Below are 72,089 nucleotides of genomic sequence, written 5' to 3' on the forward strand. Positions count from 1 at the left end.
TTGGACAACGTGGCCAGTCCATCGGAGCTGCGCTCTCTGAAGCAGAGTTTGAATGCGTGGCAGTTGTCTGGAATCTTAATCTGCTTGGTGATCTTCAGAATCTTTCTAAGACAATTCAAATGGAAGTGATTCAGTTTCCTGGCATACTGTCCAGGTTTCACAGGCATACAACAGTGAGGTCAGGACAACAGCTCGGCAGACCTTCAGTTTGGTAATCAGTCTTCTCTCCCACACTTTTCCTTCGGAGCCTCTCAAGCGCTGAGCTAGTTCCGGCAATGCGCCCATCAACTTCGTTATCAACGTGTACATCCCTGGAAAGTATACTACCAAGGTAAGGGAATTTATTCACAGCATTCAAAACCTCTCCATTTGCTGTAACCAGTGGTTAGTAAGTGTAACTGCTACTGTACAGTGCCGTAACCGCTGGTGTAGTGGCGGCTGATGGGTCACCTGTGTTTTCTTGGGGTTAATTGTTAGGCCAAAATTAACACAAGCAGCAGAAAATCCATACTCTGTAGCATCTCAGTTTCTGAGGCTGCATTAAGTGCAGTTATCTGCAAACAGAAAATCATGCACCAACACTCCCCACTTTGGTTTTGGTTTGTAGCGTTTTCAAGTTGAAGGATTTGCCATCAGTGCAGCAGCTGACCTTAATGCCATGTTTGTCTTCATCGAAGGCGTTTGACAACATGACTGAAGACATCAGGCTAAAAAGCATGGGAGCAAGCACACAGCCTTGTTTCACTCCATTAGTGACTGAAAAAGTAGGAGAGCTTTGTCCACTATCCAGAACCCAGGCAAGCATGCCATCATGAAACTGATCAACTTTCCCGAGCAACTAAATTTTGACATAATTTTCTATAAGCCCTCACTACTGACAGTATCAAAGGCCTTGGTTAGATCTATTAACATTGTAGATAGGCCTCTGTTCTGCGCCTGGCATTTCTACTGGAGTTGTTGGGCAGCAAACACCGTGTCGGTGGCTCCTTGGCCCTTTCTGAAGCCACACTGGCTCTCGGGTGAAGGGTCAGCCTATTAAGGAGGACTCTGGCAAGAACCTTGCCAGCAATACCTAAGAAAGAGACCCCCTTGTAACTATCACAGGACAGTCTATTTCCTTTATCTTTATGGAAATGAACAATGAAGGCAACCTTGAACTCCTGGGGGATAACCTCTTGCCATATAACCTGAAAAATTTCAGTCAGCCTTTGTATGAGCAACGGACTCCCTGCCTTCTAAATGTCAGCTGGAATAAAATCTGCACCAAGTGCTTTGTCTCTGGGGAGGGAGGGAGACAGTTTGGAACTTAAAATGTAACAAGAAAGTAGAAAAAAAATTTTTTTAAATAAAATAAATCATATGGGGGAGAGGGGAAGAAATTATCTGATCTCTGAGTCCTTCCAGCTAGAAATCACATGAAAGCCTACCATTCCTTAAGGATTCTCTGGGTCCTTTGTCATTTTCACATGAAAAATTCCCCTTATTTCCCCTCTCTGCTAACAGGCTTCCAATTCTTAGGTGGTTAAGCTGTAAACACCTAAAGTCCTAACTCTCTGGGGACTGCTAATCCTGCATAGCCCTCACATTGACAGGGACGGACTGGGCCTGTGAGGTAAGCTCTTTAAATAGTAGCAAATGCTCCCGGAGTCACCGGAGGCGTGTGCAGGAGGTCAGTTGGCTCCCCGGAATGCTTTACAAAGGACAGGGGACTGGTGCTGAGTGGGAAGGAGGGTGAGGCACCTAGAACTATGAATCTTGTGGCCCGGTTGTTTTTCTTGAAGGAACCACTGGACCGAACTACTGGGGCTCACTTTGGCGGTGAAGAAGAGTATGATCTTTTCTGGCCAAGGTTGGAGAACTCTGCGATCTAAGTTAGAACTAGAGCTGTGTCTGCCCCCTGCCCACCCCTGACTTCCTTTAGGGACTCATGGATCATCCCCCAGCTAGAAACAGACCTAGACCCAGGGGAACAGACTACCCAGAAATCCAGTCACCTCCTTACACTGCTGTGGTTAAGATTCTGCTTCAACTCTTTGTCTATGTGGCTGTTGTATTGTTTAGGTAATGCATTTTACTCGTCCTTCTCTGTCCCTGGGGCTCAGGTGTACAGCTTTTACCTTGCTCTTGCCAGGGGAGGGAGCTGGGTGTGTAGGGGGTACGGTGGGGGGAAGATGTGAGAGTGGGAGGAGAAGGACCCAAAGTCCTAGTGAATTTCATCTCAGCTCTACAATCCCGGCAAAAGAGTGATGGGCCATTTGTCCGTGTAGTCATTTCACACATTTTTATTTTGAAGGGAGGGCGATGGATACAAATCGCCACCCTAGGAGACTGTTAATGGCCTGGCTTCTGGGGTGTGCCCACTATGCTCTATGGAGATCACCCAGGTTTGATTCTGGACTTTCTGTGGCTTTTATGGGCAGAAGAACGTTGCAACTGAAGTCATAGAAAAACCATATTGGAGACAAAGAGCAGTGGGGACATTCTGACTTCATTCTATGTATAACATTTTTCTTGGTTGCCCACAAGTTTGGGGGAGTAATTCTATTCCTTCTTTATTGCTGTTACGTATCAGCTTTGTCACAATTAGCTCTTTCATGGATTAGAGCATGGACTATTGAGCCTAGGTCTTTGTGTGTACTCTGTCACTTATAGTATGACCTTGCCTAAGTCATTTAATACTTGGGGTCTTGGTTTCCTCATCTGTAAATTGAGAATAATAATAATGATAAATGATGAGAATAACACTACTACCTCACAGGATTGTTGTGAAAAAATTGGTTTATAAACCTCAAAATTCTACAAGGTTCTGAGGCTATATCCCAGCAAGGTCAAGTATCAGTGAAGGAAGGAAACACATTTCACCAGCTGGGAGTTTTTCTTCACTACAGGAGTTCCAGCATGGACTGGATGACCACTCACTAAGGCTGGTGTACATATGCACTGAAGGAATGCTGGTTCAGTCACCTTTTGGTCTAGATGGCCTCTGAAGTCCCTTCCAGCTCTGAAATTCTGGGGTCTCTAAACACCATCAATCAGCCCTTATATAGAGTTTTAAAGTTTGCATATTAAACATTCAATGTTTGCTCATGGATTACATTGTTTGGGCCCTGATTGACTCAGAATGAATGTAAATAGCAATTGTTGCTCCTTTGGCCAGAAACCCTGAGGGTCTTTCCCTCCCAGATTGATTTTTTTTTTTTTTTTTTTTTTGCCTGGGTGAAGAGGCCATTCTGTGCCTCATTTCTTATTAAGCCTTAATCTCTTAATCACTGAATGGGTGTTGCTTCAGTTAAACTGAGACCTGTTAAAGCCCTTAGCTTAAAAAGGCCAAGGTCTCCCACTGCAGCTGGGGCCATCTCCAGTTGTCCAGATCTGTGCCTTGCCACTGGAACTCGATGGCTCCAGAGAAGAAAGTGAGGCTGGTGACTTTGCACAGCTCTCTCTCACTTATATCCAATTCACTTGTATGTCATGTGGCATCACCTCCCCGATGTCGTGGTCCTCTTTGAGAAGGAAGGACAAACAACAATAACAACAACAATTTTATTTGTACCCTACAACAGCCCTGTGAAGTAGGTATTAGAGGAGGTACTGGGAGGTCTCATAGATAGTAAATGTCAGAGGTTTTGAACCCAGATCTTCTTCACTTGATACTTCATTTTAATTTTGAAAAATTTTTTATTTTTAGGCAATTAAGGTTAAGTGACTTGCCCAGGGTTACACAGCTAGTAAGTGTCAAGTGTTTGGTCTGAGACCGGATTTGAACTCAGGTCCGCCTGACTCCAGGGCCGGTGCTCTATCCACTGCTCCACCTAGCTGTCCCTGATACTTCATTTTATAAAAGCATACTTGTATAATTATTTTTGTAATGAGAATCTGGTATCTATATTCTGTTTCAGATTTTCCATCAGGCGTGTTAATGCATACTTTAATACAGTTTAAGGCAATGCATTTGTACAATTAGATTCTCATGAGATAGCTAGACTGGACTGGATTAAGGACATCTGTGACACCTTACTTAGTAGTTGGTCCAGCCCCAGAAGGATTATTATTAAACCCGCTTTCAATTCACATGTATGTATAGAATGAGATTTCCTAAAATCTCCAACATCAGTCACCGTTTTTAACAGGTTTTCCCTTTGTTCTCCTTACAAGTAGAGAAAGCTAGCATTATTGCAGTATTTTACATACCTTACTTCATATGGTCTTTATGATACTCCTGCGGGGTAGTTTGTATAAATATTATTATGCCTGTTTTACAGATGAAGAAACTGAGGTCTGGAGAGTTTAAGTGATTTGGCCGCTCTCACACAGCTAGCATGTGGCATAGCTAGCAATCAGCTTCACAATTCCAAGTCCACAACCCTGTGCTGCTAGATAATTTTCTACCTTAGTCAAATGGGACAAATGTCAAGGGTTCTGTTTCCCATAGGGCCCTGTGGGTTGGACTAGTAAGTCTTCTCAGTCAAGTACACATGGGAAAAAAAAAAGGATCCACAATTGTAGTCAAGTGTAACGAAGAAAATTACAACATTATTGTGTGGTTTTGCAAGCCAAGCTTTTTCCTTCAGGGTGGGGTAAGAAATCTTTTTCTCCCAGTTCCTAGAATGTGTCTCACTGTGCCTTCCTGATCTCATTTTGCTGTTTTCGCAGCTATGCCGAGGAGCTGATTTCCAGGAGGTAAGTTTCTTGAATTACACCTGGGCACTCCTTCTTGTGCACAGATGTGTCTAACTAACCAAACTAAGTGATCCCTGAAGACCAGCTGGGTGGATGTGAATGGCACAGAAGGGAGCATTAGTTAGAGAGATAGGGAGAGGGAGAGAGACAGAGACAGAGAGATAGGGAGGGAGAGAGAGAGAGAGATAGAATAGGGATAGATAGATAGACAGATCATTGATTGAGCATTTACTATGTGTGGGGCACTGTATTAAGTGCCAGGAATACAAATACAAGCAAAAGCAAGACAGTCCCTGCCCTCATGGAACTTATATTCTAATGAGAGGAAGACAACATATAAAAGAATGCTGAAAGGGGGGATTGGTGGGAAGGACTTGGTATCACGGTGAAGTCTGGAAAGTCAGTGTTGGAGCTGGGAGAGGAATGAAGGCCAGCTGTCCTCTGCGATTTCCTCAATGGAAGAATCATTTCATCTGCAAACACAACTTGGTGTATGATAGATTTGGTTTGAGTAATAGTTTAATAATTCTAGGTGAAGCTGTGTGACTTGCTTTAATCCACACTAAGCACCTTCCCTCCAGCGGCTCTACCCTGATTCAGTAATCCCTACGTGTGCTCAGTTGGGGAATAAAAATATGAGAGCATTGACAGCTGACATCTATGTAGTGATTTAAGGTTTGCGAAGGGTTTTACATACAATTTCTCACTCAAACCTAACAAAAACCCCAGGCCATAGCTACTACCGATATTATCTCATTTTATGGATGAGAAAACTGAGGCCCAAAGAAGTTGTTACTTGTTCAAATCCTGGATGCAGGATTTAAACTCAGGTCTTCCTGACTTTGACTTTATTATTCTGTGCTATTAGCAAATGGGGCAGACAGGTGGCACAGTAGATAGAGTGCTTGGCCTGAAATCAGGAAGACTCATCTTCCTAGTTCAAATCTGACCTCAAAACACTTACCTGGGCAAGTTACTTAACCCTGTTTGCCTCAGTTTCCTCATCTGAAAAATGAGCTAGAGATGGAAATGACAAACCACTCTAGTATCTCTGGCAAGAAAAAACAAGAAAAATATTATCACTTGGGGTAGTTACCACAGCCTCTCTACTGGAACCCCAACACCCCAGTGACCCAGACCATGGCAATGTTGCATGTCAGTGGAACAAGTCAATAAGGTACTTCTACAAGGTTGTCTTTGTAAACACTCCTAGTTCTTGGAATAATTAAACCATCACAGGGGTTTTAGACTCAAATGAGATAATGAATGCAAAGCACTTTGCAAACCTTATAGTCCTATAAAAATGACAATAGTAGTAGAAGTAGTTGTTGTTGTTAGCCTCCAGTTGCTAGGCATCTACTCTGGTGATGACTTAAAGTACTATACAAATGCCAGTAGTAGTAGTAATAGTAGTTGTTGTTGTTGTTGTTGTTGTTGCTAGGCATCCACTCTGGTGATGACTTCATACCCTGAGCTTCCTCCTACATACTTGCTGAGCCCAAGCAGTGTTTATAGAACAAACAGGGGTGGGCTGATAAATGTTTAGCACCTGGGCTCTGGAAGAAAAGAATGTTTGCAGATACTTTTCAGTTTATTCTGCATTATTAACATTTTCTTAAGCCTAGATAATCAACAAAACAATAAATCAACCCCTGATTTGTAAATCTGAGACTGAGGTGTAAATGCTCATGCTGAAAATTTAACAGTCAGCTCAATGGATCCAGCATAGCTCTGGATCAACTCCCTGGGGGCTCCCTATGACCTGAATGACTGTGTATGTAGGCATGTATGTATGTACGTGTGTATGTGTCTGTATGTAAATAAAGGTATACACACATATGTTTGTGTGTGCATATGTGTATATATGTATTGTGCAAATGTGCATGTAATTTGTATGTACGTGGTTGTTTGCTTATTTGTGTCTCCTTCATTAAAATGTTAGAATGTGAGCTCCTGGAGGTCAGGGACCATGTTTTTTTACTTTCTTTGTATCTCCAGCACTTAGTACACTACCTGGCAACGGTAGAAACTCAATTAATGTTTGTTGATGGCTTGATCGACTGACCTTGAAGTATGGGAAATTTCCATTGGGGGAAAAATAAGAAGAGAGAGAGGGAGGGAGGGAGAGAGACAGAGACAGAGAGAGAGAGAGAGAGAGACAGAGAGACAGACAGATGGTGGTGGCCACAGAGGTGGCGGGAGCTAGAGTTTCCATTGGCAAAGGAAAAGTTTTTCTGTGTTTGCATGAGTCTGAAACAGTAATTCCCAAATTACTACTGATTGATATGCTAATGATGATTCCAAATAATATTACAGCTGATATAAACCACTCATGGATTATTTTCTAAGTGTGCATGTACCTGATTAAAGACATATTAGGGGCAGCTAGATGGCGCAGTGGATAGAACTCCAGCCTCGGAGTCAGGAGGACCTGAGTTCAAATCCAGCTTCAGACACTTGACATTTAAGTGATCCTGGGCAAGTCACTTGACCCCGATTGCCTCAGCAAAAAACTAAATAAATAAATAAAATAAAGTACTGATTAAAGCTGGGCTAAGCCCAGCTTAGATCTAGGTGCCCTGGGAGCACAAGAGAAATAAGCTACCATCTCCCTTTAAGAACTTTATAACCTGTAATGCGGGGGCTGGACGACACTTTAGATATTATTTCATCTTACACTTAAGGAAACTGAAACCAAATTGAATGACTGATTGATCTTGGGAAGCTGTTAGATGGAGAGCTAAGGCATACACCCAAACAAAGTATTAGATACATGAATGCCAGTGCCTTCTTTCTTTCTGAAGAGGGATGCAAAGGAAGGAAATGAGCCAAGCCTAGTGTCTTAGATCTGGGAAGAGTATGGTGGACTCTGAACTCATTTTACAATTGTTCTAGAAAGAGTAACTGGAGATCAATAATCTTTCCTTAGGTATGTTCCTTCCCTTATATTTCAAAATTGCCCAGCAAAGCTTTCCCTGGGCTCTGAATGTGAAGGGCACATTTGCATTTCTAGTATTCTTAGAGATTAAGAAATGGAACTGCGGGAAAAACCCAGATTGCCCACGCTGCCCATCCCAAGATCCTTTCCTTTATAGACCTTAGTAAACCTAATGGGTTTCCCACTCATTAGACTCTCAACTCCTTGAGAGCAGGGTCTGCTTTTTGTTTTTAATCTTTCTTTGTCTACCAGCGATTAGCACATGCCTGCCTGCCTGGAACTTAGTAGGAAGTTAATAAATGCTTGTTGACTGACTAACTTAAGGAGTAGTCCCTGGGGAGTAGGGATTATGGGGCAGTAGACAATCCAAGTGGTCCATTTCATTAAATGACTATAATTTTTTAAAAGCCGACAAAATTTTTGCAGATTGAAGGACAAATGTGATACACACATAGCTATATGTACATTATATATATATGTACACACATATATACACATCTATTAAAATATATGGGCCAATAATAACTGTTATATTAATATACTAACCAATACTATCTAAAATACAAGTGCAGTCAATGCATAATCAATTACACACTGGCTTTTTGTCATTGCATAAATTCTTAATTGATTGTTACAGAGTTCCCCAGATCTCTCTCTCTCTCTCTGTCTGTCTCTGTCTCTGTCTCTCTCCCTCTGTCTCTCCTCCCTCTCTCTGTCTCATCTGCTTAGATCCATCTTTTCACCCGTTTGAACATGTATAGTAGATCACAACAATTTTCCACATTGATCATACCCTAAAATATACTTACCTCATTCTGCATTCTGAGTCCTTCACTTCTCTATCAGGAGATAGGTAACATGTTTCACCATTAGTTCTCTGGAATCCTGGTTGGTATAAGAATGATAACATTTATGAATCAAAGTTACATAAGAATGTACATTACTAATTATATAATTATGACAAGATAATTATAAAGGATAAGAATTCAGCAGAATAGTATTCCCTCATATTTGTTTATCATAACTTGTTCGACTATTCTTCAATTTATGGGCTCCTTCTTGGATTCTGATTCTTTGCTACCTCCAAAAGAGCTGTAAATATTTGTGTATATCTTTAGAATTTGTTTGCTTAGAACTAATCCCTCCCTTAATTTATTGCTTTAATTTCCCCTTCCTCCTTTTCCATTTCCCTCCCATTTCCTGTTGAGAGAAATGTATTTCTGTACCCAGTTGTGCGTATTTGTGTGTTTTTTCTTCTTTTGACCAGTTCAGATGAGAGTGAGACACAAATGTTGGCCATTCCCCATCCCACGTGCTCCTTGGTTGCATAGATATCTACCTGTAAACCTTGATGTGAGATAATTTTCCCCAACCTTCCTTTCCCTTCCTCCCCCTCCTCTAGGGAATTCTTCCTACTCTTTCTTTCCATTCTTTTCTTAAAATCATAACAGAACAACTCTCAGGCCTTATTGAATTAGATTCCCTCTATGAACCCAGATGATGATAGGGATCAGAGAGGACAAATGTATCATCTCCCCATCTTTGAATGTAAGCAGATTGTCTTTGTTTAATTCTTTATCATTGCTCATTCATGTTTAGTTTTTATGTTTCTCTTCACTCTTGCATCTCAGCTCCAAAATTTCTCCACAGCTCTGGTCTTTTCATCAGGAATGCTTTGAAGCCCTCCATTTTATTAAAGGCCCATTTATTTCCCCATCGCAGTTTTGCTGGGTTAAGTTAATCTTAGCTATAAGCCCATATCCTTTCCCTTATGGAATTTCATATTACAAGCTCTCTGCTCCTTTGTAGTGGTGGCTTGTAAAATTATTTGTGATCCTGACTGTGGCACCTCAGTATTTGAATTATTTCTTTTTGGATGCTTGTAGTACTTTTTCTTAGACTTGGAAGCTCTGGATTTTGGCTATGATGTTCCTGAGAGTTTTCATTTTGGGGTTCCTTTCAGGAGGCTTCAAGTGGATGCTCTATGTTTCCATTTTGTCCTCTGGTTGTAAGAAATCTGGGCAGTTTTCTTTTGGAATTTCTTGGAATATGATGTGTAAGCTCTTTTTTAGGTCATACAGTTCAGATAGTCCAATGATTCTTAAAATTTTTTCTCCTCAATCTGTTGTTTTTGCAATGAAATGCCTTACTTTTTCTTTTTTTTTTTTTCAGCCTTTCGACTTTGTTTTAATATTTCTTGTTGCCTCATGGAGTTATTAGCTTCTTTTTGGTCCATTTTAATTTTTAGGGAGCTTATTTGCTGGGGAAAGATTTTGTAGATCTTGGTCCAACCTGTTAATTCCCTTTCTATTTTTTTCTTCTATCACTGTCATTTCTTTTCCATTTTTCCCTCAAGAACTCTAATTAATTTATAAAAAAAAATTAACCCTTTATTTTTAAAAATTTGGTTAATCTCTTTTAGGAATTCTAGTTGAGTTTGTATACAAACTGTGTTTTTATCTGAAGCTTTGCTTGTAGGTGTTTTGGAGTCATTCTCCTCTGCATTTGTATCTTGATCATCCCTGCCACAATAATAGCTCATTTTGTTCATTTGTTTGTTTGATTTCTTGATTTCGAACTTGATGTTAGGGCTGGGTTCTACAGCACTTCTGGAGAACAGGTCTGAGCTGATCTCAGGAACAGGCTAGAGACCTGCAAGGTTTCAATGCTCCCAAAGTGGTCCAAGGCAGTGTCTGGTTGCTACCCTCTACACCCCACTTAATCTGAGCTCTGTAAGTTCCTGACCTGTTGCTGGACTCAACCCCTATCAGCCAGCTGAAAAGCTCTATTGGCTCAGAGTGATAGAATTATAGGCTCCCCTGGGATACCTGCACTGGATATTCCTATTCAGGCCGGACTAGATGTTGAAAATGAAACCCTGCTTTGCGTTTGAGGTCTGTGCTACACTATTGCTGAACCTGCTTTCTCCATACACTGCTTCCTACCTGGGAACCACTGCTGTATTCAGGTCCCTTTTTCACTCTGCCCTGGATCTTCTACCTGGTTGCCAGTTCTTGGCTGTCCCTGTCTCAGTGGCTCAGTATGTACCTGGTGGTGCCCTGATTACAGTCTGAGACCTTTTCTTACTATAGTGCACAGCTTCTCCCTGGGTTCTGGAATGTTCCCTACCTGATCTGTCCCCTGTATCCACAAACCTCCCTGCTCTGGGCTGAACAAATGACTCACTGACTTTTTTTGGATTTCCCCATTGGAATCTGGTGAATTTTCTAGATCTATTTGGAGACATTTGTGGAGGGAAACTCAGTTATAGTGCTTCCTTTCACTCTGCCATCTTGGCTCTGCTTCCCAACATAAGCATTTACTAAGAATACACTATGTGCCAAACACTGTGCAAAGTGCTTTTCAAATATTATTTCATTTGATTTTAAAAGGATCTTCAGAGGGCAGGTAGGTGGTGCAGTGAATACAGCACTGACCGTGGATTCAGGAGGACCTGAGTTCAAATCTGGCCTCAGACACGTAACACTCACTAGCTGTATGACCCTGGGCAAATCACTTAACCCCATTGCCTAGCAAAAAACAAATATTATCTAAAAGGGTCCTCAGTATTGAAAAGGTTGGAAACCACTCTCTAAAGGACATTGTTTTGTAAACAATCTAATAAACAGTTATGTCCTAAGCTCTAGAAATACAAAGACAAAAACTAAAACAGTGCCTATCCTCAAGATGCTTCTATTCTATTGGGGCAAACAAATTGCAAACATATAAGTAAATTCAAAATATACACAAAGTAAATACAAGGCAACTGGGGAGGCACTGACCCCTTGGGAGATAAGGAAGGCCTAATGGAGGACCACTTGCTTGAGATGAACTTTGGGGTTTAGAACGTAGGGTTCCCATAAGAGTGTTTTATATAATAAGTATGGAAAAGTAAGCTGGAGCTAGAAGCAGAAAGCTCTGTCTGAGCGACAAAGAAAGCAGCTTGTATTTTACCCCAGAATCAATAAGGAAACTGCTGGGACTTCTTGAACCCTGGGAGTGACATGTCCAGAGCTGTACTTTTGGAAAACCACTCAGCAATTGTGCAGTTGAATGGATTAGATGGGGAGAGAAGGGAAGCAGAGAAACCAATTAAAAGGCTATTATAATAAGAGGTAAGAACTCCTTAAAAAGCAGAATTGGCCAAATGGAAAAAGAGGTAAAAAGCTCATTGAAGAAAATAATTCCTTAAAAATTAGAATTGGGCAAATGAAAGCTAATGACTCCACAAGACATCAAAAAGCAATCAAAGTCAAAAGAATGAAAAAAAATAGAATAAAATGTGAAATATCTTATCAGAAAAACAACTGACCTAGAAAATAGATTGAGGAGAGATATTTAAAAATTATTGGACTACCTGAAAGCTATGACAAAAGAAAAGCCTAGACATCATGTTTGAAGAAATTATCAAAGGAAATTGTCCTGATATCTTTGATCTGGAGGGTAAAATAGAAATTGAAAGAATCCACCAATCACCTCCTGAAAGAGATCCCCAAATGAAAACTCTGAGGAATGTTGTAGCTCAATTTCAGAGCTCCCAGATCAAAGAGAAACTACTTCAAAGAGCCAGAAAGAAGCAATTAAAATATTATGGAGCCCCAGTCAGGATCACACAAGATTTAGCAGCTTCCACTTTAAAGGACCCAAGAGCTTGGAGCATGATTCCTAGAGGCAGAGGAGCTAGGATTATAACCAAGAACAATTTCCCCAATAAACTGAGAATAATCCTTCAGGGGAGAAGATGGATATTTAATGAAATAGAGGACTTTCAAGCATTCCTGATGAAAAAACCAGAGCTGAAAAGAAAATTTAACATTCAAATAGAAGACTCGAAAGAAACATGAAAAGGCAAAACATGAAAGAGTAATTATAAGGGATTCAGTGGAAGTAAACTGTTTATATTCCTATGTGGGGAAATGATAATTGCAATTCTTAAGAACTTTATAATTATTAGAGTAGTTAAAAGACATTCACATAGACAAACAACATGAGTGCGAGTCGATTATGTTGGAATAATCTCCCCTTCTCCCCCCCCAAAAAATGAAAGGGTGAGAAAAAGGGATGCACTGGGAAAAGGGGGAAAGGAGAGCTAGAATGGGGCAAATTTTCTGACATAAAAGAAGCACACAAGGAAGACCTTTTAGATTGGAGGAGAAAATAGGTGGGCAATGCTTCAACTTCATTCTCATTGGAATTGGTTCAAATAGGGGAGAATATATATCTAACTTACTCAATAGGTAAACAGGAGGGGAAGGAGATAAGAGATATGGGGGTGGTGGTGATAAAAAAGAGGACAGATTAAGGGAGGCAATGGTTAAAGGCAAAATAGACTTTTGAGGAGGGACAGGATAAAAAGAAAGAGAAGAAATAGAAGCAAATGGCCTGGGGGAAAATACACAGTAATCATAACTATGAATATGAATGGAATGAGCTCACTCATAAAATGAAAGCAGATAGCAGAATGGATTAGAAACCAAAATCCAACAATGTGAGGTTTATAAGAAACACACTTGAAAGAGAAAGACACACATAGAATTAAAATTAAGGGCTGAAGAAGAATCTAATATGCTTTAGCTGAAGTAAAAAAGGCAGGAGTGGCAATCAATATCTCAGACAAAGCAAAAGCAAAAACAGACCTAATTAAAAGAGATAATGAGAAAAACTACATTTTGCCGAAAGGTACTATAGACAATGAAACAATGTCAAAATTTTTGTAGCAAGTTTTTCTGATAAAGGCCTCATTTCTCCAATATATATTGACTGTAGAACTGAGTCAAATTTATAAAAATAAGAGCCATTCCCCAATTAATAAATGGTCAAAGAGTGTAAACAGGCAGTTTTCAGAAAAAGAAATCAAAGCAATTTAAAGTCATATGAAAAAGTGCTCTAAATCACTATTAGAGAAATGAAAATTAAAACAACTCTGAGGTACCACCTCACACATACCAGAAGTGACAAATACTGAAGGGGAGGAGAGAAAAATGGATAGGAAAAAAAAGAATTGTTGGAGTAGTGAACTGGTCCAACAATTTTAGAGGACAATTTGGAACTATACTCAAAAGGCTATGAAACTATGCATACCAGCTCTGTATTCCTCACTCCCCACCCCTCACCCCCCCAAAAAAGGAAAAGGAGTATATGTACAAAAGTATAGCAGTATATTCATCAATTGGGGAATGACTAAACAAGGTATGACATATGATTTTGATGGAGTACTATTTTTCTCTAAGAAATCACCAGAGGGGTGGTTTCAGAAAAACATGGCAAGACCTATATGAACTCCTTAAAATGATAAGCAAGCATTATCTGTAATGAGGATAAACTAGAAACTTTCCTGATAAGATTAGAGGTGAAGAAAGGATGCCCATTATCACCACTATTATTCTATATTACTAGAAATGCTAGCTAAAGCAATAAAATGTTTGGGAGTCTTCCTGCCAAGACAAACCCAGGAAGTATATGAACACAATTACAAACATTTTTCACACAAATAAAGTCAGACCTAAACAACTGGAAAAATATTAATTGCTCAAGGGTAGGCCTGGCCAATATAATAAAAATGATAATTCTACCTAAATTAATCTACTCATTCAGTGCCATACCAATCAACCTACCAAAAATATTTTATGGAGCTAGAAAAATAATAACAAAATTCATCTGGAAGAACAAAAGGCCAAGAATATCAAGGGAATTGATGAAAAAAAAATGTGAAGAAAGGTATCCTAGCTATACCAGATTTCAAACTGTATTATGAAGTAATCATCAAAACAACTTGGTCCTGGCTAAGAAATAGAGTGGTGGATCAGTGGAATAGATTAGGCAGATAATACATAGTAGTACATGACCATAGTAATTCAGTGTTTGATAATCCCAAAGATACAAGCTTTTGGGACAAGAATTAACTATTTGACAAAATCTGCCAGGAAAACTGGAAAACAGTGTGGCAGAAACTAGGTACAGATAAACATCTTACACCATATACCAAGATAAAGTCAAAATGGGTACATGATTTAGACATAAAGAGTGATACCATAAGCAAATTAGGGGAGCATGGAATAGTAATTGGGGAAAAAATAAAATTATATTAAAAAACCGGTATTTTTTTTTTTTACAAAGTGAAGCACGAAGAACCAGGAGATCATTGTGTTCAGTAACAGCAACGTTATAATGATGATCAACTGTGAAAGACTTGACTACTCTGATCAATACAATGATCTAAGACTATTCCAAAGGACTCATGATGAAAAAATGCTCTCTGCCCCCAGAGAGAGAATTGATGAACTCTGAGTACATATTGAAGTATAATTTTCCTACTTTTTAATTTTTCTTGCTTTTCAAAAAAGATATGGTTAGTATGGAAATATGCTTTGCATGATTTCACATGTATAATTGATATCATATTCCTAGCCTTCTCAGTGGATGTTGAAGGAGTGGGAGGGAGGGAGAGAATTTGGAACTCAAAATTTAGAAAGAAAAGGATATTAAATATATATATATATATATATATATGCATACATACATATTTTAAGAAAAGGAAACCTTTGGGATATAATCAAGACTAGATATGGACAAATGGACTGTTCATCAAGAACTGGCTTAATATCCCATGTGACGTGGTTTTAGTGATGAAGGATTAAAGAATATATGTCAAAATTTTATAATCTCAATGCCAAATCATGTAAAATAAGTTATATTGCAGAGCACTGATATTACATGTTAAAAAATTTTTTAATGTGAAAAAAAGAAAGAAAGATAGGTTGGGCAGGAGAGAGTTATAAGTTCAGCTTTGAGTATGTTTAATTTGAGAAGCTACCTATAGAATATCCAATTGGAATTGTCCAGTAGGTAGTTGGTGGTACTGGATCTCCAAGGAGACAGTAGGGTTGAATACATAGATTAAGGAATCATACGCACAGAGATAAGAATGAACCCATGGAAGCTAAGGAGACGACCAAGTGAGGGAGTAGAGAGAGAAAGCGGGCCCAAAATAGAGCCTTGGGGGACACCTACGGTTAGGTGGTAGGGTAAGGTTGATGGTCCAGAAAAGAAAAATGAGAAAAGAGAGGCTATGTAAATAGGACAAAACCCAAGAAAAAGCACTGTCATGAAAAGCCAGAGTGAAGAGAGTATACAGCAGGAAAGGTCAGTCTAAAGTGTCAGTTGGTACAAAGAGGTCAAGAGAGATGACGACTGAGAAAAGGTAACATTTGTTGTTGTTTGGTCATTTTTCAGTTGTATCCAACTCTTTGTGACCCCTTTTGGGATTTTCTTGACAAAGGTACTGGAGTAGTTTGCCATTTACTTCTTCAGCTTATTTTATAGATGAGGTAACTGAGGCAAGCAGAGTTAAATGACTTGCCCAGGGTCATATTGATAGTAAGTGTCAGAAGTAAAATTTGAACTCAGGTCTTCCTGTCTCCAGCCACCCTCTGACTCCTTCTATCTACTGTGCCACCTACCTGCCTTGAGGAAAGGTCACTATGTTTGTCAAATCAAAGACCACTGATGCCTTTGGAGACAGAAATTTAAATTGAGTGATGTGATAGGAAGTCAGATGACAAGGGGAAATAAAATGGTGGATAGATTTTTTTTTAAATGGAATTTGTCTATGAAAGGGAAGAGATATATAGGACAAAATAGCTTGAGAGGATTATGGGACCCAATGAAGGTATTTTTTAAGGATGGGAGAGCCTGGGCTTGACTTTGACAAATGATATCTTACTGAGAAATTCAGACTAAGTAGGTCCCCATAGGAAGTATTTCTTGGGTAACCAAAGTCCCCTTTCTTTCTCTTCTTTCTCCTTCCAGGAACAATGATAAAGAAAAGAAATCTGAAGCTGCCGCCCTCCAAGCATCCGGTAGCAAAGAACAAGAGCCCCCGGAAAACAGCAGCTGTGGCCAGTGCCAGACACCCAACCAGCTTGAGCAGTTAAGGAATTATGTAGAAGAAGATGGTCTTCAAGGGAATGCTAAGACATGGAAGCTGAAGGTCCTGGAGCATGGAGAGGAGCCCCCAGTCACGCCATCCGAAGGCAGGGCCTGCCAAGAAACACCCAACTTTAAGTTGATCAGATTGGAAGATATTAACACAGCAGCCTCCCAGATCCAGAAGGGTGTCCAGGTCACTCCGTGCACGGTATGATATGAAAAAAGCAGACCTGGGTTCCAGTCCTATCTTTGACACTAACCATGGGACTTTGGTCAAGACACAACCTCTGTGGTCTGAGTGCTGAGTAACCAAACCATACTGTACCCATGGCAACTGTATTGTTGTGACGATCAAATGGGATGAGATCTTCAAAAAGTTCTGGATGCCAGTCTAGTGCCAGGGACTATGATTATTAAAAATTAGTTTCTCCAATTTACAGGCCATTTGGAGCCCAGAAAAATGCTCTTGAGCAGTCAGTCATTGAGTCAACAAGCATTTATTAAGCACTTACTGTATGTAAAGCACTGTGTCGAGTGCTGGGGATGCAAGGAAAGGCAAAACTTAGGTCCCTGCCCTCCAGGAGTTCACATTCTTATGAAGGGGTCCATATGTAAACAACTATATACATATCATATATATATTATAAATATAATATATATTTATAATATATAAATATATACTTACATATTATATAATATATAATTATATATTATAAATAAATGTATGTTATAAATATATAAATATATATATAGGGCAAAGAGATGAGGGGTATAATCTTAGAGGGTTCTTAATCTGGGGTCCCAACTTAAACATTTTAAAAATTGTATTTTATTACAATTGCTTTCCTTTGTATCCTTATGTATTTTATTTTATACCTTTTAAAAACAATAGAGGTCCTTAAGTTTCACAAGACTGTCAAAAGGATCCATGGAATAAATAGGATTTGTCTTAGAGGGAGAGTCATCCTCTATAAGCAACTCAGAAGAGAGAAGGGGCTAATTTGCTGGTGACTCCTAGAGCTCTGAAGAGAGTAATAGTAAGCATCTTTCTAGCATCCGACTTAGTACTTGGAGTGTCAGTTGGGGAAGTGACCCCTGAAGCTGCTGCACTAAGGTCACTAATGGGAGGAGATAGCTTGGCAATTGTGTAATGGACAGATTGGACAGGGGAGAGAAGGGAGATGGAGAAGTCAATTAGACGGCTATTATAATAAGGGGTAATGAAGGCATAAACTAGGATAGTGGTTGTGCGAATGGAGAGAAAGTTGTGAGAGGTACTGTGGGGGCAAAAATAAAAATAAGGAGGTGAGGGAGAGGGAAGTATGGGAGAGGACACTGAACTTTCCCATTTGGGGGACTGGAAGAATGGTGATACCCTCAATAGAAACTGGGCTGTTTAAAAGAAAGAGGGTGGGGCAGAGCCAAGATGGCACAGGACAGCCTGGGACCCAGTTGAATTCTCCCAATAGTCCCCTCCAAACAACTTTAAAATAATTCTTCAAGTCAAATTTTGGAGTGGCAGAGACACCAAAAGGTCAGAGAGAAACATTTTTCCAGCCTAAGACAATTTAGGAGATCCACAGGAAAGATCTGTAACATCAGGATGGGAGCACCAGTGGTGGGCTTTGGACGTGATTATGACAGCAGTGGCTTTGGGAGCTCTCAGCCCAAAGACCATAAGGGGGGTTGGACAACTGGTCAGAAAGAGATTACAGGGGATGTTTTACTGGCAATGGGTGTAGCTATTGCTGACTGGCAATTCTATTGCCCCAACACAGTTCTGGGTCAGTTCCAGGGCAGAGAGAAACCTTCTGGTCAGTCACAAGGGAGCAGGGGCCTGGTCAAAGTTCCAAGGCAAAGAGAAGCACTAGTGCTTGTGACTATAGGGAAGCAGGGGCCTTTCCTTGGTAAACACTAGAACATAGATCAGGAGAACAGTGACCACACCTCTCCCTGCATCATACCACTCTGGAAGCATCAGAAACTTGCAGATTCCCAGAACTAACTGAAAACAGCAGCATGAAAAATCTTGGAGCTTAGGATAGTGCCTCCCCATACCCAAGTGAGCAGAGTCCAACTTTTACATAAAGTTCAAAGTCAAGAAATAGGCTGGAAAAATGAACAAACAACATAAATAGAACCATGACAGGGGAGGCCAAGACTTAAACTCAGAAGACAACAGTGTGAGAACAGCTACCAAAAACAAAACAAAACTTCTTTTAAAGCCTCAAAGAAAAATGCTAATTGGACCCAAGCACAACAAGAATTTCTGAAAGAGTTAAAGCAAAAGATAAGACTGGTAGAGGCATCGCTTCCCTCCTGAGGTTGTGCCCCACCCACCCTACACACACATACACACACACACACCTCTTGCCTCCATCCTCTGTGTTTTGGCTCTCCCTTATTCATGTTGCTTCTAAACTTCTTAAAGCTTCTCCTTTTTCCAACTCCACTTATCTTCTTGTTGGGAGCTGCATTCCTTTTAAAATATGGATAATTAACAGACTCATTTAAATTCACCTCCTCTCAAACTGGTCCACTGTCTTTTAAGGGCCACCTTGCCAATCACTTCATGGCCAATTATGTTGCTCATTCTAATTCATTAAAAGGATGCTTTTCATACCTTATAAAGGGACCGCTATATTTTGAATTAGCTTAACACCTCCTTTTTGGTTCCTTACTTTCTAGGATTAGGTTGGGATTATACTTCAATTTGCACTCAGAGTTCATCAGTTCTCTCTCTAAAGGCAGACAGCATTTTTCTTGGAGTCCTTCCAAATTGTCTTAGACCATTATACTGATCAGAGTAGTTAAGTCTTTCACAATTGATCGTCTTTATAATATTACTATTACTGAGTACAATGATCTTCTGGTCCTCACTTTACTTTGCATCAGTTCATATAGGTCTTCTCAAGTTTTTCTGAAACCATCCTCCTTGTCATTTCTTACAGCACAATAGTGTTCCATCACAATCATATACCACAACTTATTCAGCTGTTGCTCAATTAAAATTCTTTGCCACCACTAAAAGAGCTGCTATACACATTTTTGTACACACTGGTCCTTCTCCTTTGATCTCTTTGGGATATAGACCTTGTAGTGGTATTGCTGGGTCCTTTATATATATTTTAAGTGTAATACCCCTTTCACTCTATCTTCTTTTCTGCCCAAGCTATGGAGCCACGAGACTCTGACAGGTTTAAGAAATCTAAACCCTATTCTCAGACACTATCTTGTTCACTAGCTCTTATAGACTATCCTTGATAGAATATGGAAGAATGAGGAGACCATATTGGCAAATAGGAGCTAGATATATTAGCATTGAATAAGGGAGTTTAGTAATTTTTAGGACTCGGTACAGCAGACTAACTGTTTTCCTTTCATCTCCAGTATTCTAGACTGTCCAAGAAATATGGCATGGAGCTCTACCTAAAGAAGGAATTTCTCCAGTACACAGGCTCAGTGAAGGACCGAGGAGTGCTCTGTCTCTTGGCCTCTCTCCATCAGGTGGGAATTGATGGAAAAAGTTTGTCAGTAAGCATATTTAGAATGTTCCAGTTGATCGGGAGGTTAGGGAATGTGGATGGTGGGTGTAGAAACCTGTGATTGGTTGAATAGGTACAGACAGATAGATGATGAAGCCTGTCCTTGGAAATAGAGCATGGCAGTGCTTTATTAAGCATATGAGATATTCTGAATGCTGGAAAATGTTGTAGATAACATCCAGATGAAAAAAGAGACCCTGCCCCACTCCCTCCTAAGAGTTATACCTTCTAATACTTCTCCCTGCTAATTTCTCCTACTTTTTCCTTCTGTTTATGGTACCACCACACACACACACACACACACACAAACAAACACATATATATGTATGTATACATACACACACATATTTGTATGTATACACACACATATATATATATACATATATTACACAGAAATATTTAAATTAGTGCCTGTTCCTTTTTTTTGATGGGTGGTGGAGTGGAGACTATCAGGGTTAAATGATTTGCCCAGGGTAACATAGCTAGTGTCTGAGGCTGGATTTGAACTCTGGTCCTCCTGACTTTAGGACCAGTTTGCTATCCACTGTGCCAGCTAGCTTTCCCAAATTAGTGCCTATTCCTGATGCTTTGGGGTAGACTTGAAATATTGGGTTTAATTTGTATTATCTTATTTATGGCCTTGCTTTGACATTTAATACCCAACACATTTCAGAAGCTGCTTAATGTAGTGAGCAGGGCAGCTAGGTGGCACAGTGGATAGAGTGCTAGGTCTGAAGTCAGGAATACTCATCTTCCTGAGTTCAAATCTGGCCTCAGACACTTACTACCTGTGTGATCCTGGGCAAGTCACTTAACCCTATTTGCCTCAGTTTCCTTATCTGTAAAATGAACTGGAGAAAGAAATGGCACATCCCTCCAGGACCTTTGGCAAGAAAACCCCTAATGGAGTCATGGAGAGTTGGACATGACTGAAACAATTCAACAACAACAAAAAATGCAACGGACAGAGTTATAGATTTAGAGTTAGGAAGACCTGGGTTCTAATCCTGCCTCTAATGCTTAGTAATTATGTGACCACAGGCAACTCATTTTATCTCTTTGAGCCTCAGTTTCCTCACCTGTAAAATAGAGGTAATGCTACTTATAGTACTTGCCTTATAAGGTGGTTTTGAAGATCAAATGAGGTAGGCATATAACTTCCGATATAAATATTAGCTATTTGTATTACTTGCCTACCAACCTGTATTACTCACCAAATTCTCCACTGGATCAAAGAGTATGTAACGGTGAATAAGGTGAAAGAAGATAAGATAGAGGGGGCAGGTTATGAAGGGTTTGAACACCAAACAGAGGGTTTGGTATTTGATTCTGGAAGATATAGGGAGCATTTAGAGTTTATCGAGTAGGTGCTAGATGGAGGATGGATTGAATTGGGGAGAGGCTTATGGCAAGGAGACCAACCAGCAGGCTATTCCAATAGTCTGAATGTGAAGAGATGACGGACTTTACCAAGATGGTGGCAATGTCAGAGGAGAGAAGGGAGAATATATGAGAGCTATTAGGAAGCTCAAATGCATAAGACTTGGCAAGGGATTGGATATGGGGGTGGGGAGGGGGAAGAGGGTGAAGAATTAAGGTTGACACCTAATTAGTCTGTATGAAAAAGGATTCATTGGAACCCTATTCTAGTCCAATCAATATTAATCAGTTTGATACGATTCCATAGGAGTAGTGATTGTAAGTTCTATATATTAGGCCCCAGAGCTGTGAGCTACAGATTGTAAGTTGACTTGCTTAATCATAGGAAGCTAACTAGAGACCCTCCGCCCTTGTTTTCTCCTGTTACAGTGACCAAGCCCAGTGTGGCAGAGGTGACTCAGTTACATAGAAAATCCCCCAACTAATTTTTGTACTTCCAGAACACTTTCTCTTGTCCAACATGAGCAGGTGACCATCTTATGACCATCGTGTGACTACTTAGTGCAGATGCCCCATGATTCACCCAACTGAAGACACCCCCCTGCTGAAATGCCATCTCTAGCTGATGCATCATTTTTTGACCCTCAGAGCATCCAATGGGATTCTGTATTTTGTGTAGCCCCTCTAAAATGTTTAAGATCAAATCTGGTATCAAGCCTTATAAAAATAAGGCTCTGGAAGAAAGGAGCATCTCAGACCATGAGGAAGCTCTGGAGTCCACTTCATAAGAGGGGACCATGGACCCTTTAATAAATTGCCATTGGCTCAGAGCTCTGCCTCTGTTTCTTTTATTGTAGTTTGGAAAATTTTAAACTCTACATCTGGGATACTTGGAGAATCTGAGAACAAATCAAAACCTAGGTAGTCAATAACCAAAGGGACATAGATCTTGGAAAATAGCACAAAGGACGGATCTAAGATTCAAGCTAGCAGGATACATGGAATCTGCAGGGGCTTCAGGGTCAGAACAGAATTAGCAAGAGAACAAATTCAGGCTTGTATATATTCCATCCAAGGTAACCAGACCCTGAAAGTGGTGAGTTTGGAGCTCTTGGATAGAGGTCAAGGGTTATAACTGGTTAGAGTAAGGATGGAGGAATGGCAGGGCTGCTTCTAAGAGGTAGATTTTAACCCAGGCAGAAGCTGACAGCGTTGCATGTTTGTACAGGACCAGCAGAGAAAGGGAGTGATTGTTGCCTCTGACGGCAACTTCTCCATGGCAGTGGCCTACCATGCAAGTGAACTCCAGATCCCAGTGTTTGTCATCATGCCCACCAGTACCTCTGTGACCAGGGTGAGGATGTGTCGGGACTACGGTGCCGTAGTGATCACCTTTGGTGGATCGGCCAAAGACTCACGGAGTCACGCCCAACAGCTAGCTCAGAAGAATGATTATCTCTACCTAGAGGAGTAAGTGGACCAGACCTGGAGTCTATCAGGCTCAGCTGTGAGACAGAAGGTTGTAGTCATTCTAGAACCAGGAATGCTTCACTCCTTAGCTGGCAACTTTGGTCATGAGAATCAAGTCCTGGGTCCTTTTCCCTTCTTTACAAAAATATTTACTTGGTGTCCATAATATACACAGATCACTGTTAGATAAAGGAACCGATACAAAATTTATATAATACATAGTGCTTTCCCTTGAGGAACTTACAATATAATAGAGGGATAACTATACTTTCATATTTCAGTTAATCCATGATCTGATCAATGAAGACTCTCCTTCTCTCTCTGTGCAGATCACAACTTTCTTCCTATGAAATGCTGGTCCACCACATCAGGGATCTCTCTGTAGGCCTTTTTATATTTAGTGGGAAACTGTGAAGCTCTCAAGCTACCTACCTGTTATTACTTATTCGTATAACATAACTAGCCTATATTGTTTCATTGAATTTATTTCTAAAAAATTTTTTTTGTAATTTATTTCTAAAATTAAATTTTTTTTTAACGAACAAAATCTACTTTCTCTACCTCCCATCTTATCACACCACCTACATATATTGGGGAAAAAGAAAGAAAAACAAAACACTTATCAAATGTGCATTATTAAATAAAACAAATGGCCATATTAAAAAATGTTTCATTCCATACTCATCACCTTCATGTTAGAGGTTGGACAGCATGCTTCATCATGTGTCCTCTGGAATCACGGTTAGTCATTGCTTTGATCCTAATCCAGCTCTCTTTCTTCTAGGCAAGTCTGCACTGTGAAGCTGCCATGTCTATCCCAGATTTCTGTATTGATGGTCTAACTCAATAGGATACAACTTCACGTCTGATCAAAACTTGGTTTATGGCTCAAAGAGGCTTTTGAGGGCAGGAGGGGTAGTTAAGTTCTCCTGCCCGTTTTCCCTACCATTTAGCAGCAAATGTTCTTTTAAGTGCTTGATTTTGTGCCAGGTCAGAGGACACACTAGAAAAACATAAGACAGAATACTCACAAAACTTATGGAGCCTAACAATGTTTAGTGAAGGACTTTTTATAGTTGGCTGAGGCCTCCACTAACCAAAGACCAAAGATATTGGCACTTCAAGTTTTCCTCCAGGAAGTAGATGGAGTCTCTCCCCAAGCATCAGTGCTAAATAGTGCTGCTGTTCTCAGATCAGTTGGAGAGACACAGCCTCCACAAAATTATTACAATGAAAGGTCCCATTTCTGACGCAGATCAATGATGTTTGACAAGTTTCTCTCACTTCCCAAGGATTCTCAGGCAATGATTGTTGGAGAGACAAAGTGTTATCTGTTGCTTTCAACCCTCCATCTAGCTTTGTTACAGTTATGTGTTCCCTCCACAGCTACCAATCTTTCTAAGGCACATAGTTTACTATGCCACCTCTTTGCTTTAAACTCTTAGGATACAATACAAATGTTTTAGCCTAGCATTTTAGGTCTTCCAAAATCTGGGTTCTTCCAACTTTTCCAGCTTGTTTCATATTAACTGGTACACACACTTTCCATTCTGGTCAAATTGGGTTAAGTTGTCCCTGAGTTCAGAACTTCCCTCCATGCATTTATGGAAAATCATCCTCACCCCTGAAATCTGTTTTTTTCTCATCTCTGGAAATCTTTGAGACTTGTTACTTTCTCTCACTGTTCACCTTAGGATCTCTCTCTTTTGTGAAACCTTTCCAGGTCCCAGAAGACTTCTACTTTTTATTTACCTCAAATTATTTTGTATTATACTTAGATGGAGGAAAGCTATGTGGCATAGTGGATGAAGTGTTAGAATGAAGAAGACCCAAGTTCAAATCATGTCTTATACATGCTTTGTGTATACTAGTATACATGTATACTAGCTTTGTGACCCTCGAAAAGTCACTTAATCTTTCTCAGCCTCAGTTCCCTCATTTGGAAAGTGAGAAAAATAATAGCACCTACCCCATAAGACTATTCTTAGGATCAAATGAGTTCATGTATGTAAAGCTCTTTGTAAACTTTTGTTGTTGTTCAGTTGTGTCTGATTCTCCTTGACCCATTTGGGGTTTTCTTGGAAAAGATACTGGAATGGTTTGCCATTTCCTTCTCCAGCTCCTTTTACAGATGAGGAACTGAAGCAAACAGGGTTAAGTGACTTGCCTAGGGCCACACAGCTAGTAAGTGACTGAGGCCAGATTTGAGCTCAGGAAGATGAGTCTTCCTGGTTCCCAGCCCTGTGCTCTATCCACTGTACCACCTAGATGCCCCTACTTTGCACCTACTAGATACTTAATAAATGTTTCTTTAATTTGTTGAACCGATTTCCAATGAGCCAGAGGTGGAATTTTTCTTTTTCTTCATTCACACCTTCTATCTCCCGGCAGAGCAGACAATATCGAATATCTCTCTGGTCTGGGCACGATGGGACTGGAAATCTTCAGGCAGGTACCAAACCTGGATGCAGTGGTGTTCCCTGCTGGAGGCCCTTGTGGACTTCTGGCAGGCTCTGCAGCTGCACTGAAGCAGCTGAACCCCCACGTCTCTGTGATCGTAAGTTCCCACCTCCTCCCACTGCTACTGGTTTTGCTAGGAGATTCAGTGGTGCTTGTACAACCAGAACTCAGCCTGCTCTGGCCTCCCATGGCAGGGCTGATCAATCCCCGGGTATTTCAAAGGGCAAAGGAGAGAGAACAAAATGTAGAAAGGAAAGTGGAAGAAAACAAAGAGGGGGCCGTGCAGAAAGCTAGAGCTGATAGAGGCTTTGAGATCATCTCCTCCAGCCCCATCCTTTGGTGGATGAGGATAATGAGGTCTAGAGAGACCAAACGCTTTCCTGCTCATGCATCCCAGCAACGATGAGAACCCAGGCTTCTGCATTGCTTAGTTCAATATTTTCCCCATGGAGCTGCACTTCTCCAAGTCACTTGATGCCATTCTCTTTCCCCAGGGTGTCCAACCTGAGAGTTTCCCTGTTGTAAAGCATTCTCTGAAGATGAGCCATCCAGGAGAGAGCCAGACCTGGGGTGGTCACATGTTCTATAGAGGTAGGAGCCCTCCTGACCCCCTTAAGACTTTGATTTTATCTGGGCCCTACCCTGGCTCCTGGACCTGTCCCTTATTCCCATGCCTTTCACAGACCAATTGATTAATCAACCAACAAGCATTTAATAAACATCTACTATTCGTCAGGCATTATGCTGAGCTCTAGGATTGTGATGGGGATAGAGACTTCAGCTCCTATACCACTGGTACAGTATAGGTGAAGCAACTCCTTCTGTCAATGAAGGTCAGCACCTTATCTGCAATTCAAAGCCTCAGAGTGTTGTCCAGAGCCCTGAGTTGATAGGCAGTATACTCCAGAGGTGGAATTTCAGCCAGGTCTTCCTGGCTCCAAGGCTAGCTCTCTGATAATGCTGCTTCCTGGGGGATACAAAAACAACAATAAAGTTGTTTATCCTGTCCTCAAAGAGCTTATATTCTTTCATAGGTTTCCTATTTAATTATTAAGCCAACTGTTTGATTCAATATTGATGCTTAGTTAACACCAAGTATCAACCTACCTCCTATTATACTTTCAACTCTGCAGAAGCTCAAAATTCCAGTCTTTTCCCTAAGAACTTGACCAGAGGGTTAACTAGGGTAGGGCAATCAGAGTTTTGTCTTAGGACACTGAATTCAGAGGGTGCTATATTACTTGACGTCATAGAGCAGCAGTAAAATAGTAAAGTTTAGTGCCTCAATGTCACAAGAATGGTTAAAGTTGAAAGTTATTAGATGGCAATCTAATGGATTTTTGCTCTTAGCCAAGCTGGTGCCTCATTTTACAACTTTCCTAAGAGTAGTCTCACACTTGTGGCCCAGAGTGTCTATTTTCTGTAGGTGTTACACTAACCTGATTCCTCCCACTCAAAGGGGAGCATCCTGATACTTCTCTTCCTAATCTAGGGTTTTTTGGCCCTTTTCCTTGGACAAAGGCTATTATGGTGCTTGAAAGAGAGCAGAAACCCCCAGTTTCTGGCTCTGCCCCGGAATCTCCCTGCCTCTAAAGTTAGCCTATGGTTTTGCTTAGTAGAATTTTGGGAGGGAGCTTCTTAACCCAAGGCATATCCCTTTTTTCTCCACAGACCTGAGTGAATCATGTTCCAGGAAAAATACACTGCAGCTGATAGGAGAGCTTGTGGACAAGATTGTTACCGTGACGTATGTTTCCTAGATAGCTTGCATGCGTAGAGGGAGACTTGCAGCTATCAGGGAGGTAAAGGGGTCCTGTCTCTTTTGCTTATTTCTTCAGTATTCATCCTTCCTTTTGGCAGGGAAGAAGACATTTTGATTTCCATGCTGAGGCTGCTGGAGTATGAGAGAGCCACAGTAGATGCAGAAGGCGCCATTGGTCTAGCTGCTATTGCGGCTGGGAAGTTACCAGAGTTAAAGGGCAAAAGGTACCTGATGGATAGACTAAGTCCTGAAAAACGTATGCATTTGTGGTTGCCTATGTGCTCTGGCTGGCAGATGGCCAGCATTCATTTACATCCACCAGGCAATATCAAATCAATATTTATCCAAACCTTACTACGTTCAAGACAATGTGGCAGGTCTATCAGAACATTGTTATTCAAGATATAGTTTGACCTCAAGGCCTCTAGATGTGTAGAAGAGATAAATTCATTCATACCTTTATTTCTCTCTCTCTCTCTCTGGCAATGGGGGTGGTGGTGGTGGTAAATGACTTACCTAGGATCTCATAGCTAGGGAGTGTCAAGTGTCTGAGGCCATACTTGAACTTAGATCCTCCTGACTCCAGGACTGGTGCTCTCTCTCTCTCCACTTAGCCACCTAGCTGCCCCGCCTCCTGTTTGTTCTCTAAACAAATACTATGAACTTTGAAACTTCAATGGATCTTGATCTCTTTGATGGGATCTTTTATGATGGAATGAAAAATTCCCTTCAAGAGAATCTAGGGCAAAGACAAACCGTGGAAAAAAATCCAGCTTTACATAAATACAGCTTGGGAAATGGACTCCTCAGAACAGGGCCAGATGACTCCTTGCTTCAGGCTTCAGTTTTTCTCCTCTCATTACTTTACCAATCTTTGCTAATCTCCAGCCCCTGGCTCAGGGTGCTCATTCCCCTAACCCAATTGGTTGATTCCCCTTCTTTAAAGATCTATCACATATAACCAGCCCCCAATTACTTTAGCCTCTTTTTCTTCCATCACCACCTATAATCACATATGACTGATGTAGGCATCTGCTCTCTCCCTTAACTGAGAACCATTCAGATTTGGTAAAGTGCTGTAATTTCCCATTGCCCTTCATAAATTAACATGTAAATTAGCAGGTAAATTAGCAGGTAAGAGAGCATGTGAGGCAATGCTGGTTGTGAACTTGTGAAGGTCAGGCAAGGTTAAGCGTTACAGGCTAACATCACTTTCTGGTCAAAGTTTGCTTTCTCCAGTTCTCTTGGAAAAGGAGATTAAAGTGTCAACATTTTACCTTTGAGGCAAGAATATGAACACTAGAGATTAAACAAATCCCTCAAAGTTAATGCGAACATAGGGGCAGTCAGGTGGCCCAGTGGATAGAGCTCTGGCCTTGGAGTCAGGAGGACCTGAGTTCAAATCTGGTCTCAGACACTTGACACATATTAGCTGTGTGACCCTGGGTAAGTCACTTAACCCGATTGCCTCACCAAAAAAACCAAAAAAAAAAGTTAATGAGAATATCCAATTCAGAGTCTTTTAGTAAGCATATCAAGTTGCCAGCCACAAGGTCCTATTTGAGGCATTCCTAGAAGGTTTTTCTTGAGAATGTTTCTTCCTTCTCCTGGCCACAATATTGCCAGAAATCTCCCCCGTAGAGATAAGAGGCAGCTATGTTGCACAGTAGCTAGACTGATGGACTTACAGTCTAGATGACTTGAATTAAAATCTTGCCTCAGCTGCTTACTACTTGGGTGATCCTGGGCAAGTCACTTAACATCTCCTAGCCTCAGTTTCCTCATCTGTAAATTGAGATAATAATAGTACTTAATTTATAGGTCATTATGAGGATCACATATAAAGTGCTTTGCAAACCTTCAAGCACAATATGAATGCTAACTAATGTTCTTTTGGAGCAGATATTGACCCATCCCTTCACCCCCTTAATAAAATAAAAATACTCCCTAAAAAAGATAACACACGGAGCAGCTAGGTGGTTCAGTGGATAGAGCACTGGCCCTGAAGTCAGGAGGACCTGAGTTCAAATCCGACCTCAGACCAAACACTTGACACTTACTAGCTGTGTGACCCTGGGCAAGTCACTTAACCCCAATTGCCTAAAAAAAAAAAAAAAGATAACACACCAGTCTCAACCTCAATGGGACTGACTTTACCAAGTGAGCTTGGGGTAAGAGTATCATATGCCTCTGAGCTGAGAAGAGCCAGATGAGGCTCATGGTAAATTATAAACTCTAGGAACAGGACCTTTTTGGTTTTTTCCCTCCATGTCCCTAGTGCCTTGCACATGGTAGGAATTTAATGCCCATTTGAATTACAGATTAACCAGCAGGCTTTTTTGATCGTTCAGGGTGGGTTCTGTCCTGGGACAATAATGAAGGCTAATTCTAATGGGGAGCTTCTTTCATTCAACAAATATTAATCAAGCACCTACTATGTGCTATGCACAGAAACACTATGTATAAATGAGCAGAATTTTTAAAAAATTAAGTGTAAAGTAAGGATGACTGTAGATTAAATGGTTGAAAAAACTTCATAGAGAAGGAGAACTTGAGATGGGTTTTGGAAGATGGGTAGAATTTGTACAGTCTGAGATGATAGGGGAAGACATTGTAGGCATTATAGAGAGAAGGACTCGAAAAGTCACAAAGGTTGGAATGTGCAAAGTGTATTGGGAAGAAGGTGAGGAGCCCAGTCTACCTACACAGCAGAGGGTACAAGCCAAAAAAGGACCACAAAATCCTAAGGGACCTTAGAGGTTCTAGGGTCCAACCAAATAATTTTCCAGATGAGAGAACTGAGTTCTGGAGAAAGAAGATTTGCCTGAGGTCATGCATGTGGTAAGAGGCAAAGCCAAGATTTCAGCCTTGGTTCTCTGACTCAAAATCCAGAACTCTAGAGAGGAGAGCTTACAGTTAAGCAGTTGCTGACGTTGAGAATCTCCACTTTGCTTGATGAGAACAAGTGCCTGTTTCACTGATATCCTGGGAAATCCATCCATTTCCCAGTCCAAGAGAGACAGTGGTGACTCGTGCCAGCGATTACAGAAATATATCTTAGCTGAAGCAAACTCGGCAAGAACTAGACAGTCCAACACAGAGACAGCTCCCTTTCTGCATCCAGCCAGCAGACAACTAGGTCGTGTAGAAGCTAACTTTGCCAGCAAAAGTCCACTGTCTGCATTCCAGGGCTGGGGGGCAGGGGGTGTGTGTGTGTGTGTGTGGGAGGGGAGGAGTGGCAGTCAATGAAAAACAAACCACTGGGAAAGATGTCATCCTTGGATACTGATGACTTGATAGAGAGACTTGTCATCTTGCACTTGGAGTCAAACTCAGTCAACAAGTCTAGGATGTTTCTGAGTTGGGCAGAACTCGACTCAGTGAGAGTCTGATGACTGATTTAGGAACAGTTCATTTTTAAGTGCTTAGGTCAGCCCAAGCTTGCTCTAAATGTTGTAGAAACAAATACATTTCAAATACATTTACTACTTAGGGCATTTTCTTATTTGTACTATTATTCAATAAACATTTGTTAAACTTCTATTATATGCAAGTCACTATAGGGTTTGGAGAGAGGTACAAAGCTCTTGAGGGGGCAGCTAGGTGGTGCCAGAGTGGATAGAGCCCGGGGCTTGGAATAAGGAAGACTCATCATCATAAGTTCAAATCTGGCCTCAGACACTTACTAACTGTGTGACCCTGGGCAAGTCACTTAACCCTAATTGCTTCAGTTCCTCATCGTAAAATGAGTTGGAGAAGGAAATGGCAAATCGCTCCAGAAACCTGAACAACAACAACAAAGCTCTTGAAGACATAAACCCTAGAACTTACAATCTAATAGGGGAGATAGATACACACACACACGTGTACACACAAAACCCTAGAATACCTAGCTGTGATAATGATCATCAGAGAGGTATAAACCAAGTGCTATAGGAATTCAAAAGAACACTTTTGACTGGAAGAATCAGGGAAGGCTTCATGAATGAGATGGCTTTTGAGCTGGGCTTCAAGGGTTGACTTTCTTTTTCTTTTTTTGGGGGGGGAGGTAATTGGGGTTAAGTGACTTGCCCGGAGTCACACAGCTAGTAAGTGTTATGTGTCTGAATTCAGATTTGAACTCAGGTCCTCCTGACTCCCAGGCCATGCTCTATCCACTGTGCCACCTAGCTGCCCAGAACTGTATTGTTGGAACTAGAAGAAAGGCTATTCCAGGTAGAGGGATGAGCCATAGGGTGGGAGGTGGAGGGTGAGAAATTGGGAGATATGTATAAGAAATTATGAATAGTCCAGTTTAGCTGACACATGAAGGGGAGTTTTTGAGAAGTAAGGAACCACATCATAGAAAATCTTGAGTTTGGGCTCATATCCAAATTATAATTGGCTAATGTCAACCATGAAAGGCAGTGTGGGGCAGTGGGTAGTAGTGTACTGGGCTTGGAATCAGGAAGACCAGAGCCTCTGGAATTTAGCTGTATGACCATGGACTATAATCACTTAATTTATAGGCAATTGAGCAGTGCCTGAATCAAATCATAATGGTACTCAACATTTTTAGAAAGAGGGAGCCCTAAACTGGCCTCAAGGGCTTCCCCACTTGCTGTCTCTCTTTGTAGAGTGACTGTGGTCCTGTGCAGTGGAAACATTAGCGTTACCCTCCTACAACAATGCATCCAGAGGGCCCTGACCCTGGATAGTCAGACCTGCAAGTTCTCTCTCTGGCTGAGTGACAGTGCAGGAGATATCGCCAAGCTGCTGGAGATCCTGGACCGAGAGGCAGTAAGGTAATTTCAGATGCTGCTCTACGTGGCTGAGTACCCTGGTTAGAGCACCCTGGGCTGGGGGATAGGTTTCCTCCCTTAGGAAGGAGAGAAATCCAGGGGGCTTGATAAACAGATGGTAAATGAGAGGGAGATTTGGGACCCAGTGGGGAGATTAAGACCTGGAAAACTCAGATTACACAGAATGGCTTCACTTCCTTCTGACTAAGTCTCCTTGATTTTTAAGTCACTCTGTTGGAAATAAGGAACCATTATACCCTGAAGCAGTTAGAATCTCAAAGGGGTTACCTTCCCACCCATTTTAAATTAAATCAAATTCAACCAGGGCTTTATAAAGTACTTTCTTTTTGCTAGGCTTTGTGCTAGAGATTGCAAAGAAACCGTTTCTTGCCCTCAAGGAATTTACATTCTACTAAGCCTATGGGTCTTCTCTGAACACTATGGAAAATTGGTGGGATGGACCCTTGGTAGAGAAGGATTGAATTGGGAGGAGATGGTTTTCCTTAGGAGAAATGGTGACTTGTATTATTCCCTGGGTTAAGGAGGGGACATTAAACTCTTAAGAGTATATCTTAAAGTTTAAGTCACTTTTCCAAGAAATAGAATCTACTTAGAAACTAGGTCTTTGGGGACTGTGGGGATGGATTTTGAAGGAATGGGGAGGAGGGTGCATAGGAAGGATGGAAACAAGGGAGCTGGAAGAGGCCTTAGGGGTCATATAATCCCATCTCTCTCATTTTAAAGATGAAGAATCTCAGGCCCAGAGAAAGGAAGTACATTGTCTGAGAACACACAAGTAGCAGAGGTGGGGATTTAAACCCTGGCTCACCGACTAGAAAGTCAATGCTCTTTCCACTATGTCATGCATAATTTGCAAATGTCCTATGAGCTTAAAAAAAAAGGAGGCCTGGAAAATATTCCTGACTAATGGACTATGGGAGACACCGCTACAAGCCTCTAACTTGAAATGTGGACTGGGTGGATCAGAGATAATGTGTTGTAGTGGAAAGAGTTCTGGTTTGGGAGTCAAAAGACATTCTTAAAACAGACATTCCTGACACCCCTACTTGCTACCAGTTGTGTGACTCGGAGGAAATCATTTAATGTCTTTGGGTTTTAGTGGCTTTCCAGCCCTGACATTCTATTCTGTTTTGGCTCATCACCTTGCAGATCAGGGTCAAAGAAAGACAGGCGGTTATTCTGTTGTGAAAGGTATTATCCACTGTGAAATAGGAGCTATGACTGCTCTGTGAATGGCAGTGCCCAGCTTGAGGGCAGGGGTGTGAGACAGTACTGTTGGCTGGCTGTTGCCTTAGTCTTTGGGTAACAGTGATCGTTCAGCCAAGGAGAGGTACGGACCACACAGTACATTTCTCCTTGTGACTCTGTGTATCTTTTAGGGTGCTGGACATTCAGAAGGAACATGGGTTTGTGACCTCTAAGCTCTTCATGACAAAGGTAAGAAGGATAGGATTGGTGGGCAATTTCTGAGTGGTGCTTGCCAGCAGGCCACAGTTCAATCAAGTGACAAAAATCACACCTCCAAATCCATTGTGTCCCAAATTCTACCTGATATCCTTAAGAGAAAAGGTCCTTGATTTGGATTAGATGACCTGGGTTCTCTTATTTTTAAGTTTAAATAATTTTCATATCTTTTGTTTTTAACTTTCACTTCCAAGTATAGCTTGAAAAAACATGTATTTACATATATATATATATATATATGCATATCCAAATATATCCTCCCCTCCCCTATTCAGGGAATTACTCCTTGAAACACAGAATAAAAGAGAGAGAGAAAAGGAGGGGAAAAAATCAGAGAAACACAAAGAAGACTTATGTGAACTGATCTAGAGTAGATTAGTTCTGCTGCTCAGGAAATAAGAAAAACCAGGAAAACAATACACTCAATGACTACCATGTCAATGGAAACCACAGCAACAATAAAGAAAATTAACATTGTCTAATTATAATGATTAATTTAGTTTTAGAAGAAATAAGAAAATATACATCTCCCCCTTCTTTGCAGAAGGTGGGTAAAGAACACTGCATGTATTGTCAGACTTGGTTGATGTGTTTGCTAGTATTATCTATTTGAAAGACACTAGAAATAAGTGGATCAGAAAATGAAGGAAGCATTGAGTTTCAGTAGAGTACTCTCAGAGCTTCCTTTTTGGTAAGAAGGGTGGTTGAAAATTATGTTTGGTACAGTGGAAAGAGCTGAGTCAGTAAACCTAGGTGAGCATCACAGTTCTCATCCAATGTGACCTCAGACAGGTCACTTGTACGTCTCTGGGCCTCCATTTCCTCATTTATAAAGTGATGCTACGTAAGATCAGCCCTAGATGTATGATTCCCATGGGCTTGCTTTCCTCTGTGCCTTTCTCCTCTTTCCCTCCACATCAACACCCCCTTCATCCTAGTTTGCAAGTTGATTTTATTCTTGGAAGAGGCGCTTGCCCTCCCTTTCTGAATTTCCTCTTCTATAAAATGAGATTGAAAAAAAAATGAGATTGAACTTCCTGGCCTCTGAAATCCTTTCCAGTTCTAGATATGTGATTCTATGATTCATAGCTTTTGAAGACTGGCAGCCTTTCCTCACAACTATGCTGGGAGGTAGGGCAAACCCCACTCCTGTTTTACAGCTAACAAGTGGTGGAGCTTGGACTTGAACCCAAATCTTAGGATTCCTGAGACAAATAATGGGAATGTAATGTTCTCTCCAACCAGGAAAACTGTTCAGCTCTGATTAAAACAATGACAGCTGGAAATGAGTGGCAGTGGTCTTCCAAGTCATGATTATGGCAGGCAAAATGGGGCCCCCATGCCTCTACTCTTTTTTTTTAAATTTTTTTTATTAATTTATTTTGATTTATCAACAATCACTTCCATAAGCTTTTGAGTTTTAAATTTTTCTCCCCCTCCCTCCTCTTTTCTCTTTTTCAGCAGTCACCAGCGTCATTATCAAATAAGAGTAAATATCTAGATAGACATTGTGTTGTGTGGAGCACCACAGAGACAAAGGAAACAAGCACATCTTATAGAGATAAAAGGAGGAGAAGAAAAAAAGATATAAGGAGGCAATACAGACTAGTGGTTATACATGAGAATTGAGAGGCAGAAATGTTGGATTCTGGGGACAGCTGGATAGTTACATGGATAGAACAATGGGCCTAGAGTTGGGAAGATATGAATTTGACTCTAGTCTCAGATACTTACTAGTTGTGTGACCCTGGGCAAGTCACTTAACTCCTATTTGCCTCAGTTCCTCGTCTATAAAATGGGGACAACATTGGAAAAGGAAATGGCAAACCATTCCTGTATCTTTGCTAAGAAAACCCCACGTCACAGAGAGCTGGACACTACTGAACAACTGAACAATAACCAGAAATGTTAGATTCCCTCCATTCCCTCCTTGAAAGACCTCAGGCAAATCACCTCACCACTCTGTGCCTCAGTTTGCTTCTCTATGAAATGGGAAGAGGAATGACTAATGGTCCATCACAGATAGAAGACTCAAGTGTTTAATGCCTTAGGAACAAAAGGATAATGCAAGTGATTGATATTAAGAAACTTGACCAGCATATTCCAGTCCACTAAGACCCTGCAAGGTGTCTATTTAGACTTCATGGCTGGATCTGTGACTTTTGACGACAAACCTCTCACTTCTCTTCTACCCTAGGTCACCTGTGTTGCTGAGACCAGAGACAAGCAACAAGCAGCCCAGCTCCGAAGTGCCCTCTTGGAACATTACCCATCCCTGGAGTGGATGCAGCAGTGAGGGGGACTTGCATTGCTAATGCTAGTTACAGTAGCATTCTTATCCATCCAAAGTGTGGTTGCAGCCCCCTGATGGCCAGAGTGAGAGGCAGGGGCAAAAAAAATGCTCTAAGGGAAAATCCATAGAGCGTGAGTCACAAGAAGGCAGAGATCTTAAGGTGGTAGAGTGGGAAAGCACTCAGTTTGGAGTCACAGGTGTTGGGTTCTAAATCTCGCTCTGTTACTTACCACTCATAACCATTCTAGGAGAGTCACAACCTCTGTGGGCCTGAAGTTCCTGATGTGTAAAAATAAAAATATTTAATATCTTATATCAGATTGGACTAAGTGTGCATATACACATTTAATTTCCTGCAGCATCTAGTGTAGTGCTCTGCCCACAACAGAAGCTTAATAAATGTTTGTTGATTGAATCAATGAATGAGTTTGTCTGTTAGGTCATTGGAAGACTTTAAGTTGTATGAGAATTCTAAAATTGTCCGATCTGCAAGAAAAAACCACTGAGGCGGAGCTCTGAGCCAATGGTACTTTATTTAAGGATCCATGGCCCCCACTAATGAAGTGGACCTCAGATCTTCCTCATGGTCTGAGATGCCTACTTCCTCCAGGGCCTTAGTTTTATAGTGCTTGATAACCCAGAAAATACAGGTGGAGCAGACCAAAATACTGGGTCTTATTGGTGGACAGAGCTTGCCTTCGACCCTCTATGATGACCCCCTTATGACCTAAAAAGTATATTTGGAGATAGAAATTCTAGGGAAGAGTGGTTTACCTTCCTCAGTCAACCAGACCTAAGACACCTGTTTAGCCTTCAGCTCAGCATCATTGTAGGGGACCATTGTCTTAACAAGAGTCAGGTATTGTGTTCATATACAGTAACACAAGTTCATACACACAGAAGAAATCTTTGGATTCAAGGTACAGTTTCATGATTCTCCAAATTATCAGCCTGTACATTCTTCCATTTTGGCTGGGAGAAGTCCTAGTTTCTCAAACAGCTGTGCTACAGAGTTTCACAATACCCCGTCAGCAGGGCTATTAAAATCTCACAACTCACAAACAAAAAACCTGGAAGGGGACTCTGCGACTTACTTCTCCTAACATTGAGTTATTATTTTCTAATTTATTAAAACAACATATATTAGGTGATATTAATTTAGTCAAATGCATTTCAAGTTCATCAGTTTATAGAAAGTCATTTATCTTATAACTCCTGGTATTTTCACAGAATAGTAACTCATATAGTGCTTACCACATGCCAGGCTTTTTCTAGGCCATTTTAAAAATGACTTTAAGGAATTTCAAAGGCCTGTTTTCAGAAGTGTTTTAAAATGTTTAGTCTATGACTTTTCAATTAGAATTTGCATTCCTGAAATATATCTGCAAATTTGTTAACATTTCATGCTAATTAGGAAAAGCACCCATGTCCAGTTGAATTCCTACACAAGCCAGACACTATGCTAAGAGCTTCACAATCATATGCTTCTCCCAACAACCCTGGAAAATTGGGTACATACAAAGACAGGTTAAATTCTTCTAATTTACTACAACAAAATTTTCAACCTGATCAATTACTGATTGGCAGTATTTAAATCTCACCTTTTTTTTTTTTTGCAATAGTCTGTTGTTTTTAGTTAGCTTATGTTCAAAAATTCATGGTGACACTGCCAACTCCCCCTTACTGCTTTTTTTTATTATTTGAATTACCCAAAGAGCCAAATCAATTCCTTTAAATTTTCTAAACTATTAATCCTTTAGTATAACTATTTAAAACAAAGCAAAGAGATAATCCTTTTTCTATCAATCAATTAATATGCATTTCACGAAGCCTATTTTGTACTCATATTGATTGGGGAAAAGAAACATGCAGCAACTATCAAAGAAACATTGCTTTAAAAATTCCTAAATTGTTTCTATATTTCAATGGGATCAAAAATTCTTTCTCAAATCTCCTTTTCAGAACTCTAAACCATTTACTTTCAAACTCTTTCAAACCTCATCAAAATTAACCTGTTTAATGCTGGAAAAGCATTCATCCAGTTATTTCATGAAGTTCACTATACTCTAACCCTGACTTTGGAATTTTCATACATAAACATATATATATATATATTAAATATTTTCCCCCCAATTACGTGTAAAAAACAAATTTTAACATTTGTTTTTTAAAATTTTGAGTTCCAAATTCTCTACTTCCCTCATTGAGAAGGCAAACAATTTGATATAAATTATACATGCTTAGTCATAAAAAAACATAGTTCCATATTAGTCATGTGAAAGAAAACACGGAACAAAAACAAAACAAAAACTCCAAGAAAAATAGAGTTAAAAAAGTATGCTTTAATTGGCATTTAGACTCCATCAGTTCTTTCTCTGGAGAAAGCATTTTTCATCATAAATCCTTTGGAATTGTCCTGGATCATTGCATTGCTAAGAATAGCTAAGCAATTCACAATTCACCATTGTACAATATTGCTGTTAACTGTGTATAATGTTCTCCTGGTTCTGCTCATTTCACTTTGCATTAGTTCATGTAAGTCTTTCCAGGTTTTTCTGAGAGCATCCTGTTGATCATTTCTTATAATACAATAGAATTCCATCAATATATAGTCCATCATTTATACCACAACTTATTTAGCCATTCCTCAATTGATGGTCATCCCCTCAATTTCCAATTCTTTGCCACCATTAAAAGAATCACTATAAATTTTTGTGTACATATAGATCCTTTTCCTTTTTTTTTTTTTTTTTTTTTTAAATCTCTTTGGGATAGAGACCTAGTAGTGGTATGGCTAGGTCAAAGAACATACCCTTTGGGCATAGTTTCCAATTGCTTTCCAGAGTGATTGAATCAGTTCACAACTCCAAGAGTACATTAGTGTCTCCATTTTCCCACATCCCCTCCGACATTTGTCATTTTCCTTTTCTGTCATAGTAGCCAATCTGATAGGTATGAGGTGGTATCTCAGAGTTATTTTAATTTACACTTCTCTTATCAATAGTGATTTAGAGTATTTTTTCATGCGACCATAGATAGATTTGACTACTTCATCTGCAAATTGCCTATTTATATCCTTTGGTCATTTATCATTTATCAATGGCTCTTATTTTTATAAATTTAATTCAATTCTCTATATTTTTGAGAAATTAGGTCTTTATCAGAGAAATTTTCTGGAAACTTTTTTTTTTCACAGTTATGATTGCTAACTGTGTATTTCCCTCTATCCTATCCTCCCCCTTTATGCTTCTCTCCCTCTCTCTTCACCCCATCTATCCTCAAAACTGTTTTGTTTCTGACAACCGCCTCCACCAGTCTTCTATTCCCTTCTATCATGCTTCCCCCTTTTATCCCCATCCCTTCCTATGACATTAGAATGTTGCTAAGTCTTTCAGTTGATCAGCCAACCAGACACTGTGCGGGCATAATTCACGAACGGGCATGTGGTCCCTGATTTTGTCTCTCGTCTGGCTCACACATTTGCCTTCACGTTGGCAGCTCTGGGATGCTCAGGAGTAGGCCACTACTACTAGACCGCCACTCAAATCCTCTAAGCATTCTATTGTTAAAAAGGAATACATTCTTAATACTCATTATAGTTACTCCATTCCTCCTCAATATGCTTCCCATTTACACGTTTACAATGACACCATTAACTCTTATTTGACAGCAGGAAAAAGAAGAAGAATTGTGACATATTACAGTTACTCAATATAAAGCAAATGTAGTAATAATTAATACATTACAGTTCACATATAAATCTGGGTTGTATTTTCCCACCAATATATTTAGCATCTGTGGGGGAAACTGGGCACATACTTACAGAGACCTAGCACACGCATAAAGAAAATTCTTACATGCCCAAGGCAACTCACAATTCCAGACTATAAATCACAAATTTTGTAATCTTGTTCTGATTAATTCCTCTTTAACTACTGAAATCACAACGTTTCTCATTAATCAGTTAGCTCTGATAACTTACCCTCAGTTAATTAAGTATTATTTATTAAATAAACTAGAGAAAATTCTTTTCCCATAAGTTTTAGTTCATTCCTCTCTCTGTAAAACTCCTTAATCTGTCATAAGTAAACAAGAAGTGTGCTGGTGTTAAAATTTCTTTAATGGGGTAACAAATAATAAAACAAAGATAATAATTACTTACAATTTATCAGTTGTGTTCTAGGTCTGACTTAATCCAGTCTCCTGGTAGTGTAGGTTCAATATTGGAATGAAATGAGATGCTTGTAAGCCATTCAACAGTCAACAAAAAGAACATTATTTAGCTACAGTTGGGGAATGCTATTCAACAATAATATGCATTGAATACTTGGGGAATTGACTTAGCTGATTGAAGTTTCCCTGCCTCTGAGTTGCCTATCATGGTCCAACAACCAAGCTATTGGATCTCCAGGAGAAGCTAAAGCTCTTCTCGGTTGTTTGGTATTCAGGATGCCAGGAAGTATCCCTCCAGACCCTCTATGTCTTCAAAAGGTAAGGAGGGAGTTAAATAAGAAAAATGGAGGTCCTACAGGAGCACTGGTTCTTTTCTGTGTGTTTGAAAAGGAGAAAGAGAAGGTAAGATAAAAAGAACACACCAGTTTAAAAAGGAGGAGGGAGTGGTGTGTGAGAAGAGTATAGAAACTTGGAGGAAAAGGAATGGGTAGGCATCACATAACCTCTCATCTGAAATGGACAAAGGATTAAACACATGCACACACACGTAAATCGTTTGACATAGAGGTACATCAAACTTAACAGGGAAACAAGAGGGAGGATAGTACAGGGAGTTCAACAGTCACAAGCAAAACATATTTCCTGATCCTGAAGAATCATAGAAGTAAGACAGTCAGCAATATCAGATATGAATACTTTGAACCATTTTTACTAATTACAAAAAGATCCTTAAAGTAATAGTACTTAAATGTAAGAGGCTGAATTGGTTCCCCAGCCCATCACACCACCATTCTCCCTCCACGAAATCCCAGACAAGCAGATGTTAATGTGTCTTGGCTGAAAACTGGTCATTAAATAACGAAGGCTTCCTTATGGAGCTAAGCCTGGAATGCAATGATGAGAGTTCAAGCCAGCTCAGGATAGGAGTAGCTTTGTGGGAAAAGATCACTATGCCTGATCCAACCATGTGGTCTCTATGAGTTCTACACTATCAATATACTATCCGTTTGTTCCCCTTCTTTTCATGGATGTTTACTGTATTTGTGGGAGAGTTCAGTGCGGGTTTTAAGAGAGACTGGTTTGCAGCTACTGTTTTCACTATGTCACCTCAGTAAATGCCTTGGCTTTCAGTTAATCATGTCTCTTGGTTGTTAAAGCAAAACACACTGGTGGAGGCTTGTTAGTTATAGTTTTAGGACCCTGGACCCTTGCATTGTGGAGATGATATTCATTCACTTCTCTGAGGACTCAACTATGAATGTGAGTGCAAATTGGGAGAGTAACTCAGCGGGGCAAAATGGATAATGACTAAGAGCTTATAAAATTCTGATCTTTCTCTTCAATGTATACACCAATAACTTTGAAATTTTGTGTAAGTGCCATATTTCCCATCTCTTCTTTCCTCTTATATGTCCTTGTTTCTGGCATAAACGTTCCTTTTAAAAAAGATATTTCAAATATAAGGAGAAAATAAAGGACTTACTATGTTGAATTCCAAAGTCATAGCAGGCCACAAAGAGATGTTAAGCACCTAGATGTGCCAGGCTCTGTGCTAAGTGCTGGGAATACAAATATGAAAAAGACAATTTCTGCCCTCAATCAATCAATAAACATTTATTAAGCACCTACTATGTGCTTGGCAGTGTTCTAAGCACCTGGGATACAAAGAGGCAAAAGACAGTCCCTGCCCTCAAGGAATTTACAATCTAATGGGAGGGGGGAGAAAACACACAAAAGGAAGCTGAAAAGTTGGGGAGAGCAAAAGGTGGAGTGGTATGATGGAACAGTCTAGAATAGTTCAGCTGGCTGGCCTGGGGTCCCTCCTTAGATGGAGGAGCTCTCCACCCTCTGAATCAGAGGGAGGGATCCCAGGGGGCATCAGGTACTGATGAGGTGTGAGTTCCAGGGCTGCAGTGACCTGACATGATTGATGGGCTCCTAAAATACAATGGAGAAATCCAGAGGAATATAGCCAGATGGGAAAGTTTTAAACCTTATTAAGCACTAGTTGACTTATGTCCCTTCCAGCCTTGAGAAGTTTATGGCCAACCTCTCACCTTTGCTCTTGCTCTTCCGTAAGAGGCAGTGATGAGAAGGTGGGAGAAGCACTGGATTTGGTATTAGAGGGCCTAGGTTTGACGCCCTGCTTATTGCCTGTGATACCTTGAGTAAGAAGCCTCCCTCTCACAGTAAAATCGGTTCCTTCTAATTCTAAGATCCCAATTTGCTTCACTCTATTCCAAGATCAGAGGGTGCGTCCTCTAACCTCAGTCAGCCATATTCTAAATGTCTGCCATTCATCATAAGACTAGGGTAGAAAGAGAGTTTAGATAGATCAATACAAATCCGCTACTGGAAAAAAGAGCACATGAAGATTGCCTGTCGAACATTTAAAATAATTAATGACACAAATAGACTCATTCATTCAATAAGCATTTATGCAGTGTTCACTACAGGCAGGCACTCAGGTAGGCACTAGGAATGCAGACCACCACTTACACCAGGGTCGGGGAACCTGTGGCCTCAAGGCTACATGTGGCCTTCTAGGTCCTCACGCATGGCCATTTGCATCCAGAACACAGAACCACAGAACAAATCCCCTTAATAAAAAGGCACAAAAAGTTTAGATTCAGTCAAAGGGCCACACTCGCGGACCTAGAAGGCCACATGTGGCCTTGAGGCTACAGGTTCCCTTACCCCTAACCTACACCTATGCATTGTTGCCAAATTTCCAAGCCATTCTCAGACAAGGTGATTAAAGGATGTCTCCCAAGGAGGAAGAAAAATAGTCCATTCTTTACTGAGATAAGTCATACCCTTTTTCTATATGGCAAGAAAGAAAAACTACCAGTGATAACATTCAGGTCGTGGAATATTAGAATGGAGTGGCAGAGGTAATGACCCAGGAAAGCTGTGGTAGAATAAGGATTTTTTGTTTTTTCAATTATAGTAGCTTTGCTCTATAACCCAGCCTTCAGACAAACAGATCCCCTCCCCCAAAGAAAGAAGGTATAATGAAATCCTTTCTATTATTTCACTTTAAGTAGTCTTTTTGCATCCACTGGCTGATCTGCCATTATAAAGCCCTTAGGGTGAAAAAAAAATTTGAATTAGAGGGTGTTAGTACAGTTCCCATTTCCCAGTTTGTGTCTTGAGCCTGCCAATTATTTTTTTTTCTGTCTGAAGCAATGGAAATTTTCTATGGATACATAGCAACGTACATTTCCATTTTCTACCCCAGTAAGTTTGTTTGGACTAGCTTGTACAATCTCTTGGTAATAGCTACATGTTAGAAAAGGAAATAAAATTATTCTCAACTACTCTATGCTTTCTTCAAAAGGTAGTTTCTCCTTGAACCTTTGCTTCACAGATATACTATCTGCTAAATTTCATTAGCATAGCTCAAAGGAAATTTTTATTGAACAGTATGATGTGAATGCCAATGAATATTGTAAAGTCTTATAAAGTGAACCCTAACACTAGAGTTGAGGTGAGGCGGGTTATTTATTTCATTTTAGAATTAATTTCAGAACATGTAACAATTGGAAAGTTAGTATTTTACAAATATTAGAATATTCATTTTCAGTTTGTATTTCCTTCCTTTGCAATGAACATTTAATGGATAATGTGGGCTTTTGTATTAAAAAAAAAGTTATCATTTGAAGAAAAGCTTTTCCAAATTGCAAAGAAATGTACCCTATAACTGTTTGATATTTTGTATCTCCCAAGTCAGTGAGTAGTGGGAACTAGTCCAATATCTGATGTCATGTTCTAATATAGATAATACTTATATAAAATTATAATTAGGGATGTGTAAATATACCTGTGGTTTGTAAATAGAGCCCTTTAAGTGGCAAGAGGAACAAACAGGGTGTCAGAGGGCTGGATCAGTGGCATTTTATCACTACAAGAAAAATGCTCAAATCACAAGAAGACATTTTCACATGAGGCAGTTTACTAAACATAAAACAAAAAAAGGTATAATATTTGCCCCTGTATAATTTAACCACAATCCAAAGAGGAAACTCTAAATTAGATCACAACACTTAAAAAAAAACCATTCAATTCAGTTTTATTATATTTTCTCCATTCCTTCATGGACTTGAGATGGATGGGGCTACAAGGGAAGGAAATCCAAGTGTTCTAACAAAGAGAGTCAAACCTTGAGTTGTGAATTATAAGGCAAAAATATACAAACACATACATTCCTTGAATGTCTATTTGAGTACCAACTTTGCGCAAAAGTTGTTCAAAGTTGTACAACAGGACTTTATGTATATCGTCTTTTGATCTTCATAATAACTCTGAAGAAGGGCAAATTTCCTATTTTGTTGTTTTAGTGCAAATATCATTATCCCATTTTAAAAACCCTCAAAGTTGCTTGTCAAAGGTAACACAGGTAAGAAGTACGACTGGAAGTAAAAGCCAAGTTTAACGCTTTATACTTCGCTGCCTTTATTGTCCTTGGCCTCGTGGAGTCTGGTATCTAGTGGGGGAGATAAATGACTTTAAAACTCAGAAGGGGGTGTGTGTGAGGAGTCATCCAAATGGATAATATAACGTAAGTGACATAGAAGCTTAGGGGAGGAAATAATCATTTCCTTGAAGGGGTGGGGTGGGAATCTGCAAAGTAGAGAAGGTAGAATTTTCAAAAGGCAAAGATGGGAGGGCTATAGTGTCAAGATCTAAGGAGATAATATATGTAAAAGACTTGGTAAACTGAAAGTACTAGACAAATGCCTGCTATTCTGTGTGCAAAGGCAGGAAAGTAATAAAACATTTTAGGAAATAGAAAGTGGTCCTAGATGGCTAGAATGCAGGAAATAGTGAGTGATGAAGCCTAAAAAACCAGTCAGGACCAGATTATTCAAAGACAGACTAGTATGTTTATATTCTATTCTGAAGACTATGGGGAACTATTGAAGGCTTTGATGGTGGAAGGATGACCTGAACAATGGGAGTCTAAATTAAGATTTTGGCAGTTGGAAGAAAAGAAAAGCTATGATGGAGAAATGAAGGCTACTGATTGGAGGTGGGGATTAAGAGAAGAAAAGGAGTCAGAGATGACTCCACAGTCTCCAAGCATGATGACATTAATGATAGTGGCATGAACAGGAATAGGGAAATCCAGGAGGAAGTATAAGGAGGAGTTGTCTTTAGGTATTTGAAATTTGAAGGGCTATCATACGGAAGCAGGATTAGATTGTTGTCCTTGGCCAAGAAGGAAGGCAAAAGAAGGCAAGTGGAAAGAGGCTGATTTTAATTCCACGCAAGGAAAGACTTCATAACAATTAGACTTCTCCAAGAGTGGTTAGTTGCCTCAGGAAGAAGAGGGTTAGACCTTGCTGGACGTTCTCCAAGTTAAAGTTGGATGACCACTGTTCACTGCCAGGATGATGATAAAGGGATTCTTTTTATATATACACATACATGGATTATAACAACACAAATGAAGATAACAGTAAAAGCTATAAAACTCTGGTCAAATACACAATCCAAGCCGACAATAATCATGAAAAACAAGGCTGAAAATCACTAATAATTACATAAATAGAAAACGAAATAATCCTGAAGTTCTACTAACAACTATCAGATTAGCAAACGTAACACACATACATACATACACATATAGACACACACACACAAAGGAAAATGATAAATATTAGAGGACAAGTGCACTCCTGCACTGCTGACAGAGCTGTGAATTGGTCCCTCCATTTTGGAAAGCAATTTCCAATTATGCTTCAAAATGTATTAAACTGTGCCTTACTCTTTGATCCAGAAATTCCACTATTAGGCATATTCCTCAAAGGACATTTTTTTAAAAATAAGTTTAATAAAAAGACCCATAGAGACAAAAATGTTTAAAGGACCTCTTATTATTATGGCAAATAAATAGAAATTAAGGGGGTGTTCATAAATTGATGAATGGCTGAACAAATTATGATATATTAATATAATGATAAAATTATACCATAAGAATCATGAAAGTAATAGTTTCAGGGAATACTAGGGACACTTGTACAGTTAATACAGAGTGAGGTGAGCAGAACCCAGAGCACAATTTATACAATAACAACATTGTAAAGACAAACAACTTTGAAAAATTTAAGAAATTTCATCAACATAATGACTAACCACAGTTTCAGAAGATGGTGGATGAAGCGTGCTACCCACATCCTGAGAAAAGCCATGGATCCAAGGTGCAGAATGAGACATTTATTTTAGGACATGGCCAATGCAGAAATTTGTTTGGCTTAACTATGAATATTTTTTTCCCCTACTTAGTAGTATTTTATTTTTTCCAATTACATGCAAAGATAGTTTTCAACATTCAGTTTTATAAGATTTTGAATTCCAAATTTTTTTCCCCTCCCTTCCTTCCCCCCTCCCCAAGATAGCAAGCAGATCTGATACAGATTATATGTCTACAACACATTAAACATATTTCCACATTAGTCATGTTGTAAAAGAAGAATCAGAACAAAATGGAAAAGACATGAGAAAGAAAAAACAAAGAGTAAAAACTGTACAATTTGATCTGCATTCAGACTCCATAGTTCTTTCTCTGGATGTGGATGGCATTTTCTATTATGAGTCTTTTGGAATTGTCTTAGATCATTCCATTGCTAAGAAGAGCCAAGTCTACCAAAGTTGATTATTGCACAATGTTATACGCATATTTATTATAAAGGAGAAGAAAAGGTAGGAAGAAGAAAAGGAAAGATTAGGGCTCCTTTCCCTGCCCCCAAAGTGAGAACAGAAGGAAATCCAGAAGGAATAACAAACAATCAGAACTGCTTTGAAATTTATATTTTGAATTTATTTCATTTAAAAAGAAAAACAAGTTCTACATAATCAATTCACAATTTCATATACGATGCTCTCTTTCTGTTCCACAATGGATATGGAAATGCTCATTTTGTGTTTGTAAAGTTGAGAATTAAAAAAACCATCATCATGTATAACCCCTTCATTTTACAGGCCCAGAAGTGTTAACTGACTTTTGTATGTGTCTTATCTTTTCTACTAGACTGTAAAAACCCTGAATGGAGTTGTTGTTTAGTTGATTAGTTGTGTCCCACTCTTTGTGATCCCGTTTGGGGTATTCTTAGCAAAAATACTAGAGTGGTTTGCCATTTCCTTCTCCAGTTCATTTTGCAGATGAGGAAACTGAGGCAAACAAGGTTAAGTGACTTGCCCAGGGTCACACCACTAATAAGTGTCATGTCTGAAGATCAATTTGATCTCAGGTCCTCCTGACTCCAGGGCCAGCCTAATTCATGTTGCACACTACAGGTATTTAATAAATGTTTGTTGAGGTACATGGAATTCAATAAACCTAGTGAGGCAGCCTCTGTCAGAGGTGACAAAGATCATCAGTTATTGTTCATGATGATGCAAGAGTTTTAAGGTCAGAGAAAAGGAACCAAACCTATTCACAGTATAGACATTTTCTGAAACGATTAAGAAAGCACTAAATTATTTTTAAAAAAGACTTAGACAAAGTAGGAATGAATATACAATGTACAAAAAACTCATTTAATTTCTTCTTTACTTTTTTTTGTGATGGTAAGGTTTATATGCAAGTAAGAGAGAGAGAGAAGCAATCCCAAAGAGGAATGTTTGCAGGAACCATAACAGTCGAGCCCGGCCATTTGTGATACCTTTTTTACTGCATGAAAAAAAAAGGACAACATGATCATTTTCATTTTGTATAAAGGGTTCTACATCCAACAGTTAGGATTCCTTTATAAACATAAAGATCCAAATGAAGGCAGCATTTATTCTGCAGAGATTTCATGATACCAATTAAACATATTTTCTAGGCCATTTTTTAGATTAAAAAAACATTTAGATGAAAGCCATATTGAATTTTTTTGGCAACCCCATATTTTGCTTAGGATGTATTTTTAAAAGCAATATAATGGGATATGTGATGATCTGGGCATAGTTTATCTACAAGATCTGCTAGTACCACTTGTCTTTACTTGCTTGAACCATTTGATAATTTTAAGAGATTTTCATAACCAGATAATTTAGTCACACAAGGTATCTCTATTACAGATGCAACCATGAAGTCCTGAGTATATAGGAACAGTGTCTTGTTCTTTTTCCATATTTTAATCAAATTAAGAGATCTGACTCCAAAATTCTAACTTTTCAAATGGCTGAAAACATTTTTTCTTAGTATGTGGGCTAGCAAATTGTGGGAAGCACGTGGCCTAAACCTAATTTATGATGTGAGGTAATGATGTCTCACCAAGAAAGAATGAGAGAAAGAAAGAAAGAAACCAAGGAAGGAAGGAAGGAAGGAAAGAAAGAAAAGAAAGGAAAAAGAGAGAAAAAGAGAAAGAAAGGAAGGAAGGGAGAAAGAAAGAAAGATGGGAGTGAGGGAAGGAGACAGGAAGGAAAGAAGAAATGAGTAAAAGAGAGAAAGAGAGAGGGAAGAAAGAGGAAAGAATCAAGGAGAGAAAAACAAACTGCTATTTAGTGACTTCAAGCTATGAATAGCCTGCAGCTGCACCAATGCTAACATAAAAATTTTTTACTAGATTGATTCCTAAACCAAATATCTTTTTCAAACTTTGTCCAAAATAGCTATTATTTTGAAAAGAACTTAGGCTTTCATTCTTTACCCAAGGTCCTGACTGGTCAAGGATGGTATAAAAGAATAGCACTGGATTTGGAGTTGAGTATCTGGGCTGAGATCCCCGCTCTGCTACTTGGTAAACGTATGACCTTTAGCCAAGTCTCTTAATCTTTTTTTGGCCTCAATTTCCTCATTGGTAAAATGAGTGGGTTGGACTAGAAAACCCCTAAATTCTATCATCTTTTCATATGAACTCTAACCTCCCCTTAAAACACTGATCACTATCTTTCACATCAGAAGAATTAACTGAATTGCCTAAGAATAACAGCTCACTTTAACTCAGTTTATTTCCAATTTCAGTGAATTAAAGGAAAGGAAGGAAGTTGGGATTAAACAAAATTCTGACCACTTACTTGCACAGTATCACAGCATATATGGCTTCTCCCACATGAATCAACCAGGAAAGCCAACACCTAAAACAGAAAGCCAGTGATGATTTGAGATGAATTGTTTCCAATAAGTGAATCCTGTCACAGAAATGCAAAAGGAAAGATGCTAGCTAATTGGGAAACAGATGCTGGTAGAAGATTAAAATGCAGAAGACCGGTGACACAGGCCTTCCATCTTCAGTAAAATACTGCACCGTCAACATCTATTTTTTCCAGATCTCACTTACACATTACGTATGAGTACCAGATGGTTATCCACCAAGTACTGAGTAAAGAGCCCGAGAGGTCCAAGTTTCTGATAGGGGATGGTCTGAGGCCAGAAGGATACCCACTGAAAAAGAAGCAGAAAAGGAACAGAATACCAATTAGGTCACCTGATAGCCATGGAAACTTTCCCTTTTAAGAGACTGGCTGTAAAAGAATCCTCTACAAAGCAGGAACTGCCCCTTATCTGTATTTTGAAAGGCAGCTAGTAAACTGAGTTCTACTAACATACATCAGATCACCACAGAAATTCTGAATAAAATCCATTAGGTCCCAGCTCATTTGTCCCAAATTCCAAAATCCCAGCAAAAGGGGAACACTGTGTATATGGTTTGAATTCTAGGTACCCATGGAAAAGTGGACACTTGAAAATGATAAGCTAGACCAAAACGACTAAATTTGATGATACTAAATAACCCTCCGGAAGTGTAGTTGTTAACCTGGGCAAATTTCTTTCTGAAAGAGATTACAACTTTCCTATTACAAATGGTACTGCTTCCATGAAGCCTTTCAGTGGTTTCCACCTATAATGACCTTCTTCACCCTCAAATTTCACCAAGTATTTTGTTTTTCTATCTATCTGGTGAACTATCAAGGTAACTATGCACTTGTATGCTTCTACAGGTGTCTTAATGTCATGTAGACTATGAGATTCACGTCTTATCTAAATTGTACATGTCCCTCAGAACCTAGTACAGTGCTCTAAACACAAAAGGAACGCAATGTTTGTTGAACTGAACGTAATTCATATTTTTCCACTTACTTTTCCCACGTATAAGACTGGGGTATTGGAAGAATAAGTCCTCCCTCACTATTCTACCTTGACAAGTAAAATTCCATTCTATCAAATACTATTATTACAGTACAAAAATAAAGGCATAATAAAAAACATTTTTATACCACAGTACTACTGCCTATTATAATGTCTAAAGTCCTTAGCATAGCATTCAAGGCCTCCATAATCAGACCCCACCTATTTTCCAGACATTATAGCCTTTTCTCCTTTTAACAATCAATGGCCCCACCTATTATATTTCATGTGTATTCACTTTTGATCGCTCTAACCCCCTTTTCTGCAAAACCCTACTCTCTCCAGATCCCATTCACCCTTTACGGCCTGGGTTAAGATTCCCTATCTCCTTCCTGAGACTGCTGCTTCCAGACAAATTTTTCCTTACTTTGCCTCATATGTGGGCTACTATATTAGGCTTGCTGAAAACAATCTTCATTTTACTCCCACATCACCTAGTCTCTACCTGCCTCATGGACCTTCAAATGAGCTTGTCCCATCCCCCTCCATCATGGACCTTCAAATGAGCTTGTCCCAAACCACTTCCTTTCCAGTTCTGAAACCATAATCAAATCAATTCTGCCACTACTCCTGGACAGGGTATATATTTTGTCTCTTCCCTCCCCCTCCCCATTAGCATGTAGGCTCTTTAGGGACAGTGAATGTCTTCACTTATGCTTTTGTATCCTCAGCATTTAGCTCAGTGTTTGGCACATAGTCATTCTTTTCCATCCTTCCTTTTGGAAGATGACCAATGACATCATGGAGTGATGTCTTGACTTGCTGAGTGATCTGCATTTAAATGAGGCAGAGTTGCACAAAGTTGTCAGCCTCACATAGCAAACACATAATAAATGCTTTTAAACATGCCTCCATTCAGTCATACTCTGAACTCCTGTACTGGTCATCTGGTACTCTCATAAAGCTATATTGGCATGTGTCTTGTCTCCCTAATCTGCCCACCACTTTTGAGAGCTGAGAACAAATGGATTAAGTTTGTGGCTGCTACTAGAAGGTAAGGGTCAGGGGAAGGGCTGGGCAAGCAAGTAGAGGGTTGCCTCCACAATAATGGTTCACTAAAATTTTAAGGTTGTCTCCCCTATTAAACTGTAAAATCCATAAGAGCAGCTACTTTTTCCTTTCAGTCCACTGCTTGGCATAGAGTAGGCTTACTAAATGCTTGTTGCTTAACTGAATGCTGACAAATCCATTTCTTCACAACCACCCTGTTAAGCAGGTACTGCAAGTATTGCACCCAATTTACACGTAAGGGAAGCTATAGGTTGGATTATTGAATTGAAAAATCAAATCAACAAGCATTTATTAAGTGCCCACTAAGTGCATAAAAGGGTCTTGTTCAGGATTATGCTGCCAGTGGTAGAGAAAGCTCCTCTCCCCCCACCTCAACTCTAGCCTTCTCACTCCGGGTCCAGAGTGAGTATTTACAAGCCATGGACTCAGCCACCGCAGCTGGTCCAGCCCGACCACCTCATCTCCATCCAGACTCCTGTAACCTAGGCAACACAGGGATGGGAGAGGGAAGAAGGCGAAGGGAGATGCCCGCATGCGCAAGAACCTCAAGAAATGCAAGCCGAGAGGAGAGCAGTGCGCCTGCGCCGCTCGGACGACTTTTAAAATTTCACCAATCCTTACCGTGAAGTATCCCAGACCTATGGCGGTGATCACTATGCCCACCGGGCTGCCCCTCCGGAAGTAAACGCCAGACAGCTCCGAACCTTTCTTTTCCTTCGCCTCCATTCTGAAAGCTTTGTCAGCGCGGGACACGGCTCCCACCCTCTAGCTAAGGAAAAGTGGACTAACCCGTTCCTGGAGTGAAGAGCGCGTGCGCAAAGGCTCGGACCTAGGCAGTGTGTGTTGGGGAGGGAGGGGGGAAGAATACGCCTGCGCTCCTCTCGTGGGGTACCTTCCCCGCAGCCCCACTCACCGTGTGGTAACCGAAGGCCACAGTGATGACTACGATCCAGAAGAGGCTGCCTCTCTTGAAGAAGGCCGCACCGCTCCCCGCTGCTTTCATGGTCCTCAGGCTTTGCACTGCCCAGCGTGAACTGTTCAGGACCTGGGAAAAAAAGCAGACAGGGGGCGGGACGGGGGCGGAGCTGGCCGCCCTCTGAAAACCACGTGGAGGGGGCATTCTCGTGCGTGCACCAGAGTCTGCGGTCCACCCACGCTCGCTCACCCACACTCCTCCTATGCATAGGAGTAATGCACACACATGCATGAGCGTACATGCACGCGCATGCATGTGTGTGTGGATAGCCCAAGCACAGATTCTACGAGAGTGAAAACTATCAATACCATGTGCTATGGGTTTAGGGCACCGTTGCTAATATTAACTTCCGTGCTCATTCAAAGATCACTGACTGGCTCATCAATCACACCTGCTAGTTTTCTTAATAGCTTATGAATGTAATTCATTTGGGCTTGGTGACTTTGAATTATTCAAAGGATCATGCATTTAGATGTAGAAGAGACTTATGAGGCCATCGAGCCTAAACCTTTTGTTACAGAGGCTCAGAGAAATTAAGTGATTTGCTCAGGGTCAGAGAGCTAGGAGTAAGCATCTGATGTGGAATCGAAACCAAGGTCTTGCTCACCACAAGTCCAGGGCATAGGTGCTCTTATATTATGCCTTTACTTATCTTGTTTTTCAACTCCTGTCAGGTAATTTTGTATTGTTCTTTAAATTTTGAGCTATTCGTGGGGAGATTATTTAAATGTAAAAAGTCAGAAACAAAAATATTGGATGATAATGAAAGAGTCTATCTCATAATTATTCATTTCATAATTATGTATGTTTCTGAATGACTATGCAATCAACAAGCACTTGTTAAAATGCCTTCTATGGGCCAGAAACTGTGCTAAGCACTGAAAATACAAAGAAAGGCAAAAAATTATTCCTATTCTAAAGAAGCTCACAGTCTAATGGGTAAGATAACATGCAAACAGCTATGGACAAATGAGACGTGTATACAGGATAAATTGGAGGGAATAACTGAGGGAAAGCCCTAGCATTAAGGAGGACTGGTAAAATCTTGTTGCTGAAGATGAGATTTTAGCTGGACTTGAAGGAAGCCCAAAGACAGAAATTAAGAGGGAAAAAATTCTAGGCATGGAGGATGGCCAGTGAGAAAATGCACAGTCATGGACTGGGGTATCCTTTTCTGAAAAGCCAGAAGGCCAGGGACACTGGACAGAAAAATACATGGAAGAGGGCAAAGTGCAAAAAGACTGGAAAGATAAAAGTGGACCAGGTTATGAAGGGCTTTAAAAACAAGACAGGATTTTATATTTTATCTTGTAGGGATAGGGAGCCACAGAAGTTTATTGAGTAGGAGGATGACATGCATTATGGAAAGGAAGTTCAGATTCCTTTCCGTGATTGTGGAAAATTTTAAAGCACGAAAAAATTAATGACTTTAAAATTAAGAGAAAAAGATACATATTTGGGGGGGGTGACCTTTCCATTAAATATATGTGATTAAAGTCAGACATCCAAAGTTCATGGGGAATTGACACGAATGTATAAAATAACCATTTAACAAAAGAATAAGAGGTCTGAAAACATGAACAAATAGTTTTCTTTCTCTTTTATTTATTTATTTTTATTTATTTATTTTTTTTAGGCAACTGAGGTTAAGTGACTTGCCCAGCTAGTAAGTGTCAAGTGTTTGGTCTGAGGCCGAATTTGAACTCAGGTCCTCCCCACTTCAGGGCTGGTGCCACCTAGCTGCCCCTTCTTCTCTTAAAAATAGATTTATTTTCTAAATCACCTACAGTTCTGCATATATTCTTCCCTTCGTTTACCCTTACCCAGTGAGTCATCCTTTGTAACAGACTAAAAAAGAAAGATGCTGAAAAAGCAGTCTGGCAGAAATTAGACTAACACTTCAACCATACTGCATAATACTTTCTAAATGGATATATGACCTTAATATTAAAGATCATAGCATTAAAAATTAGAAGTGAAATAAATCATATACTTTGTTAAGGGGCCACTTGAACTTATTTTTTTGAGTTGCCACATTTTCTAGAAACACTGGACCTGGAGCATGTGGGAGGCCCTGAATGTGTCAAGGACAAAGCCCCTCCTGAGCTGACCTAATTGATTGTTTGCACCCCAAGCTGGACTTGCTGTGTGTCCTTGGGAGTTGAATCAGCTACAAAGACAGGCGTGGGTCAGTCTGCACCAGACTGCGAAACTGTTGCAGCCGGAATCCTTGTAGTTAAGCAGACTGTTCTCTCTTCATGGTCTAGTTTACAGCGGTGGGGAACCTGTGGCCTCCAGGCCACATTCGGCCTTCTAGGTCTTTGAGTTTGGCATTTTTACTGAGTCCAAGTTTTACAGAACAAATCCTTTTAGGGGATTACATTATACATTATACACCTCAGGTAACCTACATGTCTTATCTGGAAACTGCCTCCAAGTTGGCTAATCAGCTACTGTTTCCTTGTTCCTTTGTTTGAACCTTATGCAATGTGTAATTTATGCACATTTGGGGGAATGGGCCACCCCCTTTTTGGCTCTTTCATCTACTGGATGACTTAAACTTCTTTCTAAATTATTCCAGTTAGGAGTGTTTTGTTCTCAGTCCATACTAAATACTTTACAAATATTATCTCATTTCTTCCTCACAACAATTCTGGGAGGTAGATGCTGTTATTATCACTATTTTACAGTTGAGGAAACTGAAACAGACAGAGGTTAAGTGACTTGTCCAGGTTCACACAGTTAGTAATTGTCTGAGGTCGAATTTGAATTTCGGTCTCCTTCACTCCAGAATCAGGGATCTATCCACTGCACCACCTAGCTGCCTCTGATGGATCACAATAGGAAAAGGCTTGGGGCAGGGAGGTCTACTAGAAGGCCATTGCAACACACCATGTGTGAAGTTACAAGGGCCTCTCTGGTGGCAGAGGAGACAAGGGAGTATAGAGTCAAAATGTTAAGAATGTAGAAAAAGAGAGAAAGTCCAGGATGATACCTAGGTTAAAAAAGCAGCCCCCTCCCCCCAATACATAACATTACAAAGGAAAACAATTATATTTAAATACTTATCAAGGTATTTTTAAAAAAATAATTTCAAGTACCTCACATTAAGAAATCCCAGATAAATGCTTATTGATTGTTTGACTGGTATAAACTCTATCATTTCTAGGATACCAACTCAGTAGTCATCATGGCTCCTGTAATATTGAAGCCTTGGAATTTTATTCTGAGTGTTGGACCAAACACTAAGTTAATGTTGGAAAGAGGACTCTACTGAGTTGAAAGAACCATACAGAAACCAGTAAATATAATACCAGGTAAAGTGAGGTAGAAGAGAACAATTACAAATGCAGAGTTCAGGGAAGGCTCCGTTGGGGGTACGGTACCTAAGCTGAGAGATAGGCTAGGGAACAGTCAATTCAGTTTGGCTGCAACTTAGAGCTGGTGAAAGGGAAATATGAAACAAAGCTGTCTAATAAGGAGAAATACTGTAGAGGGAATTAAATACCACCCTCTCTCCAGAGGTTTACATTTTGTCCTAGAAGCAATCGTGTAGCCCTGAAAGGTTTTGTACAGAGGAGTGACCTGGTCAGATTTCTGAGGCAGCAAGATTATTTTGGATGCTCTGTGAAGGACATATTGGAAAGAGGAGAGAATGGTATTGGGGGACTAAGAGAATTAGGAGGCTATTATCACATTCTAGGAGAGAGATGATAAGAGCCTGAAGAAGAAGGGTGGTGACCATGAGTATAGAGAGAACACAGACCAAAGGGTTGTGGCAAAGAGATTAACAAGCATCAGCTAGCTGCAACAAACAATAACTGGATAATTTTGTACCCAAGGCAAGAATATAAAATTTCTCACACACATAATCATCCTAATGGCATGACATGGTATTTTTCTATGTTCCTCATTGCTCACTAGAAGTAAGTGACCCTCATTCTAGTTGTGGGTCTGTCAACAACTGGTAACTAATTAGCTTTGACATCTGAAGGAGGGGTAAGAGCCAAGCATGACTCAGGTTATAAATCTGATAGACCAAAAGGATGGCAAGGTACCCTTGACAAAAATAAGGACGTTTTGAGCAGCACTATATTCGAGTTAGTTCATTTCTGGACATATCAAATTTGAGTTGTCCATAAGATAGTCAAGAGGAGATATCCAGGTATGGTTGGAGATGTGGGACTGTGTTCATGTGTTTATGGCCAACGTATACTTGTCAGAGTCATTGATGTAGAGAAAATAATTGGAGCTGGTGAATAAACTGATGAGATTACTGAGAGGGTGGGCAAAGAAAGGAAGACCCCAAACAGAACCTTATTCTTAATAATGTTCATTTTTAAATAAATACATTGTTGTCCAAACTAAAAGCAATGCAGCCTAAGAATAAGTGGTTAGAGCAGTCAAATCTATTTTTTTTCCTACTCCATGGAACAAGATACTCCCTATTGTTTCCCCTTCCTCTCTTCCCCCTTTAGATTGTAAGCTCCTTGAGGCCAGAGACTGTTTTTCTTTTTATTAATTTTATCCTTAGGGCTTAGCACGGTGCCTAGCACACAGTAGGCAATTAATGTTTATTGGATTGTATTGGAGAAATTAAATTCCTAAGATCCAGAGAAGAGTGCTTACTCAGGAAGCAGAGGTAGGGTGTGGAGTCCATGGCTTGTGGAAAAAAAAATGTAAATTTTATTATATCTGGTATTGTTTGGGCAGCGCCGGTATTCAAATAGAGCAAAAGCAGCAATTCGGTGCCTCATTTTCCTCATCTATAAAATGAGGGGGTTGAACTTAATGGCCTCTAAGGTCTTTTCAAGCTCTAAGTATGAATAGAACTATGACGTTGTGAGCTGGAACAAAGAAATCAACAACAATTGAATTATTTAAAGTTAGTAAACAATTATTAGTGTGTTTTTCATTTCTACCGTTTGGGTCTTTTTTTCGGTATATGAAACTATGAATCTCTATTACAGCTTGTTTTTAAAATGTATATTAAATTTAGCATGTGAGTACTAATGCTACCTTGCATTTCCAAATTAAAGTTGTTGTTCAGTTATTTCAGACTCTCTGTGACCCCATTTGGGGTTTTCTTGGCAAAGATGCTGGAGTGGTTTGCCATTTCCCTCTCCGGCTCATTTTACAGATGAGGAAACTGAGACAAACAGGGTGAAGTGACTTGCCCGGGATCACATAGCTAGTAAGTGTCTGAGGCCAGATTTGAACTCAGGAAGATGAGTGTTCCCGTCTTCAGACCTAGCACTCTGTCTACTGTACCACCTAGCTAAGGTGGTTACTGTTAAAATCCGCAGAGAGGTTAAACAGGTGAAGACTAATAGAATGCTATTGGATTTAACAGTGAAGGGATCATTGGTAACCATGCAGAAATTAATTTTACTTAACCAGTGAGGTCAGGAAACCAGAATGAAGGGGCTAAGAAGGGAGTGAGTCGTGCTGAAATGGAGGCATCTAGCATAAATGCCTCTTTCTAGGAAGTTGGCAATGAAAAGGAGAGCTAGAGATGGTAGCTTGAAGGGATGGGCAAAGTCAGGTGAAGGTAATTCTCAGAATGGGGTAGGAACTGGGAAAGGAAACAACAGAGTGGTAGCAGTTGAAGAAAAGTGAGATTAGGAGAGGGGAATGGTTGGTGAGGCGAATTCTTGAAAGGGAGAAGAGGCAATGGGATAAAAATTAGAGGGCTGGTCTTGGAAAGGAGAAGGACCATGTCCTGCTCAGAAACTGCAGTAAAGAGAGAATGGGTGAATATGTAGGGAAATTTCAAGGAGTAAAATTGGGGAAGGAAAGCACTCACAACGGGCTGCCTCAGTTATTTGCTTTAAAGTGGAAAAGGACACTTGTTGACAAAAGGAGAGGGAGGGACTAGCTTGGGGGAAAAAAGTAAAGATCTGAAATTTGGGAATGAGATAAAGAAGAATGAAAGGATTTCAGGGGAACCTTGAGTACTTGAGATTAGATAAAATGAATTTGTAACGGAACTGTCTTTGGCAAAAGGAGGGGGTGACTATGCTTTTTGGAATTCTAGAGCAAAAGTTAGGTGGTGGGATTGATCAAAGGTTCAGAATTAGTCTAGACCTAAGGATGGAAAGACAAGGAGTCAAAGGAGTAAAGTGTGGAGGAGAATTTACAATTGAATTGGTTAAATAGGAGTTCAAGGTGGTGAAGAGAAGAAAAGGAGTGATATGGAGGACATAGGTGGTTTTAATGAGAGAAAACAATAGTTTAAGGAAAAGTGAAGCAGATGAAGAGATGACAGGATAAGAGATTATGAACAGTTTGGAATTGTGAAGAAGGTCATAACAGTTGTGTGTGATGGTAAAAAATTTAAGGCATAGACGTTTATGAGGATTGTTACCCTTGTTTTCCAAATGAGGAAACTGGGGCACAGAGAGGTTAAGCTATTGATTCCAGGGTACAGAGCTAAGCATAGGCATTAAACAACATGGAACATGAAGTGCCTAGTTCTAAGATCCTGTGCTAGGCAATGGGAATATGAAAACCAAGAAGAAACCATTGGTTCTCCAGTAACCCTGGGAATCTTCTCAGAATAATGGTTTTAAATGCATTAGATAAAACATAGAGGATTACAAAGGAAACCAAAATTAGTAAAAACAAAGATGCCTTTCTTTCTCATCCAAGTTCATGGACCCCCTCTCTCTCCCCAAACCTTTCCAAGTTAAGAACCTCAGGTTCTTATCTAAAAAAAATAATAATTGATCTACAATGCCCAACAAATCCCTATATAGAAAAGTTTCTACCTTACTGTCACCTTTGGCAGAAGAATAAAAAAGGGTTTCTGAAGTTGTCAAGCCTTAAATACTTTTATTTAGAGGTTGAAAGAATTTTAACAGTGTTCCTTTTCAAAAACCATTTTTTTTCCCTGAAAATTCTTCTCCAAGACAAGGAAGAAATCCCTTCATAGCTTTCCTGTTTCATAGAAAGAATGATTTATTTAAATTTTATTAGCCCTTTCATTATGCTAACCAAGTTAAATAAGCAAGGATTCAAGCAGTTGTTAGTAGCAAACATCTACAAACTATAGCCCTTTTACGTATCCCACTGCTTAGAGTTCTGAACTCAGAAAGGCCCCTCACTGTTCTTTAGGTATAGTGAGAAATCTTAAGTTCGTGTTAGGTACTAATACATTGCCAGGAAAAAAAAAATGGTGTTATAGCCATGCTGTAGGCAAAAATGTGTTCTTCCCAACAGTATGGAAGGAATGAGGTCAAGATGATTTCCCTGAAGAAAGTACCTTCAACTTAACTGTGATATATTTCCTTGAGACATCAATGTCCATGCTTCAAAAATTCATTCAGGGAAAAGAATAATAAAGACATATACAACAATTAGAAGTTTGTAAAACACTTTTCCTACTTTATCTCACTTGGTTCTCACAGCCACCTTGGGAGGTAATAGAGAGGCAGTATGGTTCCTCTTCCAGAATTGGACTTGGAGATACAATTTCCATATACATTCCTTTTTTTGAGTTGGTAGGAGCCTCAGACACCTGCTTTTTGGTTGTGTGGATTATCAGGCTCTTCTATTTTGAAACCAAACCTAAGTGGGGAGAAGAAGAAATGTAATGATGTCCAATTTTATTTTTACCTTGTCATAAAAAGGGGTAAGTTTTTGTTTCCTTAAAGTGGTATTGCTTACCACTACTAGATTGTATCCCAAAGAGATTTTAAAAAATGGGGAGGGGGAAGGACTTATTTGTACAAGAATATTTGTAGCAGCTCTCTTTGTGGTGGCAAAGAATGTGAAATTGCAGGGATGCCCATCAATTGGGGAATGGCTGAACAAGTAGTGGTATATGATTGTGATGGGCTACCAACTACTATGCCATAAATTATGAGCTCTAGCAATGCAATGATCTAAGAATTCCAAAACACTCATGATGGAAAATGCTAGCCACTTCCAGAGAAAGAAATATGGAGTTTGAATTCAGTTTGAAGCATACTATTTTCTTTTTGTTGATGTTGTTGTTTCTTTCTTGTGAATTTTCCCCTTTTGCTCTGATTCTTCTTTCACAACATGACTAATGTAGAAATATGTTTAATATGATTGTAGATGTATAGCCTATGTCAGATTGCGTGCTGTTTTGGGGAGAAGGGAGGGAAGGGAGAGGAAAAAATTTAGAACTCAAAATCTTATAAGAATGAATGTTGAAAACTAAAAATTAATTAATTAATTTTTAAAAAAGAGATGATGAGCTTAATGATTTTAGAAAAACATGGAAAGACTTGCACAAAATAAAGAGAGAAATGAGTAGAACCAAAAGAACATTGTGTACAGTAAGAGCAACATTACTTTAAGAATGACTTTGAGCAAAAAAGTTTTAAAATTTTTAATAAACATTAAATTATAAATAACTTATAAATAAACATTAAACAATAAATATTAAAATAATAAATTTAAAATGTTTAATTTTAATAATTTTTGACCATTATAAGTGCCCAAATTAACTATAAAGGATATATGAAGAAGCTATTCACATCCAAAGAGAAAGAATGATAAATAGAAGTATGTATAGAATAATATTACATACACATGCATATTTATATACCTGTTTGTGTCTCATGATAGCCAACTCTGCGTGGGGGGGGGAGCATGGGAGAAAAAAGGGAAAAAAACGAAATTTACATGATAATTGTGTTGTCTATTTGAAAGGAACAATAAGTTGTTCATTTTAGATTTGCAGTTTCATGTGTAATCATCTTTTTTATTGTACTATGTTATGGAAATGCTTGTTTTATTCCATAAATTAAAAACAAAATAAGTTAAAATTAAAAAAATCACTACCTCACTGTAAAATTTCCTTGAATAAAAGATTAAAATTTTAAAATACTTATGAAAATCCCTTAAGAATTGTATATTTTATGGAATTGGGAACAAAAGTCAATGTTGCTCACATCCTCTTGGGGTTGAATTGGGGGGAAATGCAAAGATAAGGAAATAGAGAGGAATTTCCGGAGGGAGAGTGTCCTACTATCTTGTAGTGATCAGTTAAAGGTCTGGTAGCATTTAAGGTGAATGAAGCCTTGTCATTTTTTCCCAGACCAGCCCTCTTAATTCAGCTTCTAGCCTTGTAAAACAAGACTTCAAAATTGTAGGGGTTAGAGACTGGACTTGGGAATTCACTGATTTAGAGGATTCCAGATGAAGAAGTTCCTTCTAAAAAATTAGACGAGTTAGCCAGCTCTCTGCACTTTATAGTTTTAGCCTCTTATAGCTTTCCTGTTACCAGGCTTATATAGGTTCTTTTGACCAATGTCGACTTTGTCGTGGTTTTGGTTCAGTCGTTTTTCAGTCCTGTCCTACTCTTCATGACACCATTGGAGGTTTTCTTGGCAAAGATACTGGAGGGGTTTGCTATTTTCTCCTGCAGATAATTTTACAGGTGAGAAAACTGAGGCATACAGGATTGAGTGATTTGCCTGGAGCCACATAGCCAGTAAGTGTCTGAGGCCAGATTTGAATTCCAGAAGATGAGTCTGCCTGACTCCAGGCCCTTTATCCACTGAGCCGCCTAGCTGCCCAGAGTCAATTTTCCTTTAAGCAAATTGTTTCAGTTGTTGGGTGGGGGGATTACAATGAAGTCTAAGTTAACACTTACTTTTCCTGAGTATTTAGCTAGAGGCCCCACCCTTCCTTGCCAACTTTGGTTTTAGCCCATCTAATAGACTTAGTCCTTTGTAGGAGGTGCTTATTCCTATGTATATGGTGATCCTTCCTTCAGAGAGCATCTCCAGATAATAAAAGGAGGCAGGGCTCTCGGTATCCTCTGGGTTGGATCTTGAAGAGATGGTATAAATCTCCCAAGCCTCAGTGCTCCTCCTTTACTTCTTACCATTTGGATCTTGGTGGAAGATGGCCACCAACCCAGCAGCAGAGGAAAAGAAGCTGGATTTCTTTAGTAAGTAACATGCTCTTTGTCTTCAAAGCCTGCCTGAAATTGACTTACTTTTCTCTGGGGATGATGGGAAACCTTCTGCATGGTATTTCTATGGTTTGAATGAATTTAAACTTCATTCCTTCATTTGGGGGGATAGTTTCTCAGTTAGTTTTAGAAAATTTTTACTAGTTAAAATTTCCCCTCAGCTTCTGCTCTAGTGCACAGTGCCATGTCCTTGGCCTTTGAAAAAAAAAAAAAAGGTCACCGATTGAATAGATAAGCCAAGTTTCTTACTAGGTCTATTGTAATCCTGTACAGTTAATTATGAAACAGTACGTTGAGATTCACGGTAAACTGGAATCAATCTCTCTCCTCTCTTCTGCTTTATTAATACTCTCTCCCATCTCCAAATTATCCAGGACATGCTTATCAGTTTGCCTATTATATCCCCCAAGGAGAATTCAAACTCCTGAAAGAAAGAATTGATGGGATTATTTGGAGAAGGGTGCTTTCTATCCTTAGGGTTGAACTCAGCATTTTAAAGCTGGCAATACATGCATTGTTGAAGGAGCATGAGAGATGCTCAAAAACATAAAAAAGATTGTTAAAGCAGTTGTTATTAATGAGAGACTAGACCTGGGTGATTTTCTTTTCCTGAAGAACTGAAAAGGTTACATTCTGTTACTCCAGTTAAGTTGAATACTTTATTGCAACCTTGTGGGATGAGTTACCATTGGTTTTCAGAGATTATGTAGCAGATCATGATGTACACTAATGGTACACATTTTTCTCTCCAGAGGGGGAAAAAAGGTAGACGGTCTCAGTGGATATAGATCTGGTTGCAGAGCTAGGAAGACCTGAGTAATTAAAGACTTGTCTCTGAAATATATGGGTTGGGGTAAAGAAAGTATTGAATTCAAAACACTAACTAGATGAAACTATGGAAACTGCAGCATTTGGGAGTCAGGAAGACCTGAGTTCCCACCCTGTCCTTAACATTTACTTGACTGTGTGATCTTAGAAAAGTCACTTCCCCTCCCTCTGCCATCTGTAAAATGAGGATAATAATAGTACCCAGGGTTTTTCTGAGGATGTACTGAGATAATATTTGTTGACTATTATAATAATTTAGTAATAGTAGTATTAATAGTAGAGAGATTTTCATAGGGAGTTTTCTACACACCAATGTAGTCACAGAGATTTTAGGACCCCGTGTGCGTATATGTGTGTGTGTCACAATGTTCTTCTTTTTGTTGTTCAGTCATTTTTCAGTCACATCTAATTCTTCCTGACTCCATTTGGGGTTGTCTTGGCAAAGATACTGGAGTGGTTTGCCATTTCCTTCCTCAGCTCATTTTACAGATGAGGAAACTGAGGCAAACAGGGTGAAGTGATTTGGCCAGGGTCACCCAGCTAGTAAGTGACTGAAGCCAGATTTGAACTCAGGAAGCTGAATCTTCCCCACTCCAAGCTGATCACTCTATCCCCTGCACCACTTAGTTGCCCAGCACAATATATGTGGCATTCAGAAGCCAGCCGAAGCCACTCAAGTAGGAAGTAGCATAGGCTGGTCTCCAGCTGACCTCCTCTGACTTCATGACCTGGGTTGTTCCCACAGGGCCATGCTTCAAGGACACAGAAGTAAATACAAAGTTATGTCAAGAGGTAGAAAACTTTAACCAGTGTGTGATTATGGCATTATGGCAGGAGAGGCCATGGGGAAGAGATGTGTTACCTGAGCTGTCCTTGGAAAGAGGCCAGGGAGTCTAGGAAATGGAGATGGCAGGAAAAAATATCTCATACCTAGGGAAAAGCTTGTGTCAGGGCAATGACGAAGGAGGTATAAAACGTGTGAATAACCTCAATCTGAAATGAGTTCTTAGATCTGGAGCTGGAAGAGACCTTAATGGTCACTCAGGCCAATCCTAACATTTCAGAAATGAGAGAACCTGTGTTGTAACTGATGATTATAATATGGTACAACTATCGTATAATTGGAGGAGAGGGGTAATGAGGACTGAGGAAGGGAAGATCATTGCCAACCAGGAGTGGGATGTGGAGAAGGCAGTCATCATGGAGGAAATGGAAAGGAAGGGAAGATGTCAACTGCCAAGAGGTGGGACAGGGGATACCAGGTAGAGAGAATGCCTTAGCAAAGTCACTGGGATGGAGAATGAGAGACTGATTGTTTAATTTCACTGGAGAATGTGTGAGATAGCTGGAAAAGTGGATTGGTTCCAAATTGTTTAGGGCCTTGAATAGCAAGTTAAAGAGCTTGGTCAGAAGGTCACCATAGATGGAGAAATGGAAAGGACTTTAAACGTCAGTTATTCCCACTGCTTTCTACAGATGAGGAAACTGAGGCCAGAGTAGCTAACTGACTTGCTAGGAGGTTCAAAAGCCCTTTGTGCTATTTCTTTTTCCTCTCTCTGTAGGCTAGGAAGAATGAATGGCGTGTTGGGAGTTTTTTTGGGGGAAGGGAAGACATAAATAATGAAAAACTGGATTGGCCTAGAAGTTATCAGGAATAAAAAAGAGGGAACAGATTCCAGGGACACTAGAGACCTGAGGACAGACTTTCTGCAATACTCAGAGTGAGGAAGAAGAAAAGGCAAAAGCAGTGGGCAAAGGAGAAGACCGTGTTAGGGAAATCAAGAGAGGGTGTATTGAAAAAGCTCCAGTTGTGTCCACTTCTGCAGAGAGGCTGATTGAAGGCTCGGTCATTTATTCCAAATCTCATCTAAGAAGGGAAGGAAATGCTTCTGTTGCTGTAAAGTAACTCTCCAATTCGTTTCCTCCTTTTCCCTTAGATTACAGTTCTGAATCAACAAGAAGAAGAAAACGTACAGTGTTTACAAAAGAACAAATAAATATTCTTAAGAACTGTTACCAAAAAAACCCTTATCCTGGAATTGAAGAAAGAGAGGAACTTTCGAGGCTGACCAACATTCCTGAGCCTCGAATACATGCAAGTTGAGAACTCATGTCTATATGTTTTCTGATATATACATGTATATATACACATACATACATACATACATACATACATATATTCTACAGAGTAAGAGAAGACTGGAGAATGAGAATGCTTCCAGGAGGAGTGTGGAGTCCAATGGGGTCAAGTAGGGTGGGCTAGGGATGTGGCCCTTGAGAAACGAAGTGATGAGGTTTTTTAAATTTCTGTCTCCTTGAGGCTTTCTTTTAATCAGATAAAGAAATCTGTCAAAAAGAGAAATGTCTCACCAACTTGTACATCAGTTAAGAGTGATACCACTTTAAAGAAAGAAAACCTTATCCATTTTTATGACAAGGTAAAAATAGAATTGAAGTCAGGTTAATAGGCATTATGACATTTCTTCTTCTCCCCACTCAGGTGTGGTTTCAGAACAGGAGAGCTAGACAATCTGCACAACAGAAAAAGCAGGCATCTGAGGTTTCCACTAGCTTAAGAAGGATGTGTCTAGAAGATGTATCTCCAGGTCCAATTCTGGGAGAGGACTTCTCTGAGCAAGAAGTTGCATCACTCAAGGCATCCAGGTGCCCTTCCTGGGCAGGTGAGCCTAGTCAGGAAGCTGGCCCACGTGGTGGCTGCTCCTTTGAGAGGAGGAGTTCGGCTTCAACCACTGAGGCTGCTTGTTTGTGTGGATATGGCGTTTCCCAAAGTTATCACTTTGGCTCCTCCCAAACCGTGGAACCATCAACTGAACTTCACCTTTGTGCTCTCTCCAAACCAATGTCCCAGGGAAGCTCCAATCAGTGGGCATCTTCCTGGGCCCTGCAGGGAACCCAAGAGCCAGAGAACTATAACACATACACCTCCTTTTATGGACGAGTGAAGCCACCCCTGCATATTCAGGAGCAAGGCTGGACAGTGGAACAGTTATACTCAAAGGATCACTCATGGCCTTTTAGGTGTGCAGAGGAACCCCCACATCAATTGCAGCAGTCACACCTCTACCAGCCATCAACCCTACAGCCCTTGGTGCCCCAGGCCCCCACCTTCCAGGTACAACAGTTGACCTCATCTCAACATCAGTCACAGGAGCTTCAAGACCAAACACTGCCACCACCAATGGTGAAGGAGGAGGAGCAGTCATATGAATTGTTCTGTTCTTTTAACCAACAAAAACTACACCCCACTGATGTATCCAAGAGAACTGTTGGGCTTGGTTCTACGTTGCTTCTTCCTGATGGACATCTAGCTGCCTCCCAGGGACATCTTCCTGCCCCATAGGGACATCTGGGTGATCCTTTGAGAGATCTGGCTGACCACCGGGGATACCTCTGATAACCAGGGACATCTGGCTGTTTCCCTGGAAAATCTGGCTGTACCCCATGGACACTTAGCTGACCCCATTGGCAATCTGGCTGACATCCTGGGAAGTCTGACTGAGACACCGAATAACCAGATCCAAGAATTTCAGATTTCTAGCTATCTGATTAAATGACAATTCCCAGTAATGTGAGGAATATGGATTTTGAGTTACTCAAGGATTGTAGATATAATGGTATGAAAAGATACTCTATTACAATCCTTCATCTTGCTTTGTCAGTCCAAAGGACTCCCTGTTTGACTTGTTCAACAAAGCAAGACTATATGTGGGGGAGACTATTAGAAGCTAGATCAGGGGAGTCTCCAGTCTAAGGTGAGGACACAAGGAGCTTCACGTGATTGAGAAGCAACTGTCCTCATGGTCTATAAAAGCAAGTTAAGCTGGATATACTCTAAGACCATCTTCTATTTTTTGCCTTTGTACCTATAAGACCTTAGATAATGGCATAATAGGCTCCTAATAAATCTTTGTTGCCTTAACTTGACTGTCTTCCTTTCTACCTTTAAGCATTCTCCCTCAGACTTAGAGTAAAGAGAACTGGGGTGTAGGATGGATGTGAAAGGGATTTCTTTCCACTGACTTGGGTTTGGACTTATCTGGGTGAGCCTGAGCCTGGATTTCAAGGCCCCAGATGATGCCACTCATTTGCTGTCTTTCTTTACATGAACAAGATGATTAAACCATGATCCTGGGGTGAATGGTTTTAGCCTTTGGGGTAGGTAGCCTTATAATTGGAGAGTCAGAGATCCTGGATTCTGACCATTCCTTGGCCAAAAGGCAGGGGTCTCTGCAACACCTTTTGTAGAGGATGTGAAGGGAGGGTACTAAAAATCAAAGGATTAAAAGTCCAAACCAACCACCCTGAAACTGTACCCTCTGGTGACAGACAACCTCCTGGTAGATGGCAAGAGTCATCTATGTTTCTTAAGGACAATGTAGCAATACTGAACCAATGGATAATTATGGAGGGCCTACCATGCACAAAACAATAACATAATCAGTGGTTTCTGAGAGTTTGCAGCTCAACAACTCAGTCATCATTTATGACGCTCTTTCTCTCTTGTGGCCAAGCAGAGGAGAGCCCATCCTAATGGATGACTGCTCTTCAGGTACTTGAAGCTAGCTCTCCTGATGTCCCTCACCCAAGTTTTCTCATCTCCAGGTTAGACATTCAAAATTCCTTGAAACAATCTTCCTAGGGCTAAACCTTTCATTTGAATCAATCTTCAATTTAATTCAATAAGCACTTATTAAGCATCTTTTACATACAGGTACCATGCTAAGGCTCTAGGAAGACAAAAACAAAACTGAAAATGGCCCCTGCTCTTTGGGAGCTCATGTTCTCCTGGAGAAAACATCCAAGTGAGTCCAAGGCCCTTCATTATCTTGATCGGTCTTAGACCCTAAACTCCCAGCTGAACAGCACTGTTCTATCTACACAAGACTTCTTTTGCCTGGGAAGTGGTCCCTGCTTTGGGTCCTGGAAGATATTTTTCTTGAGCTGGCATCAGAAATCATTTTCTTGTTGATTGTATCTCTATTTCCATAAGAGAAGAGGGGAGTGGATGGTAAATGAGGAAGTGGTAATAAGTGGTAATGCTGAGGGTATGAAGACAGTAATGTGAAATATCTGGAAAGATAGATTGGATGGAGCAGATGGTGGAGGGCTTGAAATCCTAGTTTGTATTTTACCTAAGAAACAGTGGAGGGTCTTTGAAGATTGGGGAATAAGGAAGTGGTTTTAGGAAGATTCTTGTGTTGCAGTGTGGAAGATGGATAGGAAAGAGAAAAGATGGGGCAGCTAAGTGTTGCAATGGATAGAGCACTGGCCTGGGAGTCAGGAGGACCTAAGTTCAAATCTGGCCTCAGACACTTACTAGCTAGCTGTGTGACTCTGGGCAAGTCACTTAACCCCCATTGCCTCCAAAATAAAAAAAGAAAAGAAAGGAAAGAGAAAAAACAGGAAGCAAAGACTAGTGCGGAAGCTATTAAAATTTTCTAGCAGAGAGCTGCTTAGGGCCTAACCTATTATAACCCTTCTCTAAGCATCTAAATGTATAAACTTGAAGAGATTCTTGTGGCTAGTTTCAACTTAATTAATACTTGAATAATAATATCATCACTTGGCTGAGAAGCCTCCATGTGTATTTCTGCTTATTGTCTTATTTTTCTATTTGTTATGGAAACTACTTTGATTTTGTCTCCTTACCTTCTCATTTATATCAATCTTTGGGATAGAAGGGGTTCTTTTTCCACCTGCTGAATTTGATGAATTTCTTTTTAAAATATTCTTTTTTTTTTACAATTTTCAATTCCAAATTCTTTTTCTGCCTTGAGTCTCTCCCTCAGCCATTGATAAGGGAAGTAATTCAATACCCATTATAAACAAGAAGTCATGCAAAATATATTTCCATATTAGCCATGTTACAAACAATAAAGTGGAAAAAATTTATTCAAACTGCAATCATCAGTTCTCTTTCTGACTGTGGGTAGCATTTTTTTTGGGGGGGGGGGCCTAGGCAATGGGGTTAAGTGACTTGCCCAGCGTCACACAGCTAGTAAGTGTGATGTGTCTGAGGACGGATTTGAACTCAGGTCCTCCTGAATCCAGGGCCGGTGCTCTATCCACTGCAACACCTAGCTGCCCCGAGTAGCCTTTTTTCATCATGAATCCTTTGGAATTGTCCTGTATCATTGTATCCATCAGGGCAGCTAAGTCTTTTACAGCAGACTATAGTTATCATATTGCTATTACTGTGTACAATGTTCTCCTGGTTCTGCTCACTTCAGTTTAAATCAGTTCATATACACCTTCCCAGGTTTTTCTGAAACCATCCCCTTTGTCATTTCTTTTAGCAAAGACTAAAATTTTTGAATACATAAGAGAAAATAATTTTTCCTCATCTAGGAATTTCACAGACATTTTTGGGGTCTATGAACATCAGGCTAAGAATTTCTAGATAAGAGCAAGGGAGGGGTTATCATACCCCTTTTCCCCATCTCTTAGCAGCAGAAATTCACCTAAGATTGCCCAATAGAAAGAACACTCCTTGAGGCTAAGAACTGTTTCCTTATCTTTGGCTTTGTACAACCAGCTCCAGACACAGTGCCTTGCTCAGGTTATGGTCCTTGAATGGACGCAATTGAAGATGTGATGGGTTCACTCAATCCAATTTCAGGGAATCTATCATTTCGAGGAGATCCCATGACAGTTTATTGAAAACTAACTGTATGTCCCGTATTTTGTTTTGAAGACAGAGAGAAGGATGACACTCTTTGATTGCTTCTATGGGGGAATCTGTAGACCAAGCACAAGACCAGTACCTTCCCCCCAAGAACTTACAATAATGAGGGCCCGTAAGACCAGTATTAAAATGAATGCTACCAGTCAAGACAGGAGTCAGTTAGATCAAGAGATGATATGAAGAGATGTAGGATAAGTCTTTCCTTATTTATATTTATATATATTTATATTTTATGTATTTTATATATTTGTATTTTATATTTATATTATAAATATATTTATTTATATTTATAAATATTATATTTATATTTATTTTATATTTATATCTGTACTTATATTTATATTTATTATTTTTATAATTATAATTATATTTATATTTAATATATTTATATTTATATTTTAAATTCAGAAGTCTCTTTCTTCCATTCCTCTAGCATCCATTGAGAAGGTAAGAAATACAGTACCTAGTATACATATGAAGTCACAGCCATGCATTTTCCAAAAAGATCATTATGTGGACTTGTTTTCACTGACTATACTCATTTTGCAGCAACTAAATGGCAGACTCTGCAGTCAGGAAGATCTGAGTTTAAATTTGGCCTTAGGAAAACCTTGGGCAAATTACTTAACCTGGTTTGCCTCATATTCCTCATTTGTAAAATGAGCTGGAGAAGGAAATGGCAAACCACTCAAGTACTTTTGTCAATAAAATCCCAAAAAGCAGTCACAAAGAATCAGACTTGACTGAAAACGACTGAAGAACAATAATATTTGTTTCTGAGGGAAGACATATTTTTGCAGGGAATAGGGAAGGTGGTAAGAGTAGGAGCTTGTGACAGGGAAAGAGGGGACCAGTCCTTGGAGCACATGCGAACGCTGGGATTTGGTGGGCCTTCACCTAGATGGGGAGGTAGGCCTCTCCATTTTATTTCCTTACACTGGTCCAGAAGCAAGTTCACCAACCTCAGTGTTTGCATGTGCTTCCAAGACTGGGCTTTCATTGGCTAGTTTCCTCTCTCCCCTTACGATAGTGATACTAAATTTTTTCTCTGAAAACAAGCATCAGTAAATCAATTAAAACACACAGAAAAGAACTTAAGGAATTTCAGAAGGGGACACAGCAGTGCAGGCCAGAGTTGGAGCTGCCTTGTTAAGTCTGAAATGTACCTAAAAATAACCCAGTTGTGCGTGGTGGAGAACCTCAGTTTTAGATACAGTCCTATTTTGCACAGGAAAGTGTTCATTTTTGTTAAAGTTGGTAATAACAAAAATAAAAATAAATTTTTAAAAAAAGATCTCTTACGTTCAAATCTTAATTGTGTTTAAACAGTATGAATGAATGTGCAGCTTCAATAGTCTATTTGTTCATAGAAGTGTGAAGGGGTAATAAGGATAAATAAGTGTAATGTTTAAAAAGATACTAATATCAATTTAAAAATAAACTCCATGTTTTATAATTAATGCTAATGCCTTGGTTTCATTAATGTTGCACTAAAGTACTCTATCTCTGTGTGAAAAGGTGTTTTACATATATCATAGTCACTTTAAAGTCATGTCACCCTGTGATCTATCACCAAGGAAAAATGCTAAGCAAAAGTATTTTAACTTTTAAAATTAAGCTTAATAACAATAAAAGAAACCAGAAAGTAGAATGGGCTTCCTAGGAAGGTCGTGGGTCCCTCCTCACTGGAGGTCTTTGGCTACTTGTTAAATATATTGAAGTGTGACTGGATCAGAGTCAACACTGATGTATTGCCTTAAAGTTTGTAGAGTGCTTTGCATACCTAATACCTTTGAGGGGTGCTCCATAACTCTCACTCACAGATTTGCAGGTTGGATTCCCAGGGGGAGCATACACACTAGGTTGATAAGGGAGGGTAACAACGACTTACTTCTTACTCCATCACCTTGGCTCCCAGAAGCAAAAGTCCTGCTCATCGTTTCTTATAGCACAATAGTATTCCATTACATTCATATACCACAACTTGTTCACCCATTCCCCAATTGATGGGCATCTCCTCAATTTCCAATTCTTGGCCACCACAAAAAGAGCTGCTATAAATATTTTTGTACATGTGAGACCTTTTCCCATTTTTATGATCTCTTTGGGATATAGACCTAGAAGTAGTATTGCTGGGTCAAAGGGTATGTACAGTTTTATAGCCCTTTGGGCATAGTTCTAAATCGCTCTCCAGAATGGTTGGATCAGTACACAACTTCACCAACAATGCATTAGTGTTCTAATTTTCTCACAGCTTCTTCAACATTTATCATTTTCCTGTTTTGTCATGTGAGCCAATCTGCTAGGTGTGATGTGGTACCTCAGAGTTGTTTTGATTTGCATTTCTCTAATCAATAGTGATTTAGAGCATTTTTTTTCTTTTTTTGTCTTGGTGAGGCAATTGGGGTTAAGTGACTTGCCCAGGGTCATACAGTTAGTGAATGTTATGTGTCTGAGGCCTAATTTGAGCTCAGGTCCTCCTGATTCCAGGGCTGGTACTCTATCCACTGTGCCCCTAAAACGTTTTTTCATATGACTGTAGATAGCTTCAATTTCTTCATCTGAAAACTGCCTGTTCATATCCTTTGACCACTTATCAATTGG

At 39.8% G+C, this 72,089-nt stretch overlaps 2 protein-coding genes across 4 annotated transcripts; one reads left to right on the top strand and one right to left on the bottom strand.

Moving 5' to 3' along the window:
• The first annotated feature begins 206 nt into the window (after positions 1 to 206).
• On the top strand, positions 207 to 36,075 carry LOC114042405 (L-threonine dehydratase catabolic TdcB-like). 2 transcript variants are annotated; one of them, XM_027861095.1, is made up of 12 exons: positions 207 to 331; positions 4,654 to 4,680; positions 16,427 to 16,754; positions 19,937 to 20,053; positions 22,700 to 22,941; positions 25,333 to 25,498; positions 25,896 to 25,992; positions 27,073 to 27,148; positions 27,262 to 27,387; positions 31,780 to 31,947; positions 33,345 to 33,402; positions 35,627 to 36,075. In XM_027861095.1, the coding sequence occupies exons 1-12, from the start codon at positions 276 to 278 to the stop codon at positions 35,723 to 35,725; spliced, it is 1,560 nt and encodes a 519-aa protein (XP_027716896.1). In that variant the 5' UTR covers positions 207 to 275; the 3' UTR covers positions 35,726 to 36,075. The 2 variants fall into 2 exon arrangements, with proteins under 2 accessions (XP_027716896.1, XP_027716902.1); XM_027861101.1 differs by lacking the exon at positions 4,654 to 4,680.
• A 10,961-nt stretch (positions 36,076 to 47,036) lies between these two features.
• On the bottom strand, positions 47,037 to 52,131 carry TMEM254 (transmembrane protein 254). 2 transcript variants are annotated; one of them, XM_027860096.1, is made up of 4 exons: positions 51,937 to 52,131; positions 49,165 to 49,268; positions 48,902 to 48,961; positions 47,037 to 47,570 (listed from the first exon to the last, which is right to left on the bottom strand). In XM_027860096.1, the coding sequence occupies exons 1-4, from the start codon at positions 52,024 to 52,026 to the stop codon at positions 47,450 to 47,452; spliced, it is 375 nt and encodes a 124-aa protein (XP_027715897.1). In that variant the 5' UTR covers positions 52,027 to 52,131; the 3' UTR covers positions 47,037 to 47,449. The 2 variants fall into 2 exon arrangements, with proteins under 2 accessions (XP_027715897.1, XP_027715889.1); XM_027860088.1 differs by lacking the exon at positions 51,937 to 52,131 and adding an exon at positions 51,645 to 51,832.
• Between the last annotated feature and the right edge of the window lie 19,958 nt (positions 52,132 to 72,089).

The sequence above is a fragment of the Vombatus ursinus genome, unplaced genomic scaffold (genome assembly GCF_900497805.2).
Source record: "Vombatus ursinus unplaced genomic scaffold, bare-nosed wombat genome assembly UNPS02000749.1, whole genome shotgun sequence".
Lineage (NCBI taxonomy): Eukaryota > Metazoa > Chordata > Mammalia > Diprotodontia > Vombatidae > Vombatus > Vombatus ursinus.

Excerpts from the sequence above, each read along its gene's own strand:
- TMEM254 (XM_027860088.1), bottom strand. The coding sequence starts at position 51,749 with ATGGAGGCGAAGGAAAAGAAAGGTTCGGAGCTGTCTGGCGTTTACTTC. Across the intron at positions 49,269-51,644 it reads TAGGTCTGGGATACTTCACG|TGGGTATCCTTCTGGCCTCA; the intron begins GTAAGGATTGGT and ends CTTCTTTTTCAG. Across the intron at positions 47,571-48,901 it reads TATGCTGTGATACTGTGCAA|TAAAAAAGGTATCACAAATG; the intron begins GTAAGTGGTCAG and ends TTTTTCATGCAG.
- LOC114042405 (XM_027861095.1), top strand. The coding sequence starts at position 276 with ATGCGCCCATCAACTTCGTTATCAACGTGTACATCCCTGGAAAGTATA. Across the intron at positions 20,054-22,699 it reads TCTTGGCCTCTCTCCATCAG|GACCAGCAGAGAAAGGGAGT; the intron begins GTGGGAATTGAT and ends ATGTTTGTACAG. Across the intron at positions 25,499-25,895 it reads ACCCCCACGTCTCTGTGATC|GGTGTCCAACCTGAGAGTTT; the intron begins GTAAGTTCCCAC and ends CTCTTTCCCCAG.